Raw genomic sequence first — 72,089 nt, forward strand, 5'->3', positions numbered from 1 at the left:
CTGAACAGACAGTTTCTCTCTAGAGAAAGTGGTATATTTAGTGTCCCAAATGGCAGGTTAGATGTCAGATTTAATTTGAAACCTGAGATGTTGTAATTCCAGAGAAACTGTTGGCAAAATGTTTGTGTTTGAGCAAGAGTACATGGGTTTAATTGAGTTCTCTCATTCTTCTTGGTATTAATTATATTTAATGAGTAAGGATTTACCTAAAAAAAAATAAAATTTAAAAGTCAAAAGACTAGCAGGCTGCAGAGAAAGTTCCCTGTGGTACTAAAAGACAGTAAAATTCAAAAATCCTGTAGATAGAATCTTTATTCTGATCTGTCCTCTTACAGTGCCCAGGGTACGATTACACTGTCTACAACAAAGAAAATTTCCTCTTCCCAGGAATTCCTGAAACTGGAATTTTGATTTAATAACATAGGAATGCAAATAGCACACCTTGCAGTATTCTGAACGAGTAATTTACTGCATGAATCTTGAACACAGTGCATTTTATATTGCATTTATCTTGAAGTGTCTCTGCATCTCTTCTACACACAAAAGCTAAAACCCACATGACTGTTCTAAAAGAAATGTCTTGGCCAGCTTGGAATCTTATCCTTGTTTTACTTCAGTGAATCAGCTCAACATATTTTATGCATTCCCATTATACATTTCTACAACTAGGGTCCTCATCCTGGGCTTCATTTACATTCAGTGGAGATCTAGTAAATGAGTCTAGAACACAGGCTGAAATCCTTTAACTGTTAGTGATCTGTAGCCTTCCATAAAAGCAGTGACAATTTTCCACCTGTCTAAGTAGCAGAAGCAGCTAGAAAAGGCTTGGACATTGCCAACGTCCTTAATTTTCACAAAACATTTAGGTTGCCTGAACTTCAGTGAAAAAAGCACTGATTGCCACTTCAAGGTTTCTAGTTGAAAGCAGAGGACATTGCTGTCTTTCTTTGTCCTGTGTAATGACTTGCAGAAATTCTGTAAACCCATTTTCTTAAAGAAAAAAAAAAAATCATTGCCATTAGTGTCTTTTGGGACACCTCCTATAAATAGTTAAAATTGCCCTGCTTTACTCAGTTTAATTATTTATTTGGAGAATAATTACTTTAGATGTCAGTTCCATTATCATGGAAGTTGTAAATGATCCTGAAACTGAAACAAATGCTGTCTTCTTGTGATCAGTAACCTTAGCATCACAGACTCTATTTTAATTGTTGTTTCATTGCAGAACCCATATAGAATATGAATGAATGTGACTCTCAAACTGTCCTAGGATTTATTTTAGAAAAGTTAGCAAAACCTACAGATAACAAGAGGTAAAGAATTTCCCATTGCAGGTGCCTGTCTGTGCCTGTCAAAGTCTTGTAGCAAATAATACATCCCTCAGCAGCAGTGGAATAGGCAAAAGAAATAGCATAAATGGGCAGTCAGCATAAAATGTGAATATATTGTGATAGAGTATTGTTACTGAGGCTAGAGTCAATGAGTTTGAATTAATTTCTTTCAATTGAAACCTAATCCTTTCCTACATATGTCTGCAAAGTACATGCCTACCAAACCCAACACTGAAAATGCTCCTATTCATTAAAGGTAAATTTATTTATTGAATTTATTACATACTCAATTGGTTGCCTAAGAGTTTGCCCAGTTCTGTGAAGCATCAACCTTGTCCACCTCCCAGAAGGACACCAAAGTTTCCACCAAACATATTGTTGCTGTTAAGGACTTTGACAACATTCATCCCCTGTCACTGAACAGGAGGAGAAGTGGCCTGGGTCAGCCCCAGGACTGTCCAAGGAGCAGCCAATCTCCAGCAGCAGCTGGAGGCAGATGCCAGGGGAGGCAATGCAGCCCGTGGCACCAAGGCTGACACTTCCCCTCTCAGTCCCTGCCAGTCATGCACAGCCCAGGCACTGCTGAGCTGGGTGGGCTGTCTTTGCTCCTAATCACATCCCCTGCACATCCCACAGTGTGCTGAGTCTCCCCCTGGAGCCAAGGAAACATTCAGCTTTCAGTCTTTTAGCCCAAGATTTCCATGTAGATCCAGGCTCTCTGCAGAGGAGCTGGCAGTAATTGTATTCTGTCCAGGCAGGTTTTCCAGTTGTGCCCATTTAACCATTGCAGGCTTCATTTCTAATTCTGTGCCACTCCTCCTTGTCACATCCTCCTCCATACACTGGCATATTTGCACTCACAAATTTATGCTTTGTTATTGTGTTGTCTGGTTTTGTATTCTGGTGCTTATGAACCCGTAGAGGCTCTTTATTCCTGGAATACTAATTCAGAACTGCTGAATTGAAAGTGTCCAGGCATAAAACTGGGGGTTTTTTTCCATAGGCTAAAAGCAGGTATTTCCCTGTACCCAGAAAATCAACATTGTCATGTCTCAATATTGTTCCTCAAAAGGCCCTTCCATAACACAGGGAGTAAGAAGGACACTTTTAGGCGCAGACTAAGGGGTTTATTTTGTTACTCAGCAAAGAGCCTCCTACCTGCCCTCACTTATGTAAGGTTCACTTCCACACCTACCCCGAGTATCTTTAGCTCAGTTCAGCAGATAAAAACATGTAAGACCAGGTTTTGTGCTATTTCTGTCAGAAGCCAGCTTTCTAATTTCTGAACATATAAAGTGTTGTTTTTTCAACTGTCTTTCAAGACTTACTATATTGGATTTGAAATCTTCTCTACTAATTTACTATATGCTATTTTTCTTTGACTGCAACCACAATACCATCTGTGCTGAGATTTGTTACATGAGGTTTTAGCTTTGGATATCAACTATTTCTATAAAATATCACTTAAAATCAATTAGTCACTTTGGACATAAATTAAACAAACAGTTGGATCTATCTTCCCATGCTTTTTTTTTTTCCCCTTTAGCTTTATGGTATTTTGAGAAGCACCAGATTTGCTTGATGAATGGTTGCCTATTTAATGATTAAAATTCTGTAACAGAATTTGGGTGAAAAAAAAGTACAGGGGAAAAACAGATTGCTCTGCTCATCATCATCATCATCCAAAATGAAGGAAAATATCCTGAAGCTTAGATTAGTGACTAAGAATCAGCTGTCCATGTGTCTGTGAGGGTGGTGTCAGCCACGGGACAATGACTGATGAGGATCCCATCCTGTTCAGCCCAGATCCCAACCAGGAGAAACTCCTGGTGCAGGGATGAGAACACAAAGTTACAGACACAGCTGAGCCAAGGGGGAGAATTGGGAAGGCAGCTCAGGGTCTGCTTTTGTATTCAGGCAGGAATACAAATTACAGAGGCCAAAGACAAGCCTTTTTCTTAAATCACGTTAGAGATTGTCTTTTCTCTCTGCTGCCAACCTAAATGTTCAAAAATCATAAATCAGGACCCCAAGCATGACAAGTCTGCCTTCAAAAAGCAGGAACTTAAGAGTATTGGTGATCTTTGACCCTGAACACCATCACAATAAGGTTTCTGGGGTCCTCAGGAACATCAGTATTATATGCCTGAACTCCTATAGCTGCAACAGCTACAGATTTCATTGGAATTAATTTGGAGTTTTTCCACTCGCATATTATTGGACGTCTCCACAAAGTGGGCCTTTAATATCACACAGTGCCTTGTCACCAGACTCCCAGGGACCTCAGTGACATCAGATAGCCATTCTGGGGTCAGTGGGCTTTTTTGACCTTCAATGGGCTGCAAAATTAGCCAAGGAACACTCCTCCCTCTGCTCCTGCCAAAAACACCTCCATGAACTCCCTGTTAAAATTTATTCTGGGTTGGGTACTGCCTATATGTAAAATGAGAGTTCCAGCTGCATACTCACAATCAGATTAATGTACTTTAACAGCTACTAGGAAGGCAGCTCCAACCTGCCAAACCCTGGCCAGTGTGTAGAGCAGACACTGTGATTGCAGAGGAAGCTGGGCCAGGGAATTGGTCTGCTTGAAAAAGTGACCTGGCCAGAAATTACCAGATCGTTTACAGCATTGGCTCAGTGAGGTGGCTCCCTGTGCAATCCTTCAGCTATTAATGCCAGCACAAAGGAGAGCTCAGGGACACAGAAATATCCCTTTAGTCTGCACTTAGGCACAGTTAAATTGCAGTGTGGAAACAAACATAAATTCCCTGAGGTCACTTGACAGTCCTGCAAGTTTTTCTGCTATGGTTAGAGCTCAAGCTGTTTTTAAAGAGACCATAAATATGGGATGTGGAAATATGGATGTTGTACTTTTTTCTCTCATGTTTTTTTCAGTTAGATCTTGAGATTAAAAAACCTTCAGGGCAGGGCTCACCCATCTCCTGCCCCTTCAGATAGAGCCTTACTTGGCTTTTCAAATAAACACTGGGTAATATGAAAAACAGGGAGAGGATGGTGTTGCTGTCATCTCTGGCAGAGGTCCAAATAAAGTTTGCTCCTCTTATCATAATGAATAACTGCATTTTGCACAAATGGGAGTTAGAATTGGCCCTTTTTAACCCAGGGACAATTATACACAATGAATCCAAAACCACACCTATTAGCAATCATAAAGGATCCTTCCTGACTAAATCAGCTTAATCTCACTGTCCCGTGACAGAAAATTTGTGCAGCCTGCAGGTCACCTGCTTGCTAGTTTTTCTTTCTCCCTGAGCACATGCAGTTTAGACTACTGATAATGAACTTTACAGGATTGCAGATTTTGGGGCATGCCACTAAAAAATGAAGGATTTTGGAAGTAAAAGAACAAGCCCTGCTTTTAGAATATAAATGTTAATTCTGAAAAATCACAAACAGTTGCCTGGAGAAGGTAGAGTCCCAAAGAAAGCACACCTTGTGGACCAGCTTTTGCTAAATGTCAGGAAAACAAAGGTAATTTTAAGCAACCTGGTACATGTAATGAAATAGAAACTAACCTTAAAGGGGTTTGGGATTGTTTTTTCCTGAAATCTGACAGAAGATGTTGAGAAAGTGAGAAAGCCTGAATCTGGGGTTTTCCCAGTATGTCATTTTAAGTATGAATGAAAGGAAGGAAATTGTAGCTTCAGCTGGGTCCCCCTTGGTCATCCCAAAGGCAGGGGCAGAGCAGATGTGCTCACAGCCCATGTGCACCATGGCCTGTCCCCAGGTACATCAGCTACACCTTCCTTTTAGGGATTCACCTGGATCTGTACTTCAGGACCAAAGCAAATCAGCAGGGGTCTCTGGGTATCAGTGAAATGATAACATAATCACCAAGCCTGTGTTAGTCACTTTTTGCTATACATCTAACATAAATGAAGATTAAAACTTCTTATAGGTCCTCAAAGCTTAGGCCTTCATTTCAGACCAGCACAATGTCATAGTTTGAAAAATAGTTCAATAATATAATTCAATGGTTAGAAGTGGCTTAGTAAATATTTTTCTTGAGAAATCCCACCAAGTGGCATCTCCTCTCAAAAGCAGCACAAGGCAATGTAACCACATCTTTAATTTGCTGCTGCTGCTGAGCAGGTTGGCTTGCCCCATGCTTTTATTTTACAGTAGCTTTGATTACACTTTTCTCGATAAAGTCTGCATCTGACAGCGTGGAACACATTTATCTCCAATATGGAAAGAAGTAACAGTAATAGGATCTCCTGCTTGTATGTGAGAGAGTGAATGAGAGCATAACAAATTCACCTACGCCATTATCTCTCTGAACAAAGTCAGAATTTCAGCTGCAGTGACCCCATGGTCACAACGATCACAAATTGCAAGACAAGACCTGGAAAGAAAAGGGCTTCAGTTGGGTGTACATTGTTACAGTACATCCTGCAGCTGTACATCCAAAACTAGTTCTCTTAAGACAGAAATCAGGCTTCCCCTCATATTGTTCAATAGTTTTCAAGATACAGCTGACAATAATTCACACTTTTATTCAATAGCAGTAAGGGAATTATCTCTTCATTTTAAGACCTAGAAACCAGGAAGAAAATACAGAAAATGCAAAAAATACAGACATTACAAACTTGCCCAGATGAATTTGGCACAACCCTGCACAACCTACAAGAAAAGTCTTTTTTAAGGGAGTAGCAGCAACAGAATTTAGTAATATTGACAGGAATGTTATGGTAAACTTGAAAAATGGAGATTCTAACATATGTAGAAAAACATGCTTTGTGAGTTAAACTAATATAAATGTTCCTATATTTCAAATCAGTAATATATCCAATTTTGTTTGCTTTTGTCATTATAAACCAAGTTGTACCCTGTCTGGATTGAGCTGTGTGAGTCCTAAAAAAGATCCCTGTCTTGTAGGGATTTCTGAGCTCCAAAATAGATCACTGCCACATTTAGGTTCTTTCCAGGCTGTACAGGCACACATGTCTCCCCATAGTTTTGAAACTCACAGCTCAGATCTCCAGCTCATGGAATACCACACAGTCATCCACTCTACCAGAACTAAAAATGTACAGCTCTGCTCTGAACAGAGTCTACATCTGTGCTGCTCTTCACATCTAACTTTTCATGCCACCTTGTTAAGGACTATGTGAGTATATAATGTAATTTAGAAGAGCTTTCCTGTTCATAAAGCTGTGGCCTCTTTTGAGGAGTTAATATTTATTCTGGGGATCAACAGACACTATAACTGAAATTAAAGGTGACTTTTTCATCTAAAAAATCCTTTCTAAGCCTCATTGACTCCGTGCCCTATACACAAACTAGAATTTGGAGCTAAGACAGAGAACACAGAGCCATGGTGCTACTGACAGAAAAAGACAGTTATTGGAGGGTTTTATCCAGTTTGATCCTACTCACAGTGTATCTCAATTTCATACCATGTTTTAATCAAAGTAAGCTTTTATGAATATCCACTACTACTTACTCTAATAAATCCTAGGACTAAGAAACCCTCATGCTAGGAAGTAGGACCTAGGTATTAAAATAATTCTCATTAAGCAACATAAAATTCAGAGAAACATTTCAAGCCCCACTGAATTAAAAGAACTAGGGCACAGTAGCACTGGCTAGGTATTTATTGATTTCCTTTAGGTAACAAGAGTCACTTTCATAAACAGGTTACAAAGAACATCATTTTGCAGAACCAGATCAGGCAGATGTGCAGGCTGTATATGATTTGGCCACTTAAGCATCAGAAGTGCCATGAACATTGTAAAAACTGGCACCAGAGTGGGAAGGCATCAGCCATCTTCATGCTGTCCCCTTCCAGAAGCAGTTTGGCAATTCTGAATTTGTAACTTTTTCCAAAGCCTCCAGATCCCACTGGTGTGCTTCATTTCCCTGAGGACATTATACTGAGGGAAAATCCAAAACATAGGACTACTTACTAAACTTGCCTTTATGCAACTTCACATTCCAAAGAACTAATAAACAATGCCAAAAGCAAGTATCTCAGGAAGTCTTTTTCTTTTGCAAGGCTAATCAATGCAATATTTCAGGTATGCTACCCAGACCATAATGCCATATTATGCTGAAAGGAAGGAAAGAAGAATGAGAGGTGTAGAATGGTGTTTCCATTACAGTTTAACTGTTTCAAATAGTTTGTTTGTTGTTGTTGTTTTTTTGGTTTGTTTGGTGACTTTTTGTTGTTTGTTTGGTTTGTGACATGGTCTACAGTCCAAATCTGATAAACCAGAATACAATTAGATGGTACAGGAATCATCACTACAAACCTAGCCAACAGGAATGTTTTTTTCAGGGATTATTTCTCAGCAAAGGATCAAAATCTCAGATCCATTAAATCAGGGGAAAATTCATGGGGTGAAAGTGAGGAGGGCTGGATTTGTCTGCCCCATACAACACTGCAAACATGACCACAGGCACTGAGTGCCTGCCTTGGGATGAAAAAAGATATTGAGCTAATAAAAGCCATCTATCTCCCTGTGAAAGCACATAACACAAAGGCTGCTCCACTCCACGACTCACTGTTGGATGTTTTAATTCAGGTGGGCTCTGGCTCTCTCTTGGCACTCCTGCACACATGTGCTTAATTTGACATACAGACCAAAGATTAGTTCCACTGAAGTCCTGTGATTTGCTTAGTGGTAGGATGAAAAAACTCCCACTGGCTTCAAGTGTGAAAGATCAGAGACTGAAGGATCAAACTTTATAGCAAGTAGGGTCAAGCAGCAAGTTCCCAATCCACAATATGAGCACTGGTTTTTATTACAGATCACTGCTCTGCTCTGAAGGACTCTTTCCAGCATGACAGTTCCTCGTTTTTTCTGAATGGCTGTAATCAGATCACAGCTTTACACTGAAGCTGTTTATAAATGTTCCTTATGACATTGCTTTTTTTTTTTTATCAAGCCATTTTTCCACCATGAAACAGGACATTTATTGTTCATATATAAGAGGCAATGGACCTGCAAAAGCAGCGTTCATAAAACCTGAAACCTCCTCAACAAGCAAAATGACTAACTGTGATAGACATTCGTAAATCACTCCACATCATTCATCATAATTCCTGAGGTTTCATTAATTCCTTGAGGAAGACATAAATCTAATGTGCATCTTAAGGAGCCAGCAGGCTGGCTTGCTCTCCAGGCATAAAATAAATATGATGCTCTCTCAAGTTTTGCATGTGTGCACAGCAGGAAACCGATGTCACTCAAAATGTGGGGATGTCCTGGGCAGCCCTGCAGGCATTGCTTTTGTTTTCAGAATGTTTAAATGCTCTGTCCTAATCCTCCCCCACTGAACTCAGTGGACCCTCTTCCCCACAAAGGTCAGGCAGAACTTTATGTACAAAGCATTTTATCTACCTCTGCTTTTGAACAATCAGGTTAGGAGTGCAAATTTGATTTCCAGAACTGAGGGGCCCCAGTGCCTGGGCCAGTGCTGCAGGGATCCTCTTGGAAGGGTCCTGGGCAGCTCCAGAGGTCACAGAGATCACACACATCTGGCAGCACCCATAAAAAAGGGGGACAGTAACAAAATATTTTCTTTTAGAGCAGGTAAGCTGATATAAACAGAAAAAAAAGAAGCCTTTACAGTGAAGCCTGGTGCTATGCAAATTGCTCCCTGAAAATACTAAAGCAAGTTTGACATCCTGTGGCCAGAATCAGCATGGGAATAACTCACCCTTTCAAATCCTAGGCTTGCTCACTCAGGAAATTATCCTGCTCCTGAGGGCATATATTTTTGTCTGGGGTGGGTATGACAGTCTTGTGAGTGAGTATCCTGGAGGAAAGGATATAAATGTGCACACTAAATATTTCTGTCAGGGGATGACTAGGGGCTGAAAGAGAGCAGTGTCACTTGAAAGCCCACAGGACATCAGAGGGTAAACACAGGATGGGTCCCAGAAAGTCTGTGTGTCCCCTCTGCTTGAGGTTATCCCCTGCTCTAAAAGAGGAATACAAATATTAATGGGGGACCAGAGACTGGGGCAAGGAAAACAAAAGAAAAGAAACTAGGCTATGGAAAGACTGGATTCTCCTAAGAAAAACAGGTGCAGGCTGAAATGTAAATATCTCTGAAAAGATAATTTAGTCATAATCATAAGGTCTGTTTAAAAGTCTGCTGCTTCTTTTCCCAGCCCACATTTTCCAAAAGAAAGAAAAGCTGTCTTTAAAATATCTGTAATAATTGTTATGAAACAATCACATGTAGCAGTCTTGGCTTATTGATGCACATCCAACGCACCACATCAATCTCTGTGAACCTTTCCAAAGGTTTGTGCCTGTAGTTGGGAAGAACTGATTGTACAGCAAAGATAACAAGGCAATTTGTTAGAACTTAATTTGTGACAAATTATTTCTGTGGAAAGAGCAAATGATAACAAAAGGATAACTCAAGATTTATGGAATTGAGGTAAGACCCAGCATTCCAGCTGCACAGTATCTTGGGATAAGTCATGCCTGCATGACTTATCTGTTAGAAGATTGGCTTTGAATTTTCAAGATCATTTAGCACACTTGTACACAGAATAGATTTATTGATAGGTTTATGGAGAAGGAATGAGTATTTATTTACTCTTTTCCAGAGCAAACAAAATTCATAAAAGATAGCAAACATCCAGTATATGCTCAACCATGACAAGTTTTTCATGTTACACAAACAGTCTTTGAATCAGGCTACAAAATGGTTATGTAGGAAAAATAGCCCATTTCCTCATAATCTTCAAAATATTCACCCACTGTGAACTGCTTCCTAGTGTCCTTGCTGGGGGCAGATATAAACCTCCATTAATAAGATATAAACTGCCATTTTTGAATGGTAGTGAGTTTGAATTTATAAAGCAAGTATTTTTATTTTTCAACAACCATTATTTCAACCTTTTAAAAAACACTATATTTTACTCTACCTTAGAATATGCAGAAGGAGGCTGAAAATGAGGGATTTTCCAACACTGAGATCATAAAGCAGTGAAGCACTTTGAGGATTGGACTACTTCATCATGTAAGTAGGTCTTGTGGGGTTGTTTGCTTGTTTGTTGTGGGTTTTTCCAGTTGATTTCAGAAAATTGTGGGTCTGTTCATCTTGTCCTTATCATTCTACAATTTCCTGAAAGGTGGGTCGCAGGCTCCTCTCTCAGGACAAGCAGCAGGACAGGAGGAAATGGCCTCAAGCTCTGCTAGAGGAGGTTCAGGCTGGACATCTGGAAGAGTTTATTCAATGAAAGGGTGGTCAGGGATTGGAGTGGGCTGGACAGGGAGCTGGAGGAGTCACCATCCCTGGAAGTGCTCAAGGAACAACTCAGTGGGGCACTTGGTGCTGTGGTTTAGTTGACAAGCTGGTGTTTGGTCAGAGGTTGGACAGGACTATGGGAGGTCTTTTCCAGCCCTAATGATTCTGATGTTCAGCCCAAAGGAAATTCCCAGCTGGAAGTTTTAATTATTACAATGGAAAGTCATTAAGGGTATGAAAGAACCTGCTCAACTCTATTCCAGCTCAGCATAAAATCAAGAGGCTTTAACTCCTCACAAGGAAGATAGAACAGCTCAACTCTTTGTGCTTAGTTTACTCATTGAAACAATATATTAAATAGGGAATTAATCCACACAAAAATGTAATATATGTTAACTAGAGACAGATACTCCAGATGTAACACTTGTGAAAACAATGTCTGCCTCTTTGTAAGGTTTTTCACTTATTTTATTTTTACAATAATTTTAAATTATTCCATATTAGAAAATTATTATGTTCACCTCTTTACCCTTATCCCTGCAGCTGAAAACATGGATTAGGGCAGTCAGTGGAGATAGGTGAGTCTTGTCCTGCCCAGCAATGCTCACTCACTGCTGCTCCAGCCTGTGCAATGATGAATTTTTTAGACCCTCTGTAGTTAAAGTAGAGCTTCAGCTGTGCAGTTGACAATCAGACCACTGCCAGAGCCTGGGTTTCTTTATCAGGTGTGCAAACACAGGCACATGTTCCTCCCTTTGCAAAGGCAGTGGGTGGCAATTACAATCAGAGAGGGGATTGCTGTGCCACTCCAGATTTGTGAGCTGGTATTCATCCATACTTGTACGAGGAAACATTCGATTATTCTGCAAGATGCTGAATGTTCCTGTTGATTGAAACTATTTAAGGGTGTCAAATCAAGGCTTTTCTCTCTGCTGTACCACACCTGTTCAATTTGTCTGTCATTGTTACCACAACTGCAACAAAATAAGCACATCATGTGCAAAAGGCCCCAGTAACACTTTCAAAGATGAGAATTTGGTTTGCAAACTACCTTGATTTGTGGAGTAAAAATCTCAAGGGTACTTATATGTAACTTTTAAACAGCATTTTACAACCACTTCAGGCAGCTGAACAGCCACTTAGAACCAAATTTTTGATGGCACATAGGCAAAAGTTTAGGTAGAGCGAGTTTGTTAGGAAGCAGCCTTGCATCAAATACACATTGTTCAAATATGTGACCATAAAAGCCACATTTTCTGAAAGGACACCCTCCTGTTGCATGCCATTGTCATTTCTGCTCTCATGACATTCACATTCCCTCTGAAGTACTGCCCCAGCCTCCCATGCTGAGCATGTCTGGCCAGACACTGGCATCACCTTTGCCGCAGAACTCGTGCACTGGCAGTGCCTTTCTCCTTCTACACCTTTCCTCAGGCCAAAACCTGCATGGCAGCAGCTGTTGGACAAGCCAAAATGGGTTTGAGGGAAGTGAGGGGTCTGTTTTGGAGAGCAATCCCCCTGCAGCTCTAGAGGTTATGGTTTAAGTATCTTCTGTAGGAGTACAAAGATCTTTTAAGGCATAACCCAGCCCGTGCCCATTTTGAGTGGCCTGGCTTTATCTATGCATGGAGCACACTGTGCAAATGGATGTTTAGCTTGTGGGAGGCTATTTCTGCTCCCTGGCTGGGTGACTGAAGTTTTATAGCTAGATTGGTGATCACATGCAGTATAAATAACAAATACCTCTCCAGATGCATACTGAGACCTGCATGCATTTATGCAATCAAAGCACAATATCGAGGAGAAAAAAACAAATCAATAAAAGCTTAGGAGCAATGAAAATTCTGGGCTACAAATAAACAGAACCATTGTTGTACTAATAGATATTTTCCAGGAGGTGGAATCTTGCTATTATATCATACCCAAAATGCAGCAGGAATTGTTCCATGTGCTGACATCTGGCTGTAACAGCATGACCTCTGATACCATGCAGGACACAGCCTCAGTGCAGGCTCAGAAGAAATTAGGAACATGACTTCACAGAAAATAGCAGTAATATTCATTGGCTTATAGAATGGGAGTGAAGGGTGATTTAAATGCAGATTCAAAATATCAGCAGTGAAATCTTGGTGTATTTAGAGTTGGCCTATTTAGCTATTTAACTGACAGCTGGTGATTAATGTAGATATAAAACTTTGAAATGTCTTTCTCTTGGAATACAAAGTTGATAGTGGTTTAATGTTTCAGTTTTTTGGTTGCTTTCTCAAAGGAATTTCTAGAAGCTGAAGACCATGAATGGGAATGCTGAAATACAGCAGTTTTCAAAGCTTTCAGAATAGGCATGATGAGAAGTTGTTTTAGACTTTAATTGAATTGATAGTAATAGTGAGGAACAATTGTTTTGATTTGTTATTCACCAAATTTTGGACAACTTCTGTAACTGAATGACAGATTTGAGTGGATTTTTTAAAGTTAATTACCTGTTATCACCATGGTGCTGCATTTTATTTATTTTATTTTATTCTATTTTATTTTCCAGAACCTAGTACAGTTTTCTAATTGAACCACCGGGCCTCTTATTCAAATCACTATTTTTAATTATTGACACATAAAAGAATCAAGTATGATGCTTCAGCAATAAATTAGCATCACATTAGGGGGAAATAATCTGAACATATTCACTGATGCTGTTAGCTGATGACTTACTAACATGACTTCAATCTGCACAATTATGGCTGTTAAAATAACCAGTCCAGGTTTTCCAGCAATTTGCAGGCAAGTTCAACAACAAACAAAGAAAGGTGGCCAAACAGTCTAAGATGAGAGTTGGTCTCCTTTCAGGAACCAGTGCTCATTTAGGCAAGAGAGCACTTCATTTATACTTCCATGGGCAATGGATCAGACCCTTAAAGGATCTAAAGGAGAGGAAAGCCATCCTTTCCTTGGTCACTGAAAGAACTTCCAGTGGAGGACACTAAGGATGATAACATTGTTTAAATCTGTGACAAGCTACAGGATAAACTGAAAATTTAGCAAAAGCACCAGGCTGGAGACAGGCTGACTTGAGTGCACCTTTTTTCACCTTGCCCAAAAATATCAGCATTAGGGGTTAATCTCCCCACTGATAAACATGCAGAGCCAGTTTACTATACAAGCACACAACTTTTTTAGGGCAGGCTACCTGCACAGCTTTTAAAGAACTTTTAAAATATATTATTTTCTAGAGAAATTAAGGAGATTTAAGAGAATTAGGAGATGGTCAGACAGGCTCTGACCTCAGTGGAGCAGACACACCAGCAGAGCCCAGCTAAGCTGGAATAAAAGGGGGAAATGGGCCTTTCAGTGTTGCAGCACTAACAAGCACAAGCTCCTGCTGCTGCTGGGTCCCAGCAATGAGGGCTTACACACAACATCCTGCACAGGGTCAAGGCCTTTATCTGCTTGCCAAGATCAAACCCTTGAAAAGCATTTGCTGTGTGTGATAACACAATCCAAGATGGTGTGCTCTCTCATATCACAGCCAAACTCTCAGAAAGATGATACATCAGAGCTTTACATACAGGCACTTCCACTGAAAGGGAGAGCTCATGAAATATGCAGGTCTTTGCTGTGTGTTTTGTTCTTCATGCCATCTATTCTTTCTCCTACAAAACTGCTCTGCTTCTGCTGCTGGGGATGTGAAATGCAGAGATTTCCTGTTTAGCACAGAGCCATTCCACCTTGGCAGGGTGTGGCAGCTGAGAGCTGTGCCAGGACACTCCCCTCATCTGCCAATACCCTGATGCAGCTGCAGTCCTGGTAGTCAACACTTGTACAGCCACTGAGAGATGGAAATTTAAATCTGCACGTTCCAACTCAAATGTTAATGTTTTCTCCCCACGCTTTTCAATCATAAACAATTATCGATGAAAAAATGAATTAGGTATGAGACTTCTCTCACCCTTCAACAATGTTGGGAAATTCAGTCTGCATTGTCTTTTGGTTTTCTGCCCCATCTTCTGCTCTCCCAACTGCTGCTTGGCAACACAGACTGCTGTGCAAAATATGAGCTCCTGAAGATTGTACACTTCAGTAAAATTTTAACCAGAGGCAAGCATGCAAAGTAATTGAAATGCAGTGTTTCAATAGCATAATTATGAGTTTGCTTCAATTTTTTTTTTATTGTGAGTGAAAGATTCTGTCTGATTAGGACAACACAGCTTCTGCCCAAGTGGACCAAGTCAGGCATGTGCAAGAACATGCAAGACCAAAGCCTTGTTGGTCGGGGGACTCTTGTGACATCTCCACTGCAAAAGGACACAGTTCACTGCTTGCCGTGCACAGTGGCTCCTAAATCCCATCCAGTACCCTGCATGGTGTGGCAGGAGCTAATTCACTCTATTTAACACTAAACATAGGGGGTGTAGAGGACTTTAGTTGCTAGCTAAAAATCAGGACACATGAACAGTCCCCTGAAATATTCCTAGCAATTTAATTTGGCCTGGGGAAATTTTTTGTCACCATTAGAGAACACAAAATGTGTTGGTTTCACAGAGTCTTCACTATTTCTGTGATATGAGGTTTTTCCCTTTGCATGACCAGCTTTTTTTTTTTTTTTTCCTAAGAAATCCATTTTTCATTACATCTAATGAATTACTTTCCAGAAAAAAGCTGGCTTTCCACTTCTTTTCATTATATAATTTGCCTTTCAGATAGAGCTGGCATTAAAAAATAACCAGGCTTCATAAGGGATAAAATAGCTGTCAAGTTTTTTTTCTTAGATTTTTACTTTTTATCCTTCACATATTCTCATATATTCAACTCATTCCTCATTTTAGTTTTTTTTTGCAGACTTTATTTTTCACATTCTCAAATTATCTTATTTCTTCCTTCTGATGTTTTTATGTTGTTGCCCTGAGCTCTCTAATACAGTGTGTGCTAACTGGACCCCAGGTAGATGAACTGTACTTTCCAGGCTGGAGTTATGAGAGGGTTTCTAGCAGAGTCTCTCTCCCTCTCTTGCCTCTCTCTCTCTTTTTATTAATCTTTGATAACCTTCTTTTTGATCTGCACACTACACCCTTCTAATTTACGGATGCTTTTAAACCTCAGGCATGGGATTACTTCATTTGATTCATGGAAGACCATGAGCAGTTCAAATTAACCTTTTGCTTCCTTGGGGAAAAAAAAAAATTTACTTGGGGGATTTGGTTCACCTGTTGAGAAAGAAGCTGTCTCTTCTTATTTACTGAGATTGCCTCAGCACCATGGAGATGACTCATGCATACCCTGAAGGGTTTAGGTGGCACCATAAATTCACTGCTGGACACCATGGACCCTGTCCAGAACAAACTGAGGTCAAAAAAAATCATTCCCATGACTCCAGTGCCAAAGCTACATTACCCTGAGTGCACTTTTTTCCCACAGAAATTAATGGAAGATGGTGTTTGGTGTATCAAAGAACCATCAAAAGGTGAACACCCTACTGGTTTGTCTACAGAAGAACAACAGCAGAAAGTGACATCATCACACCAGTGACACTTGTATCCTCTGACTTTTCCATATCTGTTCACCATCATTTTTTTTTCCAAAAGATCTCCAGAAAGAGATGAGATCCACATCTAAAATGTGTGTTAAGCCCTGCTTTTCTACCAGCCCACTAAGCAGGCACAAAATTTACTGCAGTAAAATGAGGAAAGGGGTAAGTCCGTAATGGAAAAAGGCATAGAAAGGAATTCCTCTTGAAAGGAAAGCTTACCCAGCATGGCAGGTAAAGGTCTACAGGGTTGATCTGGTTCTCACTCACTTCTAAGAGTGCAAGGGGATGCTTTGTTGGGGTCTGCAGAAAAGAGCTAAGGAAAGCATTCACACAAATATCACTGAAAGGCTGGAAGAGTTTGCCCGTGAGCAAAACCAACACGATGACTCCATTTCCTGATACATATATCAGAGCTGATACCAGCCTGCAAGCTCCCAAGCACTGGATGTGGTTGCTGTGTTTGAGGAACAGCTAAATCAGAGGTTTTTCATCCCTGTCTCTGTCACACCACAGTGCTGACAAAATAAAACAAGGCAAAGGGTAAAAGAAGAGCAACACTGAATTTTCTTTCTGCTTTTCTAAGCATTTTACAACAAGAACATGGCAATTAGAAAATGAACCCAGAAACTGGGTTACTATTAGCTATTTCTTTCTTCATGAGTTTCTCTGTTCTCCTTAGCATTCAGAAGCAAATCTGATGCTTTAAATATGGTCCAGAGCCCTGGCCTAATTGCTTGACTGCAAACTATTTTACATAGCTTGATTGTATTGTTCAAAAACTATCCCTGTGCATACCATTTTATGAGCCTGCAAAAAAAGCCACAGACCTAGGAGGGCAGCAGCACTTTGTGAGGGTTTAATACAATGCCACATTGTGTGCACCCAGCAGGGCAGATCAGGGCCATAGCAGAAGCTCTTTCTTTTACAGCTTTTCCACTCAGACCATCCATTTTCTGCCTCCAATAGCACAGGTTGCCACTACATTTAAAAAAATCTGAAAGCATGAGAAATGTCAGGATGAATGTTGTCCTTTCATCTTCACAGAAGCTGCTTCCTGGCATTAAATTTGAGTGCTATCCCCTGCATGGCTTATCCTACTTCATTGCTGTAGCCTACCTGCCTCTGCCTCTTAATGAATCAGGACTCAATAAATCCTGGCTTGGTCCATTGTGCTTGTTCACTTGTAGCTGATGATAATACACAGGGAATACCTTCACCTGGGGCTTATTGTGCCAAGTCACAGTGCACATCAGTAGCTCATCCAAGGCTATATATAAGATATGCAGGTTATCTCATCTGAGCACTGTTTTCTTGCTCTTGATCCCCCAGGGGGGTGGGTGTTTTCAAGCAGGAGGTGCTGGGCTGTTAAGATTGCAGTAAGGAAGCTTCAGAGGCTTTGTGGAGGACAGCATAATGCCATTTATTAGAGCTGGCATTACAAGGAGAGATTAGCACAGAAAATCTTTCACATCCAGAGCTGCATGGGACACAGATCCAAGCCTCTTCCTCCCTTGCTTTCTTCTGCTTTGCCTCTCTGCAGAAGCCAAATGCCCTCATAAATCAGTCTGCACGAGTTCTTCAGGAAATGACTCAAATTGCCAAAGGGAGTGAAGGAACAGCAGCGACTAGTGACACCAAAAGCCACACCTAGACCTGCACTAGCAGCAAAAAGTGCAAGGTTTATAGACATTACTGAGCCAATGCAGAAAATACAGCTGAAGTCATCAGCCCAGGGTGAAGCAAACTTACTGTGCTGTGGCACTGGGGGAAGATTTTTCTTCAAGGTCATATGATCCCAGAGGTTCCAGAGGTTTTAGAAGAAGAAGAAAATATCTGTTACATATGTGCACAGTCCTGGCTTTATGCTGCTCTTCTTTATCTCCCTACCAGCCTAGTGAGAATAACTAGTGTGTCGAGACATATGAATGGATTATGCACAGCCTTAAACTGCCGAACACTTGACTGTAATGAAAAGCATAAAATTTCAGCATGGTGTAGAATGGATGTAAGAAGGAAAAGGAGGAGAAAGGATGAGGTATCAGGATGGCTCATTCTCTTCTGCATAATTTAAGGGATTACAGAAGATGTCACCCTACTGTCACCCTTGCTACCTGCATTAGCTCTTTAGGTTTAATATGCATCCCAGCCAGCAAAATCAAGCTCAAGGCCAGTGCAGTTAAAGAAGTGGAACAGAGTTAAGGTGGCCCCCATACTCACAGTCAGATACATTAAAGAAGATGTACAGGTGTTTATTTGTTCCTAGCAAAGGTGGAACTCACCAGATGTCTGGTGTAAAAGTGTTTAGTTGTGGCTGACCTGCCTTACAAAATACTACACAGCTATGGTTTGTGGGGTAGCTGTGGTTCAACCTTGTGAGTTCATTCATTTTTTATGAACAACTGCTGTCTTTTCAAAAATTCTTTCAGGAAACGGAAGAACACCAATCAGAAAGCTGGTAGTAGTGGCAGTCACATGTAGTATTATTTTACAGTAAATAGGAAGGAATAACATGAATATTGTCATGTGCAAACATAGAAAATTTCTCTTTTTGAGAATTGTGCAACATTACTAGAGAAATTAAGGCCAGAATTATATAAATCTCCAGTAATTCAATACTACCACTTTCTTAAAACAGTGTGACACTATGTACAGGCATCCCAGCAGAGGAGACAAAGCAGTGAGCTCACAAAGTAAGCTGCTAGTGAGCAGGGCTGCCTTTATCACCCACTTAAATGACATTTAGCAATGAACAAGTCAAATTGCTTCTGTTTGACTTCACTGGCAGTGTGCTTCAGTGCAAACACAAGCACAGGCTGAAAAAGAAATGGACTCTGTTGCAGTATTTACGGCTCTTAGTACAAGCTGCTTTGCATGAGCACTTATTAATTGCCTGCAAAATCAGGGGAATATGTTCTGTGTGTGTCAGCTCAGCATATATTGTACATAATTGCACATTTGAGCCACACGGTTGTTTATGTCACTTTGTAATCACACTAATAATTACCAAACAACCAAGTAATTCAATGAACAGTAAATGTAACATTTAATTACTTTATTAATTTCCACATAACGTGGAAGAAGGAAAATAACTGGCTCAATCTATAATTTCACTCTGCTCACAAACCCTATCTTTATGCAGATATATGGGAGAAATTATCAAAACACAACACAGGAGATGCACAAACATAACTCAGCGTTTGCTTGATGTTTTTCATGTTGGCATCTCTCCTGCATGGAGCTTTGAAAATTTATCCTGTAATGTCAGGCAACTTCAAGGCATCCTGAACTTCGAAAATTAAAAGAAGAAAAAAAAATTCTGTACTGAGATACAAATTCCACCTTCTGTCAGGAGCTTACTGATTAAAAAACTCTTTATAGGTTAAGCCAACCATTACATTTTTATGTTGCTATATATTTCACAACATAAAAAATAAAATATTTTCTCCATAAAACCTTTCAAAACCGTAAATACTAGCACACTCCACAGCTCCAGACGAAGTTGCAATTTATTATTTATCTGTTTTTATATTCTGCTATGGTATCTTTTCCTTTTATAAGCCTGGCAAGTTTCCCACAGAAGTTTCTTCATCAGCAGTTATTTTAAACTATAGCCCTTCATACTCCATGCTGCTCTTAGGCTGAACCAATCCTCAAGAACAAAGTAGTTTTTAGCAGCAACGTGTCTTGGTTTGGGGAGACACAATAAACTCTCTGCAGTTAATGAGCATTAAGCTTTTTAAAGTTCATCATTCTGAGCCACACCTGAATTCGTGCTGAGAGTGATTTTTTCACAAGCATTACTGTACTTACTTCATGCACACTGCATTTGGTAAATATGCACAAGGCAGAGCTTGAGTTTTCAGGGACAGATTTTGCCAGACAGTTGCATCCACTCTCAGAGGGAGCATAAAATCCTGAACTCAAGGTTCTCACCTGGAGCCCATCTCATCTAGAACACGAGCCAAAGAAGGGGCTGTGACACCAGAAGTGCATTTGGAATCTCTGTAACATGGAAACACAGAAGCAGCCCCAAGTGTCCTTAAGGCTCTTTCTCCTAGAAAGTGCCCTTGGATGCACCTGAGCATTGCTAGAACACAATTTTCTGTGTTCTCACGACAGTTTTTCCTGGTGAGTGGTGGCTGCCCCTCTCCATTCAGTCACCACATCATGTGTTTGACTGTCAGTGACAATGGCAGCTCTCACAGGCTGTGATGGTCAGAGGAGTCAGCCAGACTCTCCTTTGTCCCAGCTGCAAGGATCAGGAAAAAGCTGATTATTTGTGCTTTCTGGAAATTGCACAGTGATGATCTTAAAAATGTAATCTTTTGTTGAGGTTGCTGTTTAATAACAGGGAAAATGGGAAGGGGTTAGCACCTCTTAAACTACAGCCTAGACCCACTGTGAAAATGGCATGCCCCACCTGTACCCACCCCAGAAAAGTTATTGCAGATAAGCCTAGAAGCTATCTCCTCTCACAACAAATTTTTAGCTTATCTCTTCATTTATAAAAATAGTTTGTACTTGGTTTATATTTTTGCTAAACTTTCAGACATTCACTGACAATTGACCAGCAGTAGATGGGATAAGAAAATAGTGAAATAGAATTAATATAAAAAAGACTTTAGTGTAAAATGCTTTGCTTTGTCCTTGATGCTTAACACTCATATCTTTCAGCTCATCTACTTTATTTATTATACTTTCACCTTATCCTTCACATTTACTCTGACACACAGAAGTTCTTAGTTCAGAGAATATAATACAATGCGAAGGGTTATGAACATAAAAAATGCATTAGAGCAAAATGTAAATGCTCAGATTTTTCTTGATATTTAATACTCATATCTCTCAAATCATCCAGTGTATTTATTAGACCTCCATCTTATCCCTCACCATTGCTTTGACAGTAAAAACTTCTTGTTGAGGTATGACTTTGTGCTGAGTATTGAATAGCATTCATGTTGCAACTGCTTAACTTACCTTGGGGCTTGGAGCAGGAGAAACTGCTTCTGAGAGAAGACTCTGAGGATTTTGTGCTGTTACCAACAGCCATTCAGCTGACTTTAGGTTTTAAGAGCTGATTTTCCAAGTTCTTTGATAATGTATGTAAAGTTACCTTACTGCTGATCTAAAACCGAAGCTGAAACAAAATTCCCACTAATTTCCTGAAAGAGAGAACAAGAAGGATCTCTAGAACTGAGACAATAATAAGTACTGCAACTCCTATGAAAAAGAAAAAGTAATGAAAATATAATAATTTGACTAAGGGTGTTGAAATGTTGATAGAAATCTAACTTACATAATACAAAGACAAATGCAGAGGATTAAAATACCATATAATTTTGAAACCATTACAATATGCCTGAGTGATTCTTTATTAGGGAGCCTCAAAAAAGCATGTAATTTCATCTTCTACAAAAGCTGTAATCTCTCTGCTGGGTGTGTTAAAAATGGCATTTCAACCTCCCCTGTGAAAGTCTTTGATTTTGTGAGTTTCTGTCAGGCTGGTCTCATTACTTTAATGCATTTTGTGTATATTGTAATAACATAAATGTTTTAATGCATTTCTTCTCAGATCAATCTGGACAGTTATCTTTAAATCAGTCTTGTGTTACGTTAGGTAAAGAAGTTATAATTGGATCAAGGGGAACTACTGGCAATGAAGAAGCATTTAAACTTTATTTTGTTCATTTCCCTGTAGAAGAACTTGCAGTAATAGACTTCTGAAAACTACTCCTAGTTATATTTTTTAGTTCTTGACTTTTAGAAAACACTTATGTGAGATAAATGAATTTGGAAATGAACATGAAGTGCAAGCTATAATGCAAATCTCCCTCACAAATCACTTGCAAACCATTTTTATAAAATGCAATTAGCCATGTACAATGATGGCAAGAGACATGCTTTTGAACAACTGGAAGCCATCATACTCAACCTGTCAAGAAAAAGCCTCCAGAGAGCATGGTGCTGCAGAAGAGAAACCTCACTGCTCTTTTAAAAGTGAGGCTGATTTCTGAGAATTATTAGGATGAGGAATTTTGTTTGACAGGTGGCATCACCACCCTTTGTACAAAATTTCTAACTCACTGTGAAGAAATTGGGTCTCGTCAGAAAGATAAAACTCTGTGAGGTCTTGGAAAGCCTCAAACCTGCAATTTTTTGTCATCAAAGTCTGGTCCCCTCTACTGGGGTAGCTAAAATATGTCACTGAGTACCAGAGCACAGTGTTGCAAGCATGAGTTGGGTCCTGAAAAAAACTCATCCAGCACCATGGCCATGTCTCCAGCAAACCATCAGCACTATTTGGAAGCAAATATTGACATTAAAATGGTCTCTCCAATTTATATATATTCTTATATATAAAGGTGATGACAATCTGGCAATATTTAACCTACCTTGAGCATATAATTAAAGGAACAATAATAAATTACTGAGTATATGAAGGATATCTTGAAGTGCTGTTATAAGCACTCACATGCCATTTTACTGCCATGTGAAAACTCTGCTTCTGGATCCTGCCATCATTCTAATGAAGTAAATAGCTTTTTCATTAGAGAAGAATAAAAGCTTGAAGCTTTTAGAGTTCAGCTGGGCATAATTTACTGATAGCAGCAAAAAAAAAAAATAGAAAAAGGTCAAATTTTCTGCTTAAGCAGAACCATCTGGCAATTACTTAGTGATACATCAAACAATAGCACTACCACTGTCTCCAGAAACAGAAAGGTTTACAAGTTTGTGTGTGTTAGCTAACACCCTTAAATTGAGTTGAAGATGTGTGAAAGCAGAGTTATGGGTTTGACCCTTGGTCGTTTCAGAAGCTCCTTATTCCAATGGCCACTGCTTTCAGTGTTGTAATGAATGTTATCCAAAGTGAATGCTCAAATCCGAATTTAGACCACTGAATGCTTGATGCTCACCCACACCAAGTTCCTTTTTGTGGCTTTTTGCCAGTTGTGCATGTAACCCCTTGAGTGCAACCTGAAAGGTTTTTGGACAAATGCTGATCAATAACCATAAAAGGATTTTAAAAGAGAGAACTTAACTCTAGCACTGTCTCAGAGCTGGCAGAGAGCCAACACACACCAAGGGCAGTGCTCAACCTGATCTAACCACAGTAATTGGACACCTCAGCTGTGAGCCTCATGCCTGTGACCTCCTGCTCAGCAAGGACAAAGTTAACCTTTGGCTTGACCTTTGGCTAAAACCAATCTCAAAACTGTCATTTAATTCCACAGATTCGTATTTCCTATCCTTAGGGATATGCTGTATCATTTACAGGAAGTATCACTTCTGAATCTCTGTTGCTCTGACTTCAGGAGTTTTCTAATGTGGCCAAAGAAGTCTTTCTTTGCCTGGAGCTGGCAATAGGTTATCAAACAAGAAGTCTTTTGGATCCACTATTTAGCTCTGAGAATTTGGCCATTTAAACCATTTATTAGGACAAGGAACTGGGTTCTCCTTCATTTGAAAATTGGTTTACCCAAGTGAAAATTTGTACTGTGGGTGCAAATGAACTCCTGTTGGGCTCAATGTGCCAGTCCTGATTGGGAAACATCATTAGGAGAATCCTGTGGAACCAAAGAAGAAGAAAACTATCAGAAACCATAATTCAATATCAGGGAGACAATATCAAGAAAAAATTTTAGTCTGTTCATGGCATTCACTGTTGTTGTAAAATAAAAGGCTTGCAATGGCAAGCCTGAGACTCAGCTGAAGGGGCCCAGTGTTTGAACTGCCAGGATAGTCTAGGAGATGCACAGGGAGCCAGGTACCTTTAATACACAACTCAAGCACCTGAGCTGGTCAGGAGAAAATTATTTAAAAGACTAGCTAAAAGATATTAAAAAAAAAAATTAAATGGGGGAAAAATAAGGTGGCTAAAATACACCATCTGCTTCTTGTCTCTTTATTTAAGACAAGAATGCCAGGTAAATACTGTAGAAATTGTCAGGGTCAGATGTGCAAAGGTGTCTGTTCAGCTGTGATGCAGGAACTGTGAGCACCACAGGTTCCATAGGTTCCCTGCCCAAAGTCAAGCTAAAATTAATGCTAGTCAAGATGCTTTTTCTTCTTGTTGTATCTTATACTTAGCCAAGATTATGACTCCTTTATATATGTGCTTTTATTTGTACAGCTGCTGGCATAGCAGGGAATCTGTAGACACTGCTAGCTTGTTGGTTCGTTTTCATGTACATTGTACCAATTTCATCTTCATGTACCAATCCACAGGGGAGAAGATAATGGTTTTGGAGTTACATCACTTCTCTCTTCCATTTCTAACACGAACTGAAGCGAATTCATTGGAGAGAACCTGGGCTCAGAGCAATAAGTTATGGATCAGAGAGCCAAGGGCCTAAAAGCTGCAGATCAAGCTGGGGAGAACAGCCCATACAGAAGTTTTTATTTTCTTTTCAAAGCTAGAACATTTCCTGGATTTCCCTGGGTGGCAGAGATGCTGGAGGTGAAGAGTAAGAGAAAAAAAAAAACCCTTAGCATATCCCTTCAACTGTCCATGAAACTGTGGTCTTAATTTTGCTGGCTGTTTAAAAGGCAAAGATATGACTGAACATGGAAGGAAGAAACATCACAGATTCTTGGTGTGCACTTCCACAAGAAAGGGGATACATGTATAGGTGAGATAATTTATCTTTAATGTTTACATCAATTAATAAAAAGAGCATCCTGGGTTCTACCAGCTTGCCAGGCAAAACATTTTTCCTTTTGCCATGGATTAAACTGTAGCTTTAGACACCAAGGGAATTTTTTCATTTTACTATATTTCACAAACAGTTTAAGAGTAAGCACACATTACTACCCTTGCAGAATAGAGATTGTAATTACAAGAAATTTAAAGAGTCCTACTTGACCTTTAAAAACTGCATGCTTAACAGACATTTATGACTGCAGACACACCAAAAATTCTACACTTTGCAGGTATTTATGAAAACTGTGATCACACCAAAAATCTTTTCTTTCTGCTCTTAATTGGGACAATGCCTAAATGCATTGCAAAGAGATGAAAACCTTGCCTGGTTTCTTTTCAAGTGTCAATGTATCCTGCTACTAAAACATAAGCAACTAAGATTATCAGTATGTCGGTATGTTAGTGCTAGTTAAAAGAGAAAGGTGGAGGCCTGGACAGATTTTTTAATCTTCTTAGCAAACAAACCTTCCTGTGGTGAAAGTGGGGGGAAAAACCCTATATCAATTCCTATAGGAGAAGAGTTTGTAAGTGTAGGAGAGTAGTTTGTAAGGATAGTGGAGAAGGCAATCTTTCCCAATGAATTACAGCTGTACTGATTGCTGAGGAGTGGACACAGCCTTGCCTCCCCAGTGAGGATGGGGGTTATAAAATAATGGATCAGCTGCTCTTGAGGGGAACTTAGAGTGTGCTGCAGTTTGGGGTGGAGGCTGCTGGCTGTGCTGTGACAAGAAGGGACAGACAAGGTAAGAAGATGCTGTATGAGGCACAGACAGGGTTAGGTGGCTGGGAAAAGGACAGGTTGGCGTTTAGCCAGTTATGCACCAGGAAGAAGGAAACTTGAAGGGAGAAGTCAATGATGTGTGGAGATGGCATGAAAAGTTTTTAATAAAGGACTGGTGATGGTGCCAGTTGTCTCCATCTTGACATAATTGCTACAAATTCCCTGAGCATAAGCCCCTTCAATGAATGCCATTCCTTTTCCATATGAGCAAACCACTAACACTGACTCCTGGGGTGAAGCTCTGGGCTTTGGCGAGGTCGAATCCTTGGCAAACTGCAACATGCAAACAGAACTTTGGGGCACAGTGATTGCAGTTACCCCTGTGAGTGTGTGTTTTCAGTCTTCTCAGGCATACAGGGTGCTCTTCCTTCATATTTTAGAGTGCTGGCATTGGCATAAATCCAGGATGAAAATTGCAGCACAAAAGGGAGGTGTTTCCTAAAGCTATAAGTGATTGAAAACAGGGAATTACAATGCTAACTACTTTTCCATGTTAATTATAGAAGCTGCTACCAGGCATATTCTATATATACCCACCCTCTTTCCTAGAAGTAACAAGAGCACTTTCTGTGATCCTGTTATCATACTGAAACAGGAATTCTCACCATTTTGCATTGTTAACTGTATTTTGATACAGAAATTTGTCTCACATAGGGAGCATTTACAATTCAACAGACCAGAAGAGGCTTTTTCTCTTCAAGTCTGCATAACATATCTGAAGTAGTGTAAATATAGCAGTGTTTTATTTATTTGACCACCTCTTAATAGCCAAAACTGGAACTAGTTAGCTTTCTTCACCACTTACCCACAACAGACCAAAGTTTGGGAAGCTGCACACATTTAAACTAATATTTTTCTGACTTTGGGGGCATTTTTTTGAGCCCAATGTCATATTTTTTAATGAAGAGGAAGCTGTGTTCTACATAAGCACAAGGACCCAGCAGCAGAACAAGAACACAGGGGTGGTACCTGTGTTGGTGTCAGACCACAGGCAGGGCTCTGAATTAGCTGTCTAGAGTGAGCTTTCCTCTTTTTCTTTGCAGCCTTGGGCAGTGGGTCCAAGCAGAATTTGTATAATCACTCAGGATGCACTGCTGTGATCACATCCAGGTGTGCTGTGGTAACAAAAGTGTGAGGGCAGCCCATGGCCTTCACAATGTAACTTCTTTTCATAATTCTAGGAGCCCAAACGGCCAGTTCATGCCATAAATTTCAAAAATCAGGAAAAAATATTTTGCATACTCTTGTTTTGTATTTCCAAGTATAAATGTGGAAGAGTAATTTAGGAAAATGAAATTTTGATGATATACTGGTAAGTCCAATTTTTAAAATATGAAAAAGGAATATTCAGCTTACAGCAGGACTTCATTCTCTAATCTTTGGCAAGACAGTCTGAGGTAAGTTATTTAACAGCTCTTATTTAGACTCTTAATGAAAGCTCTATAGTTTGCATGTTGAGTATGTTCTCATTTTTCCATCTTCCTTCATACAATCCATTCAGTGTGATATATGTTGGCTGTAAATATCTTAATATCTTGCTACCAATGGAAAAACTTACATGAGGGTGATTGATCTAAAAACTGATAACCATTTCAGCCTTGAAGACATGTTGTTCTCCCTCCTCCTATCATAAAAATCTTATATTCTTTCCTTAAAACGGTAAGTGTGGCAGCTCCCACTGAGTTGGAGAGCCTTGTTTGAAAAAGTCATAATTAAATACGTGAACCCTTCTCACATTGCACTCTAAAAATGTCAAGAGATGTTTCTGATCAGCCCATAATTGGTCTTTCACATATTTCCTATGTCAAACATTTATAACAAGCATAAAGCTCTTTTGTAGACTATTTTTGCCAGAATTAATATCACACTTTTGAAGCACTATAGCATAAAAACAAGATCTGTTTTTTATTCTATATTCTAATCTTACATAGAGCAGAGGGGGGGAAAAATCAGTTTAAATTACTGTGATTTAATGAAAATATATTGACACATGCACAAAAAGTAAAAATCAGCATGAATTATGTTCTTAAGCCTCTTTATTGCTTTCTAAAGTTTTATTCTCAACATGTAACTGTTTTACTGGGAAAATGTTAATAGCAATATGCTCTGAGAAACCTGCAGCTCTGGGATGTTGAACACATGATTGGTATCAAAAATCTGACTAGAGATCAAAGCATGCGCATACACTTTAAATATCAGCTAAAAACAAGGTTAATTGCTGGATCAGGCTTCTCATGAGGTGGGAGGCTAACCAGGATTGAACTAATTTAGTTTCATGAAGAGTTCACTTTTTAAGGGATTTAATAGAATGTTGCTCTCAGGTTACATATGAGAGTAGTTTTCTGGCTAGACTTCACATAGCAGGTGATGATTTCTCAGCTCCAAAATTCACTGCTTTGAACAAAGCAATGACTTTTTTCTTCACAGAAGTGATTAAATGTGATCTAACATTATTAGAACCCCCAAAATGTGGTATTTTTGAAATGCCACTGAGAGAATACACAGGCTGTATCACGGAGAACTTTCATGGTGTTTCCTTCTCCCCTTTCTAGCTACTGTGCTTGTACATAGAGGGTGTTGTGCTTTCCATTTCCAAAGGGAGATGGTAGGGATGTACCTGATCATATTTTCCAAGGAATTTTATTTTTTGAGCATTGCCATGTACTTGTAAAAGTGAGAAGATGATAAAGTTACTGCATATTACCAGAATAATCCCCAAAACCTATTTTAAATCAATGTCTGTTCTGATTTTTTCCTCCCCAATCAGGTTTTTTTTCTTTTACTTTAGGCTGTAGATCCATGAAGAAAAACATTAGCAGTTGCTCCCTGGGGTTAATACAGTGCTTCAAAGAAGGAGCATTTAATTCCCAAAAGTAGAAAGATGATTTAAAGAAATCCTGTAAATGATGAGCTGAAAAGAAAGAAGCATTTAACAGAGCAGAAATAACAGGTCTCATTGTACTGGCACAAAGAAATTGTGCTCTGCAGTCTGGAGCTCCATCTCCTGGTGCTTGTCAAAGAACTGAAACAATTTCCAAGTGTCCCCCAATCTAAACACCTCAGTGCACCCAAGTCATCTTGCAGGGGCAATTGCAAGGTCCCTCACCCCACAGCAAATCCAGATTTAGGTTTGTAACCACCGTGGATAGGGAAACACAGATTTGAAAATGGCTTTCCAGTTCACCTTGGACTCACTGGAGTGGTTCACCAGCTCCTTCCCTATGGGCTGTGCTTAAATAGAATTATCCTGCATTCACTGAAAATCAGGGAGTTTGTGCACATCACCTCACTCTCGAGTTTTGGGGAGGTAGAAACTCTGCAAAAAAATAAAAGTTAAGCGCTCTAATATATTTCTTTAGTTCTTTATTAGCGAGATGCTGAAGGAAGAGTCATTTGAGGGTCAGAGTTTTGTCTAGTGAATAACCATCTCAATTTCTCAGTTAACTTTTTATTTAACATCCTTTAAAATATCTTTATGTATCAGTGTATAATTCTATGTACAAATTTTACAAGAGTTGTCAAAACATGATTGCTACTTTGGAAAATATCATGTGGCATGGGGAAATACCACAGGTGAGCCAAATATACAAAAAACAAGTTAATGTAATACAAGAGGGAGCACATGGGTCAAGGTTAGGATGTCAGTTTGAACAATGTCACAATGGAAGGTTAAGTTAGTTAATTTTTTCTGTACATCACCCACAAAAACATCCTTAATAGGAAAACCACTTCTAACAATTCATTTCAGGAATATTTCTGAATAAGAAAATTGACATTATTATGGGTATTGCTTATTTTATTAGAACCTTCCTCTGTCATCTGGCTGGTAAATGTCCCCATTCTTGGTATAGTTGTATTAGTTTTTCTTCATGAATACATTCAGAAGTGAATATCTCATCATTTCCTGAGAAGGATCATTATGTAAGTCACTTAGGATGTTTTTGCTTCTATTTAAGTATTTACAAGTAAATAAGCTATCTTATTCAGCCAACCAAAAATACTGTAACTAGAATATGTTGCTGCTGCTGTATGGTAGCTGGATCATTAATTTAATATAATGGCTTCATTTTGGAAACAGCATTTTTATCAGCAAGCCTAGTCAATCCAATAGTAAAGTTCACAATTCACCTATTTTTGTTTTATTTCTTTACCATTTGCCAGCTTACAGAACCACATGGAAAGCTGAAGTTCTTCAAGGGAAGACTCTTCTGATAGAAACAGAACATACAATGTGGGATGGAGGTTTCTTTGGGGATGAGTGGTAGCTGTGAGCTGCATTTAGTTCAGGTACCTGTCACAAATGAACATTGCCCTCCTCATTTTATTTGCCATGACAAATCATTGAATCCAAGTCTTGCTGTGTTATCTCAGTGCAGAAATATATTAAAATTAACTTGTTTGAGCCAGCTTTCTTCAGATTTATCCCACTGTAAGAAAAGACATTACCCTGTAATTTGATATAGCTGCACCCAGCTGCTCAGTAAAGTAAGGTGCATCCATGTCTCTTGAAACTACTCTTAAATTTCATTGACTTATTAACACATATGTTAAGCATAAAGAGGAAAGAACAAATATGAAGGGTAATATAAAGGGGAAATAATAAAACCATGAACAGATCTTATTAAAGAGCTTTTGAAATATTTCTTTAGAGTGGGAGTAGCATGCACTTGTATCTACTCTGAAGTTTAGTCACATGTAGTCTTGATCCTAAGAAGACAGATAAGAATTGATTTGGGACTATGAAGGGCCTGTCTTGTGCATCGTTATACAGCAAATTCAAGTAATACATGTCCATCCTCCCACAGGTAGCAGAAAATACCAGAAATCACTGGCATTATGTATGTGGAAATTCTCTTAGAAATCATCATTGCTACTCAAATTATTGCAGGTTTTTATAACAAGGCATGTGCCTGATCAATAGCAGGCTTCTATTAGTTCCCTTACCAACCTTTTAACATATTAGACATGACTGATATTGTAATTTAAAATTTCAGGAGCAACGCAGAAAATATTCAAAGTATGGGTTTGAGTGGGAAAGTCCAAGTAACTGTGCTTTTCTTTTCTTGCAGCAGTCTGACAATACTTTAATGAACTCTGTCTTTAAGCACGGATTCCAACAACACCCCAAAACCAAAAATTCTTGAGGGTGAGCTTGCAATTCCCACCCTAATATTTCAGCAGGCATTTGTGTCTGTGACTTTGCATGGGTCATGTTCAGCCCAAGTACTCCCAACAGCAGGTGATAGAGCAGGATGGCTGGTCTCTGTCAGGTTAGTTATACAACCTGTAATGCTTTTCTCCTGTGCTGGTATAATTACAATTTATGATTATTTTTATAAATTATTTATTGCAGAGCCTGTATTATTTTGCAGGTTGGTACAGCTGTAAGAGAAATGCAAGATGTTTCAGATTTGCAGCTGAGATTTCCTACAGGAATGCAATGAGCTGGACCTGAAGGTAATTAGGCCTGTTATCCCAAAAATGAGAGCAGAGGGCTGGCTCTCTGTTTTTATGGAAAGGGGTCTGCTGGTGCAGTTAGGGCTGTGTGTACCTGGTCCCCAGCAAGGATGTGCTGTTTCTTACAGTGCTAGCATGGGCTTGCAGATCCACAGGGATCATCACAATCACTGCCTTTTAAAATAGCCTTGTGCTTCAAAATGCTAGAGCACTATACACTTGTAGGTGTTTATGATTCTGGAACCTTTTTGCAATGCAAATGCAACACCAAACTGAGCAGCCCTGAATGAGATTATAATTTTCCTAAACTTTCTCTGGGATGGGTGAAAAAGCTGCTCATAACACAGGATCTCCTAAGGGCATTCCTTACCCTGTTAATATGTACTTCCTATGTTGATGAAGGTGTCCAGCTTCACATCAGGAGCAATTTCAATAGCATGTTCTCATTTTCTGTCATATAATTGACGAAAATATTGACTGATATCTAAATGCCAGGTCAGCCTTTTCACTAATAAGTCCTCTGCAGCCTCAGTGTGTATTCCCAGTGTGTATGACTTATCATTAGCTTCCCATTAGGCAGAATCCTACCTTCCTTACCATCCTTGTGATGTTCTTCAGCTTAAACCACACAATCTCATGAGATGGATCAGTTCCATTAGTAGGACATAGAGAAATCAGTTCTGTCATTTCCCCTAAACCCACAGACCAGCTCTGCCCAAAGAAAGGCAGTGGCATGTTTTGCCACTACTGCTCTTGGTGAACCAATGGTGTACTCCATTAATTATACTTCAGTGATTTTTTTAATTAGTCAATCATTGAAACTGCTATAAACCTATAGTGTATTGAGTAATAATTCATACATCTGTATAGTCACTGATGCTGAAAACCCTCCAACCTTCCCTTCTCTAAGGTTCAAACTTCCAATGTCACACATGGGAAGAATCTAGAATTTCCACTAACTATGCAGTTCACCTGCAGAGTTAACAAAACAAGTTTGTGTTGTGGGTTTTCTTCTTGTTCCTGTTAAATTGGCCTTTTGAAGACTAAGGGCTTGTGAGCTTTGCATGTTAAAGGCTAAACTCTTGTTATAGTGAAACTGATTTTTTTAAGGCTTAAGGGAGTTGGAAGGTAAATTGAAAAGGAGTGCCAAGGAGTCCTTGTGCAAGTCATTCACCTTGTAGAGCTCTAGGCTGAGAGCTCAAATGCCACTCTACTTAACAAGCTCAAAACCATCTCATTTAAATAGCAAGCACAAACTCCACTTGGGATCCACACGGAGGCATTTGTGTATTGTGCAGCCTGGACTCCCAAAAAACATTATTTGAGGAAAAAAAGAGGAGTAATTCCTCTTTTATAGTGGTAATTCAGGGATCAAGTCTCAAAAGCATTTTAACATTTCAAGGACTACTGCTATACTAAATTTTTCTTAACTACAAGTATTGAACTTTAAAAGGAACAGAATACTGTTTTCAAATTCAAATTATTAGCTTCATGTCCCACAAGGATAATAAATCTATGCATATCCTTGTCACTTTAGCAGAAAGTACAATATTTGTGCTTTAAAGCTGGAAAGTTAATTCTTGCTAACAAGTGATGGAAATGTCTTGATGGCTCAGAAATCTTACACAAGAACAAAACCTAAAACTCCTATATCCAATTCTGGTCTAGTAAAAATATTTTTCAGAGTTAAGATTCAAATTTCATGGACAAAAAAAGTGCAAAATGAATCATTAAATAAAAAGATATAATATCTGGCCAGTGAAGTCCTTTGGTTCAGGTCTTTGCTAACTGGAATGCCCCAGCAAGTTCTGTCATTATATATTTTTTCTGTCATTATATATTTCTTAGATCACTTAAAATGCCAGAGTTAAACTTCAGTGCAAGTCTTTGCAGCTGGTTTGGAGACCTCTTCATGTTTGAAATGTTTATCATTACCAAAAACCAATGCATTTTCAACAATGTGAAAGAATATTTGCTAATGTTCACAGAACTTTGCACTTTGAATGAAAATATTTATCCATAAGACCATTTAACTTCCTGTTAGAAATTCAGGTATTTCACCTGATCACCATCAGTTTTGAAGATTTTTAGTTCACAAAAAAAAAAAAAAAGGCAAGATGCAAATTTTTTTCTTCTTTAAAGTTAAGAAAAATACGTACTTTAGAATGTATCCTGTGGCCTCTAAGATGACAAATTTTACAAAAGTCTCTCTTTTAAGTTAACTGAGTTCATAATTTTGTTGGTTTTAGCAGAATCCTTATTAATTCAAGAGTGATTTTAAGATCCATTTTTAGATCTGAATGGCGTTCTTACTGAAAAAAAATAGATTATATTGAAGAAACAAACTGAGCAAGATCTCCAGAGATATTAGTTCCTCTGGTGACTTTAGTTATGTTAAATTGAAATTTCATTAAGTTAGAACTAGGAACCTCCTTTTTAGCTGTTATAAAATGATGAATGGTGCTAGAGATATATTCACATGTAATGCAAGTACATGACTTAAGGCAGCAGCAATAGGTAAGAACTGAAATTTCTGTTTTCAAACTCAGCTTCAGCACAGTTTCATTGTTCCTTATTGGTTTTTAGGCTAGTTTTGAGACAAGTCCTTCAATTCATATACAGTAAAAGCTCCCATTCAGGCAGTGGGAACTTTGCCCACTTCCAGGAGCACAAGCTGCAGCACTTGGCCCTAAGAATTTAATATAGCTGTAATGACTCATTATTGAATGTTTAGTTTAATAACAGCTGCTTATTTAGTGTATTAATCCCCGCTGATGAAAGCAAAATTATTTAGTGAAAAGCTGTTTTTTCTTTACATTAGTGTGCAATTATTTAACTGAAAGTTTCAAAGAGGCACATCTAATTACAGTGCTGCTTTAAAAGTATTTAAGCATCAGTTATTAAAATATCATTTGAAATATGCTTATGGACCTCCTGTAGTGTTGTTAAAAAGCAAAATTCTGGTTTCTGATTATTACTTACAATAGGTTTCCTTTCAATACTTACCAATGTCATACAAAATCTGCTTAATGTACAGGATTGAACTGTTTTCTGTAAAACAGAACAAGATGCAAGAATTTCTGTGAGTGCTGAATGTATTTGTCTATGCTCAGGCCGAGATTATTGACTGAAAATCAAAATCAGTGATGCACATTTCCAAATTAAGAATCCCTTTGCTGAATTGGCATTTTATGGGGAAAGCATCTATTAATACTAAAGGAAGTCTGCTAGTTCTCTGTAATTAAATAAAAGCATTTAGCTGCAGAAAAACTGATTCTGCTTGCCATTTAGCATCTTCAAATACTTGTCCTCAAAATACTCATGTCTACCTGTAAGACAATATCAAAATTATCTCGATTGTTTACTTGTGTTTTAGTCACCTGGTTTTTTGGTTTTGTTTTTTTTTAGGGATACTTGCTCCTCCATCACGTTTCCAGCAGTTTCTGGATGACAGATAAGCAGTGCTGAGGATTCCCTGCCAAGTACACCTGACAAGTATGAAAAGAGCACAGAAGGTATCTTCGGTGAGTAATGTGGTATGTCAAAAGTCTACTAAAATTCTGGTTGGTCAAAGATATGTAAGATATTCAGATAAAAGGAGGCAGAGCCCTGAACAGGCATATGGATGAGAAGAGCCAGGTATTTTTCCAGAAACTTTATCCTGCAAAGAAAGGGTGCTGTGACAGAGGTGCTGAACCTGAGCAGGGACAGTAGGAATCTGACAGTTCACAGCCTCCAAAAAATTCTCTGCCTTATGGCTTAGCAAGGACAGTTATTGTGTGCCTGACCCATTGAAGTACAGCTTTTCAGTCTGTCACTGACTGTGCCATGCAGGCTCCAGCCAGTCCTTCCCTGGGGCTGGGAAATTCCTGTGTGAGAGCATCTGACCCCAGGGAAGCTCTGTGCTCCTGCCATGGCTGTGGCTTGTGCAGGGTTCTCCTGTGCTGGAGCTGGTGTGGTGGGGAGGGCTCCTGAGCTTGGCACCGTTTATACCTTCAGGAAGAGGAATTGTCCTGCTCTGATGCCCCTTCCTGCAGACCCACTCTCCAGCTCTTCCCCACCCACCCAGGGGACCCATGGTCAAATGGGTCTGTCCTCACCTTCCTCTCCCTTTCCTGGTGTTGATGTTGTTGCTCTTTCTGACTCACACTATTTTTTTTTCTCCTCTGCCTTCTGCCCCTTATTTCTCCTGGGGAGATCTCTGTCCTTGCTCAGGGCTCAGGTTGTGTACCTGCGTGCCTCCAAGGTCAGTACATACCCAGGTTGCTCCAAATACAGACAGGAAAGTTGTGGACAAGGAAGGAGAGCAGCAAAGCTCCAGGGTGGCTGGAGTATTTCAGCTGGAGTTAATTAGCCATAAACCTCCCTGGCATGCTCAGCCTGGGGACAGGCTATTGGCTTGTTCTTCAAGCTCTCTTGTCATGCTGTCAGCTTTGTGTAAATAATGACTAAACTGCAGAAGCTCTGAGATTGCTGTCTCTTTCACAAACTGTCTCCTTGATTCACTTTGCTCAATCCTCCATTTTTGCATCCAATTGTTCTTTCCCTACTGTAGCAGGATTGCGTTTTGTCCTGTTTGTATTGCTCCACCAGAATGAGGGCACCAGGCTCTGACAAGTATCAGTTTATTAGGGGGGCTGTGGGTTGCTCCTTCTAAAGAGAAAAGCAATGATGTGTCACAGTACTCATCTTTTGCTTTACCTGGATCACCATTTTTGGAGCAAGCCCCCCACCTCAAGGGACAGGCACAATGCTCAGCTACACACTCATGACATTTTGGACTTAGTTTCCCCAAGCAGAATAGTCACAATACAAATACACAAAGGATTAAATATCATGTGAAAATTTCAGGGGTAATTTTTCCCATCAAATAAGAGCAGAACAGAAATAAAGATCCTCTTGTGTGTAGGAGAGCTAATATAAAATTGGTAACCACTGCAGGAGGCTCTAAAATTCATTGTGGCCCAAAGGCCTTGTTGACTTTAGCACAGACATTCTGGATTCTAAGACTTTATCATATCAATTTAAAATTAAACTTCCTTAACTTGTGATCTAATTATAGATTTATACGATTTCCAAATCTATAGCTGTAGCACTAGGCCTGCAGAAGACTTCTTTGAATAAAAAAGAAAAAGCAGAGGGAAAAAACCAAACAAAGCAAACAAGAACAAAGGTTTTTGTTATATCATTATAACACTTGCCTTCCCAGTAAATAATTATTAGCCTTCTGCTCAGGGTTGTCAAGGGAAGAGCAGTTGGTGTTAAGGCAGCTCCATGGCAGGTGTGCTTGGGAGCCAGCTGTCAGACTAGAACCACAGTTGCATTCTGTTTTCTTCCTCCCAGAAGTATCTAGATTCAAAATGCTGTATTTCAAAAACTACTGGATGCTGGTCTGCAAGAGATGTGTCAAAGCCTGTAGCATAGTGAAAATTCAGAATTACGGGGGTGTGTTCCACATTTTCTTTGCCAATGTGGCCTTTCTGGTTCCTCAGCTTTTGTCTCCTGGCTCTGCCTTTGGTACACAAGGGCTCAGAGAGGGGAATAGTGAGAGACTTTCAGTCTCCTATAAAAATCCTACCCTAATCACAGTACTGCTGCTTCCTTGGACCCCTGCAGTGGGATGAAGGGGCTCCTAGAGGTGATTGTGGGCAACAGGAGCAGAGCAGCAGAAGGAGCCCTGGTCCTGCTGTGAGACCTGAGCACAGCTATCAGAGTCTCTGCATGGGAACCCAGCAGGGGAACGGCAACAGCTCTTCAACCCTCCACAGGACATTAGAGATGGGTACTAAAAAATACTAGGAAGGCACACAGGAGTACTTAAATATTACATGATCATTAACATAGTAATTACATCAGTGCTGCTCCTGCCTGATGCCATAATTTAAGAGGTTTCAGCATTTTCATTATAATCAGTAGCAGTTATTTCCTGTGGTTCATTGCCCATAAAATGTTAACCACGGGGGGAAAAAAAGGAGACAGAGACTTTGCCATGATGGCAAATAACATCCACTGCGGTGCTTGTGCCTCCCTGAGCTACAAATCACTCCGGTGGGTGCTTCATCAGGCTTCAGGGGGCCACACCAGGCACTTTTGCTCCTAAAAGCTTTTAATAGAGGCTTTTAACTGAGATTTTTAATGGAACCTGTTCTGAGGAAGAAGGACACTTTTCAAGTAGGCCTATGTCTAGTTTTGTTTCACTTTTTACCAGTATTTCATACTTGTTTTTGCTGCTGTGTTTACTGGGTTATGTGGGACGTGCAGTAGTGCTTCTACAATAACAGACTCAGCTACTGAGCAGAATGTATTTCTTAAGAGGCTGTAATTTCTGACCTAAGCATATAGAAAGTGAACTATTAAGCTCTACTGGCATCAAAATGAAACTTCAAAAAAGTTATCACATATGAATTTATGTAACAAGCTCTCACACATTTTGCAAATGGGAATGTAAATGATGGTTCCTATATACCAACCAGATTGCCTGATTAATTAGTGCATTACAAGGGAAAAAAGTTTTATGTTTAAAGCAAGACTGGGTGACTACCTCAGTGCATTAGTTTTTATGGTTTTGATCTGATCTGGGCAAAGAATTACATTCAATCAACTTGAACTATTTGTATTGATCTGCATAGAAGATTGGGGGGAAAAAGATATATTGTCTCAGTCTAAGCTTTTTCCTGGTTTTATTTGCTTTACAAGAGGGCAATATTTTTCCATGCACAGATTGAGTGCAATGGCTCTGTAAAACTGCCCAGGAGGCTTCTGCAGCACCATTAGAAGTGCCTTGTCTCTGCTCAAAAGCTTCTGAGAAATACTTTTGAGGAAATGGGGTCCCCTGGAATATTATTCCTACAGCTGCCATGATGAACAAGCACTTTAAATTCACCTGAGATAATTCTAAGATGTGGTGACTAACAGGAATGTAGTGAATTTCTCCCCTAAAACATTCCTTGCTATATGTATGACTGCTTTAGAAATTAAATATCTTGGGAAATAACTTGAGGTGAGAGAATTAACATTAGAATTTTAATTGTTGGGTTCCAATTTCATTATACACCAGGGGGCTTTTTTCACTTTTTTCCCATTATTTTTATCTGTCTTTCTTGCTTTCTGGGCTCCAGTTTTCCAGGAGCACATTGTGGTTGCCTTGAACTCATCTGTTGAGTGAAATTGCCTTCCAATCACTGAAAGGAGTTGTTGGACTCAGCACAGATCTGGGCTGTGGCACACAGGAGATAATTTGGGAAGTAGCTGGGACTTAGGCTGCACTTCCTGCTGTTCTCCCTTCACTCACATGAGCTCAGGAAGAGGTGAGGTGCAGTGTTCTCTCACCCATTCTCAGGATGCAGCTGGCCCAGGCTGCCTTAGCACACTGGGTTGCTTTACCCTGCTTTGAAGAGGCTTCCAGAGGCTAAAAAAGATCAAGTTAGTGAGAAGGGATAGACCAAGCATGGAACCAAATCTGTTGCACTCTCCACAGAAAGCCCAAGCAGTGGGAATTCACAGACCATTTATGCAACACATTCTGCATAAGAGCAGAGGTGAACCTTCCTGACAATATGAAGGAATCTCCCCCCAAATTAATCCATGCCATCGAGCTGCTGTAAGTGAGAAGGCTGTTCGCTCCCAACTGTTTAACTTTGCCACGTTTTGTACCTCCTGCAATGACATTTCATTACTGTGGAGTGACAGCAGCAGAACCACCATGCAGCTATCAGCAGGAAAGGAAATTAGTGATGTTATGATTAACAAAATAGCTTTGACTTAGCCAATGCTGGGAAGACAGGCTCCAAAGGAATCAAATACTGCAAGTGTCAGGAATGAAGTATCAGCACCACCCTGTGGCTCCCTTGTTCTGTTTCCTCCTTGTGTGGGTCAGAAGGGAAAGGATGAGGCCAGGCAGACTCCAAAGGAAGAGATGTGTTTCCTTCTGGATTTTGGCCTCTCCTCTTTCATATGGCTGATACTAAAACTTACCCTTGTGCCTTCATGGCATGAAAGAAGTCCAAAAATATATTCAAGAAAGACAGGAGGTTTTGTGGGACTTGAGGTGATAGTGAATATGCTCATAATGCCAGGGCTGTGGGTTTGATCCCAGAATGGGCCATTCACTAAGAGCTGGATTCCATGGTATTTGTGGTCCCTTCAGCTCAGAATATTCTGGTGTTCTATAACACCTTTGTCTGCAGTCTTCTTCGTGTCTGCAGCTCTTTGAATTGTTCCCACAGGGCACTATAGTCTGATGGAAAACTTATGGAAACACAACTGAAATTTAATCATGGTTCTGTCATAGCTTTTACAGGTTTCCTCATTCTTGTAACCTCAGATTCAGATAATTGACAGAAAAATTGATGTAAGTGTGGAAGGAAATTCAACACATGCACGGAGTCATAATTAGAGTGCTTTGGTTGTGCAAAGCAGTACACAAATGCTATCCTTATTTTAGCAGAGTCTTCATTAAGGTATCAAATTAAGAAAATAATTACACTGTTGTACACATATCCTTATAGTGTGGTTTTCTCTCATACAGTGACCTCTGATAGAATTTCAGCTAAATTAATGGACTCATATGAAAATAATAAATGCCATTCAAGAAGATATTTATGGGGCACCAACAGATCTGTGCTTCCCCCTCTAGAGCTGATTAGTTAAAACAATCAACAAATACAGACTGGACATTTTTTGTTAGTAAAGAGGTAAACTCCCAGTCTATATATATTGACTTACCTCCAATTTGTTTGAGTTCAAAAATTTGTTTGAGCTAGATGATTTTTGGGGCAGTATTGTGGGGTTTTTTTCCCCACAAGGAAATACTGAGAAGGAATCTGTGTAGGAGTGTGTCGAACTGAGCGATTAGTTTAATACTGCTGAGATTTTATTGTAATATTAATGATGTGTTACAGTGCCTAAGGTCCTGGATAAGCATAATTTATTATTTTTAATCTGAATAAGTAAATAAATACAAGAGTCATAGGAGAAGCTTCTTTCTTAATCTTATATATTGTGGGATAACCACAGTCATAATAAAATTCAAATATTTTGTGTATTCTTCCCATTTAAGAACCTACACATATCAAAACTGATTTCACTCAAACACTAAGGAAAACATCAAGATGATGAAATTGATCACCAAAGTGTGTGTCGCCACTCTACTGGTTTAATATGAGACTAAAGTAGGGATTCAGGACCATGGAAATGCAACCACCACTTTCCCTTAATTACAGGATCTTGACTGATATTTGAGTCTTGTTTGTACAGCAAACCAGTTATGTGTATCAAAACCATTAACGTCCTTATTTTATTTACATGTTTGAAGCACTACATTGCTTCCTTCAAACTACTGCATATCAGCTTCTGAAGTGTAGTAAAAAGAAATTGTTAGCAGTCGATCTGGAAAAATACATCTAGAAAAATAAATCCAGCTCAAGGTTTACATTTTTCCATGTTTTCTAACCTTTCATTTGTGGAGAGAAAATTATTGGTTTCTTATTGCTGTAATCTTATTTCAATGTAGTAGAAAACATCTGGCAGTTCAATGTCATTTATTTTATGCATTTAGGAAACCTCCTGGGCATTTTGAGTGCAGGTGTAAGTGAGTAACTGGTAATGCAGATGCTGAGCATGACCCTTTCTGTATTTGGCAGAAGCATGGAATTTAAGGATGTAACCTGGTCCCTTATTAGGACAGAAAAAATATAAAAACAGTTAGATCAGAAGTAGTTTTACAATTTATTTCATCATAGAACCATATAAATTATGTGTAGGAAGATAGCTTTTGTACACTCACTCCTAAGGCTTACTCAATTTAATGCCATATCAAAACCAACCATTCAAATCTGAGGGGAAAAAATGGACACAAATACTTTAAAAAGTCAAAATACTCCAGGCCATGATGCTATATTCTACACACAGCTTTTTCATTAAGTTCATTCTAGAGTGTCTCAGTTTCTCCTTCAAGGAAAATTTTGGTAGAACCTGTGAGAGTTCTGGCTGCCTGAAGGACAAAGAGCTGAACAGATGTGAGCCACATACAGAGGTTTTTGTTGTCAAAAGTTGGTCAGTTTAGTTGAATTGGTTCTAGAGCCGTGGTGGAAATTTCAGTAGATCAAGAGAGAAAGCCATCACCTGTTTAAACTGGTCACATTCCTGAGTTTAAGGAGGGTCTTTATCTCTGTTTTGTTCTTATTCTCCTTTGGAGAAATTGTTTACTGTATTTCCCATTCCATAGAGTTACACCATGGATAAAGGATGAGGTGCTGTAGGAGTGTGCAGGGCTATAGAGCCCCAGGCTTGCATTTCTATATTTCCTTGCTGCATGATTTAGCTTATTACAAAATCTCTTCCTTTTAGAAAAAGTTCTTTCTCTCTTCCCCCTCTTCTTTCCCTTTATGTATTCCTTGTGCTTACCAATTGTGCCACATTCCTGCCCTGTACACGTGGTGCTGTGTCTGCAGTGAGATCAGATTTGAATTACAAAAGTTACATTTTCAGTAATTATTTCATACATCTATGCGTGTGGTTATCCAGCCAGCTGAAACCAAATTCTGATTGGGATCTTTCTCTGCTCTTAATGGAAAGATCCAAGGAAGCAGCTTTAGACTGACTTTCAGACATGAGTCCATCTTATCAGAAATTAGCGTTCTGCCAAATTTTGCCAACAGGGCTGCTGAAGTTTGAAGAATATGAGATGCTGCAGAGCAGCCAGATGGCACATGTGAAGGGAGAAGGTGAAGGGGGGGCTCTTCTGGTCTGGTGTGATTTCCAGCAGGTACCTAGTGTTTTGAATGGAGGGGTTTGTATCACGCATTGATTCCCTCTGGAGCTGAAAACAGAAACAACCAACCAAAATGTTAGTCAAGAGCTAATCAATTCCTCTGTTTGGGGAAGCCTGGAATAATCTTGAAAAGGTTTATTTTAGAGCTGCTTGTGCCCAAATCCCAGTAAGGAGCATGCTGCCCTTTGCTGAGAGCTACACAATGGTTGGGAGCCCCAGGTTCAGTTTTGGGGTTTGGTGTTGCTCAAGCTTCCTCTTCCTGACCAGATTTGAATGACTCAGGTATTGTCACACTCCAGGGACAGGTTGAAATCTGAATCGTTTGAATCTTCACCTGCCACTGGACCAAAGAGTAGTGGAATACATAGATTCCAGCAGCTGCAGGTGTTTGCACTTTCAGAGAGAGGAGATTATTTCTTTCACAGAAAACAAGAGGTTATTGAGCACTCCTGAATTAAACTAAATTAAATTAAGTAAGTCTAGCCCAAGCTTGATGCTGCTGAGGGTGTAAGGAACCACCAGGCTCTGTAAAGCAGATGGTTTTTCCTCCCAGCTGGCTGGCACCAGCTCCAGGGAATGTTCAGGCACAATTCCACTCAGCTTGTGCTCAGGGCCACCCTTAGCACTGACCTTGCCTGCCCATGTGTGGCTCAGAATCACTTCATTCCTTTAGAAAAACAGAGATTTAAAGGAATTACCTATTCCATAATTAAATAAAGTCTACCATACTCTGCTTCCCAGAAACATGACAGTGGGGTTTCCTAAATGAGAAACACAGAAGTATGTGCAGTGTCATGGTGGCAACTTCTGCAGTTATCCATCCATCTGAGACTCCCAGACCCATTTCATGTTTAGTGAGAAAGAGCAAAGAACCAATGCTTCACTTTGTTATCCTCTTCTCACCTAATTTTCTTTTAAATTTCATTTTTAAGCCTTTCTGCATTGCCGAGAAGTATGTGTCAACAGACCAGAATTAAAAAGGTGACAAACTGTGAAGAATTAAAACTTCTAATTTAACAGATGAGCAACTGCAAATAACAAAATCTCAGACAAACACAATTTTAATGAAAGGTGACATGCTGGAGACAGGAAGTTTTTCCCCTCTCTCTTCATCATGTAGCAGCAAATTAGTTTAGGAAGCCATACAATAATGCTGTGAATGCAATAACAAATTCATATCCTGGCCTGTTAGTTTTGTTTGCTTGTTTGCTTTCTGAAACCACATATGACACCTCTTTTGTGGCAGTGTATTTTCTTCATACTAAATGTGTCAACATTTGTTCATGTCTGGACTCGCTCTCATTCTTATTAGGATCAGGTACAGCTCATATTCTTCACCTCCTCAGTGGAGCTTTGCATTGCAGCAGCTGAGGGAGGAGGGGAGGGCTGGCACTGCAGCATCCTTGCTGGAGTTTTCTAGCACCTTGGGATGTAGAAAACTGACTGGGTACACACTGGCCACTTGTTTTTAATGAAATTTTCCAGTGTGACAAACATCAGAAGGAAAAGTAAACATGGATGGAGATGAACATACTGAACAAGAGCACTCCTCCGCTGCTTTTAGGAGGGCTACATCCAGGATAACCATTAATGTGAGTGGGCTCCCTGAAGTCAAGCCAAATCCATAACCAATATGAAGTAACAAACCTTTGTAGAAGTTATTGAGCAGCTACACTGATTCATGTCAATATAGGATTTTGGCCCAGTCAAATGTATTCTACCTATTTAATAGATGAATGCAGCACTTTGAGTACACTAAGCAGTGAGTTTAAAAGCCAGCAGTGTTAAAAACTCCTTTTAACTAAACATCATTGCTTCTCTTACTCCTAGAGTGCAATTTAGATCAGTGGGTTTACAGGCAGTTCACCTACTGTTGGTGAGCATCACTCAGCTACCTCTCTGAGGTTCACACTGGAGTTTTCAGATGTATGCAATTAACCTCAAGTCAGCACAAAGAGAGGCTGAATAACTTCAAATGACTTCTTAAAAAAATATGTGTTTGCTCCACAGTGGGTGGTCACCACGTGTAGTTTTAGGAAGGGCCTAACTTAGAATGCATTCTCATATTTAAGGTCACACTTTTTGTCCTACTGTGCTTGAAAGAATAAATAATATCAAGGGTTTTATCAAATTATTATTATTATGTGAATCAAATAGTAAAAAAAAAAATTATCCAGATTCCATTAATGAGATTTCCAACCCAGTGTCTGGGAGTCTTCCCCCAGCAGCTCAATACATGTATGGTATAAATTCCCCTAGATAGCAGACTACCCTGATTTTTTACCTTTTCTCTACTCCTGTTCTTGAAAATAACTCTCTCCTTTATTTCCATACTCATGGCAGGTGCCACAGTAAATCAACCAGTGGGAATCTCTCATATGCACCTCTGCCTTACTGGGTATTAATGAGGTTTTCCATTTAACTTCCATTAGGGAATGATTTCAAGACTCCAGCATATGGGACTTGCTGTTAAAACTGTTTACAAGTGACACTTTGGCTCTGGAAATGTAAAGTATATATGACAATGGGGGCTGTTTTCCCATGTAACCCATCTGGGATTAATTGTGTATTTTATGCAATCATCTGAATTTAAAGCAAAAGCTACAACTTGCATTTTTCTCTCTTGAGACATAAAATACGTTACAGCATGAAGCAGCTGTATCTTTTTAGACTGCAGCTAAATGTCATCATAAGTTAGTCTGTTTTATGCATGTTTGGGGAAAAAAGGATTTTAACAGTTAACAACATCGTAGAATAAATAATGGAACTGGGGGGTCATTTTACTTAGATTATACCTGACAATTGGAAACCCAGGAAGTATTAGCAAGCAAATATTGGGAATTTTTAGAAGAAAAAGATTAGAGGCATCCAATATAGAAAAAGGAAAATTATGACAACTTCACATGGAGTCAAATGACAGCCATTATTTTTACATCACAGTTGAACTAAACACAAATATTTCTCACAGCAGCAAGGGACAGTGCTCTGGACTGTTACCTCCTTGTGCTGACTTGGTACAAACACAAATCAGAGAGAGACAAACATTTTCTCTAATAGTTACATAAAAGAGAATTAATGATTTGGAGGAGAACTCCACAGAAATATTTTAATCATCAAGACAGGCAGCTGTCTTTGTACCCAGGGAAAATTAATGTCAGGACCCTTCCTTAAGAAATCAACCACGACACTGGCTTTGTCAGAAAGAAGAAAAGCATAGATATCCCACTTGTTGTAGCTTCCTTCTGTTGCACAATATATGAAGTAATAAACCTGAGTATTAATTCAACTGGGACAAAATATAATGTTGAAATTATGTATAAATAAATGCATTCATTTAAATTTAGCAAAAAAAAAAAGATGCTACGATGCAGAACCATCTGTACTGTGCCATATGTCAGGTAGAAGGACAAATAAAAATCAAGTAAGATCATTAATAATCTTTCTGGGAATAGTGAAATATTTTCAGCATATTAGATTACAGAGATCATTACATTTTTTAAACAGGAACACATTGTTGCCATTATTTAGTGTGGGATACAGACTTAATGGGGAATACGTCACCTAATTAATTTAAATAATATTACAGTATTTTATGAAATCTTCTCTATTATTTAGAAAATTTATAAGCCTGGGAACAAGCTATCCAAGTTCCTAACTCTCTTAACTTTGACCTAAAGGGGAAGTAGGAGCCCAAGTACAATTTAGGATCTGGAATCCTTGCAGGTGATGTTTCTCGGCTCAAAAATTCTAAAGGTAAAGGGAGCAGGGAGGTTATGAGTCCTGTACACCATGAGGACTGCTCTTTGCTGGTTCTCAGGACTCACTGAAAACTTGGAAGCAAGCAGGATCTTGCTGTACAAAACCTTCCTAAAAATCAGTTCTGTTCTATAGCTAAAAATAGAAAGTGCCCTCACCTTGATAAAGGAATCCTTAGAGAACCTGAGCAAGGCAGTCAGGCTGCACATCTGCACGAGTTCCCTGAAAAGAGTTGTGGGAAGAAAGCATGAAAACTCATTTACAAGCACCTGCAGACGGTAAGATAGAATCACCAATGAGACCTTTTCCAACCCAGGCCCTTTTCTGCCTCAGCAAGGCTCTAAAAAGCAGTGTAAAATACCCAATGAGGAAAAACCTAACTTGAAAATTTCTGCATTTTCATTAACATGAGGTTTCCATTGATTACTTTACTTCCTAGCTGATACATCTTAATGTACTGGAGACTTTCCCAGCAACTTTTTCTTAATCACAATTGTTCTTATTCCTTTATAAAAGAACTGTTCCCATTTTCTTCATGTACATTCAGCATTACTGGTTTCTAGCATCTCCTCTTGTCTCAAAAATAAACCATGTTTCTGTCTCTTAATTTTCATCTTAAGTAAATCTCTCCAACTGTAATAATGACTCCATGGCACATCTTTGAACTTCACTTAATTTACCCAGACATTTATCTCCAATGAAGATATCCCTACATCTAAAAAGCTACAGAAAAGAACCTTATTTTTTTGCTCCATGGCATAATGACTGCACGCTTCCCAAACTTTGCAAAATCATGTCTAATTTCTGATCTCTTATCTCCCTGAACATTGGTAGTGCTGTGCTGTCCTAGATCTCTCCCTCCTACTGAATTTCTCTTCTGTTAATTTCCTCTAGATATACTTTAATTTTCAATGGCTCTAAGGCTTCTGAGGCTTGCCTGTTATTTTTGGTCTATACTTTAAGCTCTTTTTAATTTGGTTTGGGTCTCTGATATTTGAAACACATCACAAGTTAATGTCATCTATGGATTTCATTAATTTTATCTTTTTGTCATTAATTTTATTTTTCTACTCTTTTTAAAAGTATAAAAAAAGTGATGCAAGTATTGCCTAAGATGAAATTAAACACAAGAAAAATTCTTGTACACCACTACTTTATCACTCAGTGATTCATCCTTTTTCAGGATTCTAATGTATATTGCATGTCCACACACAAAGCAGTTGCTGTGGGTGCACATTTTCAGATCCATGAAGAATTAGTTGTAATTCATATTGCACCCATCACATTCGCAGTGCCTAACGCTGTTATGTCTGCAAGGACAGCACTGGAGTTGGAGTAGCACTCCTCTGTGAGCCCAAATCACTTCTTGTTTATGTCTCAGGATCATCAAGGGCTTTAATCACTAGCCTATAGAAATTCACTGTGGAATGCCTAATTCACTGTGACTATTGACATTCAGAGCTGTTCTGAGATCAGGACCAGTCAGGTGCTCTGAAGGCAAAGACAGCAGGAAATTCTGCCACAGAAAAATGGCAAATCTCAGGATCAATCCTGCAAACATCTGCACCTGTGACACGGAGGGACAGCAAAACCTCCATTGCATCTAAAAGCTGAGGTTGTCAGGCATTTGGAATATCACCACCTGATGAAATTGTCTCAAGAGCAAATTGGTTTCCAATAGATTTTCAGAGCTGTCTTAGAACCTACTTTCCTTTTCTTTTTAGCCAGGTAGAGATGGCCACAAAAATTTGTGGTTATAAACAGCTGCCAAAACTCCCACAAGGGATTTTTCCGCTCTGGAACATCAGATGTTGCACTTGCATCCATTTCCCATCCCCTCCAGAATTAAAAGACAAGGGGAGATACAAATACAGGACTTCACCAGGAAATGGTGAGCATTGATAAGCTGGGGAGTTCAGCACCCCAGGCTGAGAGCTGGACTCAGCCTTGCAGCAGGGACCTCATTCCCATGTGCAGGTGTTTATTGGGGATAAATAATCCCACCCACCTGGGTCCTGCTGGAAGAGAGGAGCTGTTGTCCTTGGCAAGAGCTGAGGGACAAGGTCTCAGTGTCTAAAACAGGGGTCAGGAGGAACTGTGGAAGTGAAGTCTTCCTGCTTATTACATTCCTGGATATTTCATGAAGTCCTGGGAATAGAGATATTTTAGAATTTTAAGTGTCAGTAGCAAAGATTTGCTCCATCTATGTAGTTTCTCCCTCGTGTTTATTTTATCTAGCTTGGAAAAGCAATTTTGTGCTCTCCCTCCGAGTGTATATACGTGTGTATATTTGTGTATATATAAAAAATGCACATATTTATAAAATAAATATATACTACTTCCCTTAGTTTCAAAATGTCATTCCCTGTGGCCTTACCTCTATTACACACATCATTCATTAGATTATGAAAACCATTAATGTCAGGCAGCAGAAGCAAAGGAATTCACTAAGGGAGCACCATTAGCATATCAAGTAGCTATTTCTCAGCTAAATATTCCTGACAGCCCTCATTACATATGATGGATGGGCTTTATAAGAGGTAGTATTTCCAGAAGAAAATAAAATCTCAGCATTCTACCACATGTGGCCCAATAACTAGATATCATTTTTTGACTGTCTGTTTGCATTTCTTCCCATTTTTTTCTTTCAGAATGAAAGAGTTGTAAAACTCACAAATAGATTAACTGCATAATTCAAAATTCATTAAAAATTGTGAGCCTAATTTAGCCTAGTTTCTGAATTCTGCACGTGCTTTAGTCATGGGATAGCAAACACTGTGTGTCATCCTAGCTGGATTGCCAGCAGCCTGTCAGAAATAAAAAGATAGATAACTGAAAAAACAAGTAAGGCTGGCTTTTAAAAGACCATGTCATGCCAAAACTTTTTATGAGTTGAAACCCAGCATTTTCTGAGGTAAGAAATGCAATTTTAAAAGAAAAATTGAATGTAGCCATGTCTTCAGGTGACAACGAACAGTTCTTGCAGCACCTCATGAGAAATGGGAACAAGGAACCACAAACAACATGTGATAACATGTGATAACACCCTTGTGTGGAATGCAAACCCCAGCACTTCTTTAAAGTGGGACAAGAAATGGTTTCAAATTTTCTGCTGTGCATTTTCCTGTAAGTGTCAACAGTAGAGCCCCTGTACCAACAACAGATTTGTCCCCTACACCTCTTGTGGTTCTTTCATTTAAGTTTGGGTTTTTTCCAAAGGCTGCAATACAATTTGTCTAGCATGATTTATTATCAATACTGCTAAAATTTCATGGTTCTCTGACCCTCTAAATCTGAAATGATTTGACTTCAATGAGGCAGAGTACTCCTTTACAAACCAAATTATAAAACAGCAGGGTATTAATTTTATTATTATTCAGAAATGAGCTTTATTGCAGAATCAGGAAATTGGCTGGACACCTACTGCACAGTGATCTCCAAAGCCACATGCTGATGAGGCAGGAGGATGTTTTCAGACAGTTTCTTTTCCCAAATTTCACTTCTTCCTGTTAACTTGTTAACTCCCACTTGTAAACCTGTTGCAGTTTGTAAACCTGTTGCAGGTTGTGGTTTTTTTCCCGCTTTTATTTAGAGGAAGATTTTCACCAGTAAGGGAAAGAGGTTCGTTAAACAAATCACTTAAAAACAGAGAGACAGAGAAGCTGTTCCTTAGAAAATTGCTAAAATCATTCAAATAACATTTTTTTTAACTCTCCAAGATGCTTTCTTCCTTCCAGGTCCCTTCCAACTCAGCATATTCTGTGACTGGGATTCTGCATAATTCTTTAGCATTTGAATGCACAAGTTCTGAGGTGCTAATAACACTCCTGTGGTACTTCCAACCAACCCAGGAAAGAGACAGGAGTTTTTTTAAATGTCTCAGCATTTTAAGAACTACTTTTGTGAGGTTTTTTGGTGTTCAATCTCTATGAAGTGTGCATTTTTCTTAATGTGTGATACTTCAGAAATGCAGAGTGCTCATCTCTTGAAAATGAGTGCTCTAAAGCAAATGAAATTTGCCACACAAATATTAAAGGGCCCAAAATAAATTCTCACCTTTGACAACCCTGTCTGATACAATTACAAGCAATTATAAAACTATTGAAAAGCAGTTAGCTAGCATTTTCAACACTGTAGCACAGAACTCCTGGCCAAGATGTGTATTGAGATATCTTAGATTTTAATGGAGTTGTAATGAAACATAATGACAGTAATACTTGCTGCCTATGAAAGCACTAAAATGCTTACCATTACCTTTCTCACCCAATTAATTTCAACATGATATTAATACAATGGTGGTATTTATTATGCAAAAATAAAACTGTAAGGGCATATTTTCGAGACATACTCTGAATATTTTTCTTCAGACTACTTCACATTTATTCTAGTATCAACAGTTACATTTAAATGAAAATGAGCAATTGCTCTTAGAATTTCAATGCAGGAAAATCAACCCTGCCACGTGCAGTTTCTGAAATGTTAGTTTAAATATTCAGTTCTCATCAACCAGTGTGAACAATAAATCACAGCACACTTCATGGATGATGTAAACTGTCAAGTAAGAGTAAATGTATTCATTGCTTTAACTTCAATAATTATTTCTGTCCTAATATATTAATATATTAATTCTCATAACTCTCACTGCCCAGACAATTGTTTCAGCACGATTTTATGTACAAATATATGGCATATCTTGAGAATTTAGAGTTGAGAATTCATTCAGTAAGGCTAAAACCTTAGTGTTCCCTACCTAGGTATGACTTGAGAAGTTATTCCACTCAACTGTAGGAGTCAACAGGTCTGGGGCAGAAGGTGATTAAGATACACCAGAACAACCACTGGCCTTGTTCTTCTACTGGAAGGATTTTCATGTGCTCTTTTTGTGGTATTTCATTTATTAATTATTTCGTTTCCCTATCTGCAAAAGAGGGACACTAATGCTGTCTGTTTTTGTAAAGAGTTGTCAGGTTTACATACAAGAAAAATATTAAAATCAAATCCAGAGATAGTTTTACATTAGTAGATAGATTCACTTTTGCAACTCTTGAAGAGCAGAATAGCAGTTCCTCTGTATTATTAGGGGGAAAAAAATTTAAAAAGGAGAGTGAAATAATACTGTTTCTTCCCCTTATAAGTTCCTATGCATCTTTCCACAAGGAGTGACTGATGATTCAGCCATCACCATGCTTCTGGACCTCAGTCTTGACAAATGTCACTCACACTGCATTTTATTCACAACAATGTTAGAAAATATCTGGACGTTTTCAATATGCAGACATTCCTGCAGCACATCTCCAGGCTGTAGACAGAGAAATGTACAATGGTACTGAGTTAGACCCAAGAGTATACAATGGCTTACAGAATATTTTCAGTGTGGTTTACAAATATTTTCAGGTTGTAGTGTACTGTTTAATAAGAAGCAATAACTGGAGGGTCCTAGATTTCACAGGGTGTAAGTCAGCAAGCAGAACACTTTATTTCCATTGCCATCTTGGGCTGCTTTGTTTCCCTGAGCAGAGTGCACACACAGCAGCAATGGATGTGAGCAGGAGCCCGCAGCCCCAGTGGGGTGCTCCCTTCTGCCTTTATTGAAGCCAGGCTGGAAGCAGGGCAGAGCCTGCAGCTCCCCTGGGCCCCCTCCCTGCACCCCACTGCACTGACAGCCAGTGGGCTTTGCAGGCACACAGCAGCATCCTGGTGAGTGTCTGATGGCAGCGCTGCCAGCGGCACTGACATCACTTTTACATGGATTTACACCTGCACACTGAGGGAAAACAAGAGCAGCTCAGACATAAGTGGCATGTTTACACATGAAAGCAGCAGGAGCCTGTAACAGATGAGCAGACTGCCTTCAAGCCAGCCCTGCTCATTGTGGTGCTTGCTGTGAAGATCTTCAAGAGATGCCTGTTCTCTCTGACTTTGACCTCCCAGTTATTTAATCCCACCTGAATCCTTTCCCACTTGTAGGACTGACTGCTCTGTGCTCCCAGAGACTCACAGCTGCAGCAGATCTCAGGTCAACAGACCCGTTCCAATCAGCATTTGACTTGCACAGTGTGTGGCGCGGGAAAAAGGAAAAGAAGCAGATATTAAATGCCTTATTCTTATCTTCATCTGCATTTGGGGAAACATGCAGTGCAGCTCCAGAACACAGGTTTCTTCTAACATAATGTAGATTACTGGCTGGGTCAGAATTGTTCCCAGCTTATTCCAATGTCTCTTTTACAGGTGAGAGTGTACCTGGCAATATCAGGCTCTGATATCTTGACATGGTATCTGCTTTGTGGGTGGATATGCCAAAATAGGAGGTCTAAGTCTGCTGAGTTCTCTCCTGTTGAGAAAATGGCCAACCATTTTCTGTACAACATTTCTGTGTTGCTTTCTTTCTCTCACGTTTATAAAAGCAGACATGTATTAGAGCCCTCAGAAGCACTGCTTTTTAGGAGATTCCTGTTTCTTAGTGAAGTTTTTCACACTGGCAGTTAGTCAGGAGGAGTAAAGAGCAACACTTCTAGTGGAATGAGACACTGAACTATAAAGAGGAATAAAGGAGATAAGAGAGAAATGTGAAGGAAGGAATGAGGGAATGAGAAAAAAACTGGAAAACAGAGAAAGACAGGGACAAATCCTGGTAGGGATCCATAAGTAAAAGTTGAAAACTTATATGAAGGAGAGGAATGTAAAGGAAAATACTATAAGCCATGGCAGGGGATGGGGGGTGGGCAGAGAGAAAACAACCAAAAAGTGGAAAAAGTAAATGAGAAGAGATAAGTAAAATAGTAATGAAGGTTTCTTCAAGGCTGGGTTCTGTAAATGAGGAAAGGGAAGAAGATACGGAGTGATTGTGCACAGACTGAAGAACAGTCTGGGAGGCGGGACACAGTGCTGCCTTCAGCAAATGCACAGCACTCTAATCCTAAGGAGACGCTGCCCAGAGCCTTTACACTTGCCTGAAATACAGCTTCAGGCCAGATGATGGAGAGAAGCTAGTGCAGGTACCAATTATGTATGGTCTTCCTTTAACTGCACAAGGTGACAGTGCACGAAGAGCTGACCCCCTCACAGCACCTGAGACTGCGGCTGTAGGAATCTGGTAGCGCTCCCTCACCAACTGAACACTGAGATTATTTCATACTTTCTTTACCAGTGACTTTTAGGCAATTACCCTCCTATTTCTAAACTCTTCATTTGCCTGGTTACCATAAATTTCCCACATCACCTTCCGTAATAACCTAGGATAAACAGAAGCACCAGCATATGTAAATTAGGGAAGAGAAACAGAACTGGAGTTGTATAATCACATCCTCCTCCCTACAGAGAGCCAAAAGGAAAATTAATCTTTTGTTGTGTGCATCTGGGAACTTTAATAATATAGTAAAAATAAAAAATGCTTTTACATAAGTCCATCTCTTAATTCATTCAGTAATATAGCAATACCATATTGCATAGACAAACATTGTTTAAAGACAAAAGCAAAAGCTAACAGTATTTAAAACAGGAGTTTTGAAACAGTACCAATAGATTCTAATTCTCTGTGATGATTCTCTAGCTATAGAGGGTTTTTTTCCACTAAATATATTAGGTCTTTTCCAGTTCTTCCTCCCTTTCTCTGACCCTCTCTTCTCCCAAATGGGAGTGGAGAGATATGAAAACTGAGCAGAAAAAGAATAACTGTCTTCATGCAGAGATGTGCTCTTATCAGAGCTGACATAAAGAAATGAACTGTCATTTTCATCCTAAAAAGAAGTAGGAAGTATAGGCACACAATTCTTAGGAGGCTCCTGCCTCAAGTTTGCAAAAAGTATTTGGCTGACCATATCATTACATCGAATGGCTGAATTTCATTGTCAGGAAAATTTCCCTCTTTTTTCCCCTTTTAGTCCTTCCTTTCTAGTAAGCATGAATCTACCATTATCATGACTTGCATGTAAGTCTGAAGATAAATTAAAAAGCATGGCATGATTACCAAGCACATCCATTCCAACCAAACACATATTTCAGATTTAGGATTCTGCCTGGGAGAGAAATAGGTATTTATCAATGGCTGTGAATTTGAGCAAGAGTAGCTGACTAAAGACTCAGGTGAAGAAGTGCAGAGGAATGTCTTGTGGATAACAATGATTAATTTCCCTGTGTTTATAGACTTCCAATACATTAGAATTATTTGCTTCCCTGTGAGTGCAAGTAAAGACTGCTCACTATTTGCCTTTGTGAGAAAGGGCTTGAATAAAAAAAAAAAAAAAAGACAGACTGGTACTAATTCAGAAATACTGGACAAGTAAATGGGCTACCTTTTTTCCCAAGTAATGCTTCCATGCAGGGATATATGTTGGTGCAGTTTGCCCTTTGCTAGTGCTATATTTTTCTTTACATGCAATTATCCTCTTCCATACACACTTCAGGGAGTAATGGCAGGCATAAAGCCTGCAGGTTGCATGACACACCATGCTTCTACTGCTCTGAAACTGCAACAAACCCACAAGGGCACTTTTAAAATCTTGTAAACTCCTTGAAGTCAACTTGTATCTATTTCTTTACTATGCACCAAAGATGCCTTATATGACAAACAGAATATTCAAATTTTTCTCGTTCTACAAGCCGAAGTCACATGAAATTCAAAGAGAACAAATGAGAAATCAACTTCTTTTTTAGCAGTCCAGGACAGTTATGATTTGGATTAATTAGCAAGAAATCTTGTCTTCTTTCATTCTGTAAAACCATTCAAGCAGAAATGACCTATTTACAAGTCAGATGGGTCAAATTCTATGTCCTCTCCAGTGAAAAGATGTTACTCTAAATCATATTTTGGTTCTAAAGAAAACATGAAATACATTTTAAAATGTAAATTGATAAAATATCTGTTATCAATGTACAAGTGGTAAATATGCCATCTATATTGCCTTAGTGTAAATTTTACATTATTCATCATAATGAAAAGCAAAATAAACTTCAGGTTGATTTCCTTCATGGTTCATGACTTTGCTGTCATGGTTTTCCTTTTGAAATGCAGTTGTCACTAAAGACATTCTCCATTCAATTACACATCACAGTTTTCTCCAAAGCCTGAGATAATTCCTTACTGTACAGAATGTGAGAGCTGAACTGTGCCCTTTCTTTGCAGTTGATTCAGAGTGTATTTCCCAACATCTAAAGTTGGAAGTAGTACCTGAAACACCACAATATATCTATTTAAATGACAGAATGAATGCCAAACTCCAAAGGCTCAGCCTAAATCAACTTGTGAATTTAATTTTGTTTGGTTCCTCAGAACTGGGGAGGAAATAACACACTTTAATCTATTAATTTTTATTAAATACTGTGGCTGAGGGAATCTTTTGAAAACATGGGGTGTTCAAATGTTTGCTGCATGAAGATGTGGTAGATGCCATAGAGGCGCTGGCCACAAGAGACAGATGAATCTTTAATTTGTTCCTCAGTGATTGGGTTTTGTGTGGAGGAGACCCAGAGAAATTCCCCAAACTAATTAAGGAGCCATCCAACATGATTAAGCTTTGTCTTGTGAGGCACAGAGAAGAGCAGCCTGATCTCAGCACTGCACAGCAGCTGGGAAGGAGAGCAGCTCTGCCTCAAACCCTTCCCTGCTCAGCAGTCCCTGCTGGGCTCTGGCTGCTCACGGTGACTCTCATTAAATGGGACCATTGGCACTCTTTAGAGAATTACCCAGCTCAGGTAAACATTCTGGAGGGATGGGACTCTCACAGCATGCTGTCTGGGTTGAGTCTGGTCCATACTACAAAATCCCTTTCCTAACTACTGTCATGTTGACAGCCTGAGGAAGGACAAGGGACTGAGAAAAAATCGAGGGAATTGTCTTGTGGTGATTCCTGAAGGTCACGATGGAAATGGCAGGGGAAATTTTTCTTTCCTCCTAACGTGTTCACATGCAGATTTATCAATTCGTTTGCCACAGCTAATGCATTTTAATTAAAGAAATTATGTAGGGGGAAAAAAACAACACAAACTGAAAACATAGAAAGAAAGCAAGACTTTGGTGTGGAAAAAGCACAAAGTTTACCTACACATAGGTCCTCATAGTTGCACAGAATCAGAAGTGTGAAAAATGGCAAGGGAAAGTCATTGTGTGGTGAAATGGGCCAGTATCATGCATTGTTGGTTTAGAGCCTGGTTTCAATTTGTGTAAAATTTCCTTTCAAGACTGCTTTATTAAGATAACCCAGTAAAAGTCAAAAATTTTAACTTAATGGAAATAATCTGATTACATTTTGTTAGATCTTTCCATTAACAATATTGAATTATAGTGGCTTTGTTAATTAAGCATTAAAAAACAGTTAGCAAGGGAGGGACCAGTTTAAGGTCAGGAGGCTTAGGGACCTGACAGCTAAGAGTAAAACCAGTTCCCAGAGTCCCTTTTCAGACTGGATTGGGAAAACACTTCATTATTATGTCTGTGGAAAGGAGCTTAAAAATGTTCTTATGAGTTGCATTCCTATCTTCATCTAGACTTGAATATTCAAATGTATCTCTCTTTAGTGTTGGATTAGCTACTGCAAACACAGGCTTGAGACATATCCTGTGTGGGTTTTTTAATTGAATTTTGATGAAAACTGAAAATCACAACTGGTTTCTTAACTGTTCCCTGTCAGCACCAGAGACTTTTTCAATTTCAGCAGAAGGCGCTGTGCTTTCCCTCAGCAATATTGCCAGTGGTGTGGAACTTCCCTCAGAAATACTCTTGGAAGTTCATACAACTGTTTTAGATGAAGAGCAGCAACCCATCTGCCCACCTTTCTAGCTGGTCTTTTTCATGTTCTCCATATCTTGCCCAATGCAATATTGAAAATAAATGAAATTTTTCTGCTGTTGCTGCAGCTGCAGTTTCTTCCAAGGAATCTTGTCTTCAGCACTCAACAAACAAATCCAGTTTAGCCAAGTCTATTAAAAAAACTCTCTAGATAGGCATGAACTGCACCAGAAACACAACTTTTAGGACATTGTGACATAGGGCACTATGACATTTGCTGCACCAATATGTTTAGTGCTTTTCCTTTTAATATTAGCATATAGATATTTGCAGTTCACTTATGCATAGGCATAAATCTGAAGTAGCAGGCAGTTATTCCTCACCTTAATGTGCAAATGAAGCCACAGACTTCTCTTTAATTATGGATGTTCTTCAAGTCAAGAAATGCCTAAAGAACTGAATCTGAATTTGGCCTGCAGGAATTCTGGTAGGTGTCTCACAACTTAATCTTTTTTGGACATAACTATTCCTAAATGCATTGAAAATTTCTTTATTCCACACACGTTCTGTCAAGTCTTAAAGTTATGAGAATTATGTACTTCTTACTACAAAGCCTAACTCTTTTGAGTTAGGTTGTAAAATTGTCCAGAATATTGTTTTTGAGCTTGATCAAGTACTTTTTCATTGTTTTCATCAACTCACTTCAGCAGTCTGTTTTGTTGGGCATCATAAGGTATTTTTATAGCTTTCAGGACCATTTTTGTACTTCTTTTTTCACTCTTGCTCCTATTTTTAAAAAAATATATGAGTCTGAAGTTTTGATCACAACTGAGGGGCTGACTCACCAATGCCATATGAGACCAATCTTTCCAAAATATTAAGCCATGCTTTGCTTTACTTTTTCCATATAGCATAAACCAGAATTCCACTCAGAGGAGTATGCTAAAAGTTCTTCTGTAGACCAAGACATCCTGACTGCTACTTTTTTATACTTGGAAAAGCAGATTGTGTGTCTGGTGTTCCTATGAATATCCAGGCTAAGCTTTCACAGTGAAGGGAGTTCGAGTGAAAGTACCATGAATGAAATACATCTGATTGATAAGGATATTATTATTTTTTTTATATATATAAAAGATCATGAGGGAAGGGGAGACTTTATTGTCTTAAGTACTGAAGAAAAAAAAAGGACACATTTTACTGTTGTTTTCTGCCTCCTGATTTGTTATTTTTATTTGCTCTTGAGTAGATTTTCCACAGCTGTCTCTTTTTACACTTGAATCTTCCTGCTTGATAGCATTCCATCACAGGCAGACCCAGCACACATGCTGCTCAGCTGCTGTGTGTGTCCTTCAGTCCTCTTTAATTGGTGCTCAGTTTGCACTCTTCACAGGGATTCCACAAGGACAGAACTTGTGCAGGCAAAATGCCAGAGCAATCTTCACTGGAAAGCCAGATGTTCTGTTTCACCAGTTGGGTGGCTGGCATGGTCCTGCCGAGGGAGAAAGGAGAGATTTGTGCCTCTTTCTCAAACCAGACACACAGAGTTAGTTCTCCACTAAGTTAACTGCCTCTGATTTTTGGAGTCAATTGTTTTTTTCATCATTCATTTAGAAATAATTTGAAAGCAAAACAAGCAAAGCACATCAAAATAATTGCAACCCTGGGTAAGAAAAAAAGAATTCCACTGAGGCTTTGAATACCTTGTGAATTGCTTCTCAGTTAAGACATTCTTGAAAGACAGATACAGCAAAATACTGTCATCTGAATTTAAAAAAAAAAAAAAGTATGATGATTGTTCTTGCTAATTGTGTTTGTTTTCTTATGACTAATTTATTAAGGACAATTGAGAAAGCTGAAGCATTTGAACTGCTTTTCCATTTGTTTGGCTATTAAAGTTCCTCTGTGAAATGTATGTTTACTTAAAGTATCTCCAGCTACCCATTTACAATGCATTCGTTAAATTAGTTAAGCGACTTTAATTGGGCATTGGGGATTTGTTGTGCTATTCCCAACTCTGTTTACGAAAAATACATGAGAACAGTGAGCAATTTATTTATAACCTTGTTATATTAGGCCATTACCAACATCAGATTTTTTTCTTAATGTATTTTTAATTTGTATTGACAGAATTCAAGTCATGTTTGCTTTTCTTTCTGTTTTTGTTAGAGCAGCCTGAAAACTGTTTCTAGTTAAATATGGTGGAACCACATATTTTATTTGGAACAGTGATCATAGATGTGGACAATCCCCAAAAAGCAACAATATTGAATCAGCATAAGAGAATGGTGTCCTTCTTCTGCATCCATTAAGGTAAACAGTTTGCACAGTTAATTGTATTTGAAGTTAAAAATGCACTGTACTTCATTGGCATTATCATCAATAGACACTTCTTTATTTTGATCTGATCCTGGCTATTTCACACCAATTAAAACACAATAAAACTCCTGCAGCAAGGCTTTGATTCCAGTGCCCCTCTGAGGTGAGGGTATCTGCACACCTCTTCTGACAGGCCCTTCAGAGCCAGGATCAAGTTATTTCTAAAGCTGTCTTGCTGTTTCAACAATGTCCAGGAGATCTCCGTGCTCACCCAGAGCCTGGGGAAACTCACTGGACTGTCACACCAAGGAAAGTGGTTCGTTCCCAGGGAACAGCATGTAATTAAATGTTTCAACTTTCCAGAAGTAATTTTTTCTGTCTTGTTAAGTGCAGTTGCTTTAACAGAATTTTCACTCCAGCTGACACTGATCTGTTGTGATGGGATGAGTCCATAAGTTAACAGCTGTAAATGTTAACAAGTAATTTATTTAAGCTGTTGTAGAAGAGAGACGGCTTTTATGGTAGGGGAATCAACACCAAACTCTCTGTGCCAAGTATTTTTACTGAACATAATGTTGTTTGAAGCTTGAGTTGTTTTCCACAGCACAAAGAACAGTGTTCTGTTTTTATTTTTTAAAAAATGCAGTAATTTTTCAAAGAACTATGGAGCCCTGGTACATGAGGCTAGTCCTGAGCTGGTGTGAATTAGCATAAATGTCCATTTCAATTGAACTATTCCACTTTACACCAGCCAACTTCCCAGACAAATATGTATTGTCTAGTGAAAAAGGAAACCTTAAGAAAAGCAAAATACTTCAGAGGAGGACATAAAAGAGAAGAAGTATGATCATCATAGACACATTCCTGTCATCCTCCAAAATGCAGACAAGGTAATGTTTCTTCCTCTTTTCTTGCAAATTATTCTAACCTGAAATTATTATGTGTCACAAGACTTCAGATTCTGCATCACTTCATCTAATTTAAATTTGGGGGTTAATTTACCTTTCTAGCTGCCATAACATCAGAAATTTCTCTTTAAATCTGGCCAGCTTTATTTGTACTCTTTGATTAGAGCTGTCTTTGGTTGTTTGTGGAATACTGAACCTTATCCCTTATTCTGAGACCCTAAAATTAATGACAGTCTGTGCAGAACCAAGCATTTCTTGTAAGACCACAAATTCTTTCTGCTGAACTAGGACCTGGCTTGATTTTTAAAACACATTCAGAATAGTTTAACTTAGGTTAAATATATTTTTTTTTAAAGAGTGCTCCAAGCACATGGAAATAAAAGTGAAAAAAAGCTTAATGAGTTCTTTTGAGGCTTATGACTGCAATGAAAAGCTTAGAAAGAACAGAGATAATAATCCAGTTGATAGTAATGTACATCCTGATATGAGCAGCACAGGGGAGGGTATTTGCCTGACTTTGATGGAAACTTACTGCTGAACTTGTGTTCAAGAGCTAGAAATAAAAATGAATACACTTACATTTTTCTTAAAAGACCATATATATTCAAAAATGTTTAACAGCAGTGGGAAAACATGGAGACAGTTTTAAATAGTGAAGATGTTTAAATTGCTGCGTTGATTTTTATGTTGTTTACTTGCATGTTATTTCACATAGCTTAAAGCAACTGTTTTAAATCCTGGGCAAGATAAACACTGGTTAGAAAATTTGTTTAAAAAAAAAGGCAAGTAAAAATGACAAACATTTCCCAGAGCTTATCAGGAAGTGTCAAGAGCAGCCTTCTTGGTGAACAGTTTAGCAGCCAGCAGCTACTATTCTCACAATGCCATCTTGACAAATTTAGCACTCCAGATCCTGAGAGCCAGATTTATACCCATCTGGCAATACTGAGAGACAAACACTCATCTGTCAGATGTGCTGCAGAGTTCCCATGCAGAGAGCAGCATCCATCCTGTTTGGATCTCGAGCTATCTCCAAGCATTGAGCATTTCCTGATTTCCTTGTCCTGAGCTTTGTGCCCTGCCTCAACATGGGAGACACATCCAGCCATCTGAAGCTGCTGGAGAGCACTCACAGGAAGCCCATAGGCAATGTGGGAAGAAAGCTCATGCCAACAATATTGAAAGATGCCTACAAAGGACATGAGAATACATTTGCTTTTGTGGCATGAGTGAACAAATGCAGCTTTACAGCACAGAGCAATCAGAGATGACAGACACCTGTAGGCTGGACAACACTGAAATTCAAGGGATAAATCTAGGGTTAAATTTGAGTTCCAGGGAGTTTCTTGCACAGGAAATATAGAGTGATGAAGGAAAATGTTTCTTTTCTAATGCAATCAGTGTTGGTTCCAGTCTTTCCCAAGTGCATAATTTCATTTCTCTACTAAATGCAATGGCAGAAGATCAAAAAACAGATAGGATCTGGTCTGCTCATTTTCTTCCTGTAATAGGAAAGCAGGGTAGCAGTACAACACTCCCTGAGCAGGTGACTTCTTCTTTACCAAAAGTGATCTTAGCAAAGTTCATAGTGTACCAGAATTTCCACTTTATTTACCCAAGAAGTAGGAATAATGCCCTCCACATAGATTTGGGGGGTTTACTGAGAAGATCCCTGACTGGAGGATGTTGTTCTTTAACTCTTCCAAAGTGTCTAAAATGAATGGTCTGTTTTCATATAAGAATTACTCCTTACATTTCTCATGTTGTTCACAAGGGAGCTATGCCATTTAAGAGCCATTTTTATCATAACAAGAAACCCCTGTGGCAGGGAAAAAAAAAGTATCATTTGCCAAGGAATTTATTTCTTGAAATAAAAATGCCCCTTTTTCAGTGTGATTAGAACTCAGGCTCATGTCAGTCTTTCAGGAAGTTTTCCAGACAAGGAAACAGAACTACAAACAACTCATCCACCAGACTGCACAGAGAACCACAAGGACCAGTTAAATTAAGTCAGGTTACCTACTGCAAAGATTGGTTTAAACTTTTGGCCCTGCAATTGCATGAATGAGGAAGGAAATAAGGAAGAAAAAAAAAAGAAAAAAACAGAAGGAAGAAAAAAAAAGATGGAAGAAAAAAAGATTGAGGCACACAGACAATGCAAGGGAGGTACTACTGTACAGATTCTAACTTAACAAAAATGCTCTATGTAAGGAAAGAAGTGAACAGAATAGCCAGTAATTACTACCCAGAAAGAATATTAATAAAACAATAATAATAGCAACAAGAATGTTATAGCCTCAGTGTTGATTTTGGCAGCCTTCAAAATATAAATTGCATTGTTTCAGGGGGCATCCTTTCCCAATATTCAGTATCACCCTAGAACAGGCCTTGTGTAATACTGCCATGCTATGAAGTGGAAATGTTTATACATTCATCTGACTTCTATTATACACACATGCCTGCATTTAGAGGAGCAGTTCAGTCATGCATAAGAATCTGTAGTTAAAGACTTATCTAAGCATGAGTAGCTAGATTTTCAGAGGAACTAAGGATATAACCTCCTTATTTCAACATTGACTAAATAGCAATGACATATTTAAGTTTCTTGCTTTACATACAGGACTTCAGTCAGTAACTTCCCCCCTCAAACATACCAACATATACCATGCATATATAATATATATATATGCCTAAATATTTCTCTGTCAGTCTCTGTTGCATACAAATTTTCAAATAATGAGGTCTAATGAGCCCTTTGAGACACACAAATGATTGAAAATATAGAACACCAAATTCTCATGTTAATGACACCTCTAAAGGGAACAGCTGGAAACAGAAAATAAAACTAGACCAAATGCTCAACCTAACAACTCCCTAGTGTGGTATGGCAGTCTAGGAGAGTATAATAATGAGATCAAATACAAATTGCAACATGAAAAGTGAAAATTCAATATGCAATATGAATAATACAAAATTACATGAGCAAAGAGACATTTTCTATCAGTAGAATATCCTGCAGTATGTGAATCTACCCACTTTGTGCAACATACCGAGACTCTTTTATATTTCCTAAATTTATCTTTTGGTAAAGTAGTTATTTTTATGCAAAACAGAACACTTCAGAGGCAGTATAAGGCCATATTAGCAGAGTGTCTAACCTCCACCTTCATTCCTTCTCTTCAGAGCTGGCTGCAGAATGTGGCATGCTCTCCACACAGAGCCCAGACAAGGCTCAGACCTCCCCTGAGCAGCACCACATTTGAGCAGGGCAGAAGTAGCAGTGGAGAGGGAAACTCAGCTATCATGCTATTGCAGCTGACAGCAACACTTTTCTGGGAAAGGCTACAGCTGCTGATGAATGAAAATCCTTCACATAAACAAAATTAATCATTGTGGTATGCAGATACCCTTTTTGAAGAGAAACTGTTCTTTTATTTTATATGCAGTCCTCCAAAATTCCCTAAAACCATGTTGTAAGGAAAAAATATAATTCCATTTTCCTCTGATATAGCAGAAAGTAAAACTAAAGGTTCATCATGTACTGTTTGCTTCTGAAGGCCAAAGAACATTGCAGAAGCACACCTTAAATCAGCAACAACACTTGACAGGATGGGGTGTCCCTGGCCTTTGTGGATACCAGGGATGTCAAGTCTCCTCCTGCTTCTGTCTAGAGACATTCCATGCAGCACAGTGCTGGGAGGCTTTGGCTGCACTATTTGCTCTCATTTGTATTTCTGTATTGGATTCAGCACAGTAGGGAACAGTCCTGAGCAATTTATTTTCTCCAGCCACGCTGTTGAGCTCCTCTCACCCCTGGGGACTGAGAGGAAATCTTTGACAGGTAGACAGCTCCCTGTGTATATATAATAAAAAAATCCCTAATGTCAGCCAGAAATCAGTAGTTGGCCAACTGCAGTAAACACAGTGAAGTAAGAGAAGCAGCAAAAGAAAGATATTTGAGATGAATTTGCATCCAGGGACAGTTTATGAGACAAGTGGCTGCCTACCAACACACCTGAGCAACAGGTGCTGGGAGGTTCCCATACTGGTATCCATATCTCAGGTGGGATTTCCTGCTGAGATAACCAAAGCTGTGCTCAGAGCTTTAATTGCCATTAGCTGGAGTAATTTATTCTAGTCAAATGGAAATGTCACTGATGAAAACTGCTGTTGCTGACATGCCGATTGTTTGCAGCACTGACATGTGCCAACACCAGCTTTAATGAAGTTGTTTGGTTGTTTCCCAAAGAAATGTTGCTCAAAATGATGCATCATTCAAAAGCTACCAAACACCATGAACAAGAATCCTTTCTGGCATGAAAATATTCACCCTTGTAAAGAACACAGTAGAAGACCAAGACATTTAAGTTGCAAATATTTACTTTGGCCAAATGATTGCATTCAAACAGCAACAGAAGACATCATAATCCTTCAAATCTTTGCAGATATTCCAAAATGCTGTTCTCAAGCACTAAATTCCACATGGAATTTTAGCTGGGCATAAAATTGTGGATTGTCTCTCCACCATGAATGATATTCACAATTTTTTAATAACAAGGGCTTATAGGGAAAAGGAAAAAAAAAAGAGAAAAACTATTATATTAAGCTATCTAGTTCAGTGCAGGAATAGCTAACAAATAAGTAAAATTTCCTACATAAGAATTTATTATAGAGAATTGAATAGTAAATCTGGAGCCTTGAACTTGCAGGCACTCCAGTAATTTCAAGTTTTGCATTTGAGAAACAACACTGCCTTCATTATTTTCTACTTCAGTGGTTCTGAGCAGGAAGAATTTAGGTCAGCGGTGAGTCTGAGTTACTGCTGATAACTCAACAAATAAAATTCTGCCCTATACTTCATACTAGGGAAAATAAGGGAGCACAGGGCAAGGAAATTACCTATCTATTAAGACAGGAAGGAGACAAGAATCTGTTAGGCATTGCATTTGTATTTTGAAATTACTTTTGAAGACACAGTAATGGACTTTCCAAATTGAGCTTGAGACACATAAGACAGCATCAGAGACCTGGCCATGTTTGCCTCTGTTGGTCCATGGTATGTGAACCTAATATTCACATAAATTAACAGGTATATTTGGGAGATGTGGTATAAGAATTAACTAAATGGTGATAAGAAATTGCATTAACTCTGCTAGATATGGCAGTGATTTAGAAGTACAAGAGGAAGAATTTATTTTCCTGTGCTGATGAGAAGGAAAGTTGAGAGTCTTTTTAACTATTTGTTGCTTTTCTCCAATAAGTTCAGTGCATTCATATATGTGGATGGTTTTGCTATATTAAAAATAAATGTCTATTTATTTTATTTAAAACATTCTTGAATTTATAGTGCTGTAATTGTGTAGTCTCAGAACAACTGTGGATGGAGGTAAAAGTCTCCTCTCACTCCTCAGTTCTCTGGTCTGAGAAAACAGTTTGTTGTCCTCCAGGGAACACCAATATATGTGAATTAACACATGTTCAAAAACATTACTTTAGTCCATCCTTAGCCCTGGTTGCACCTGCCAGTTTTTCAATTGTGCACATCCCAGTGGAACCACCAGGATTTGCTCTGCTCTGCATGTAATTCCCCATGGGTGAGCATAAAAACTAAGGACCCAACCATGTAGAAATCAGGCCTCACGCTGTAATAAATTGCTTAGTGAGTTTTATTGGCATTTATATTTCCATTTCTTTCTTTTACTGCCTCACACCACATTTTTTTTCTCCTATATATAAAATACAGATTTTTTTTTTAACTGAGTTTACCTAACTGCTCTTTATTGACTGTAAAGCAGAAAAACCAAAAACTGTAAGGAAAAGCCTTTACTTTTCAAGTACTTCTTCCTTTAAAAGCATCCAAGGTGTTCAATATGTTAATTAAATTTTAATTAGCCATTTCCTTTGTGCTGAGAAAATTCCTGTTTTATTGCTAGAGCAAGCAACTTAGGACAGCATGACACTATCTTTAGAAAGCAGGCTACTAGTCCTTCTTTACAAGAGAAAATAAGCCATTCTCACATTAGGAGAGGAAAGTTATGCTGAAGTGTTTAGAACTGCAGAATGTGCCTTGAACTGGCACAGAGCAAATAAAGGCTGTGATGTTTTAATGTGTGTTCCTGCTACTAGGTGGTCTGTGTCACCAGACAAAACAAACACTTAGGAGAATCTCTGCACTTCTAGTCAAGGTAAAATCCCAGCCCCATCAAATCAGTAGGTTGAACTGAATTTGCTGCAGTCAGGATTACACCCAAGTCATTTGTCCAGCCTTTCTTCTCAACTCTTCATATTTGCAGTCTTAAATCAGTGACAGAAGAGACCTCAACAGAAATTGAGTTTTGGCTGCCACAGTCAAAAAGTCTGGAAATGAGCAGAGATAATCCTCATCCCCTTCTGTAGGCACACTTCACCTTTTAGAGCACATTCCCCACCCATCTTAGGTGTACATCAGTCCTTGTGCTAAGACTCCCCTGAAACAGTTCCCCTCTACAATTTACAGACATCACAAACGTGTCCGTGTGTTAGGAACAAGTTCCTAAGTTTCAGTTTTCATGTTTAATGGTTAATGTTAAATTCTAAGCTTTATCCTGTTCTGTTTCCTAATTAATGTTAATTGTTAATGTTAAATTATTGGCTCCATTCTGTTTCAGTCCCCAGTTGTCTCACCTGTGTGCCTCTTCCTTTCTGTCGGGTGGTGTTGCTGCTGCTCCCCTGAAATGGCATCTGTGAGGAGGGTGACGTCATTGATGTGTATGCAAATGAAAGGAGTGCAAAGGACACTGGGACACCATTCAGAGCTAAAACCCCTTAAGACAATGAGCCCAAATGGTATCTGGAACTGAGGGTAGTGTTCCCAGGTTGGGAAACCAATGAAGGACACGAATTTATCATCTTGAGCTGCTTTGACTCCATTGCCATGATCTCAACAGCACCCTACCAACTTGACACCCCTTGACTAAGAGCCAAATTCTTCCTTGGGATTCTTGTTGAGGATAGAAGCCCCAGCTGTGCCTGTGAAGACAAAGCTGCTCTCCTCCTCCTCCTGGATTGGCCATTGGGAGCAACGGTGGTGTGTGCGACCCCTTGGGCTCCCCACCTGAGCTGATTTTCCAGTAAAGGCCTTTCAAGAGAGCAAGTCTCCTGGCCCATTTATTTCACCTGCACTGTGACTTTAGCAGGCTGTGCAAGTGAGGCCTTTCTGGCATTTTCCATGCAGACACATGCTGGCTCAGCCAAAGCAATCCTGAAGTCTGAGATGCTTGAAGACCAGCTCTGGGAACTTGGATTCAGCACTGCAGTAACAAGGCTGAGTAGGACACAGGTACAGCAGGCAGCATCTGCCATAGGGAATGATTCCCCTTCCCTGTCACCGTATTACTGACCTCTTTCCTCTACATCTGTAATGAACATGGCTGTGCAGAGCTTTGCCAAACCTGTATGAAGTTAGTATGCTACAACCCTACCTGCATCTTGTTCCATTTTCTAGTCATCTCCCTGCTTTTGGACATGATTTGCTTTAAAATTAGTCGGAATTTTCCATCATGCTAAGTTTATATTAAAATGCCTGCTGCTGGCAAAATCATTTTTAATTCAGATGTGATCATGTTAGTTGCCATATTTGCAGTGAATAATGGATTTTATAAACCCAGCTTAGGCTGAGGTAAAGCCCCCATTCAGCACGAGGGTCATTCCTACTTCACTTATGATGTCTGCCCATCATCACAGCAGAAAGATGAGAGTTCCTTCAATTTTATTTTAGGCAAAGCCACATTGCCAGTCATATATTAAACATTTGAGGTGTTTAATCATATTTGATTTTAAATTAAGTGCTTTGAAAGGTTTACTCTGGAATTTCCTTTCACCAGAAGCAGATCACATAATTCTCCACTTGCAGTGTATAAGAAAAGAATTACTTCTACAGAAGCAAGGTTCCTCTCTCAGTCCTTACATCCTTACCACATTAAATAAAAATAAATTAGTGCTTTGTGGTCGTACTGTAAGAAAAATAGATAGAAAGCCAGACACCAGAGCTCTCTACTAGCTAAGATACAATATCACAATGAGATTAATTTTGCCAAAAAAAGTGTGAAATCCTTTGTCTATTGAAGTAAGATGGTACAAATTTTCAAAGTTGGGATAATTGAACAGACTTTATTAGAATGTCTTAAAGCGAGACAGCCAAGTGAAAAGGTACATTTCTGGTTTTGTAAAGTGAAATAATTCTGTGAACAACTGGAAAGAATTGATTTTTGTGTCTTTTGTTATAGAAGTATAGTAAAAGTTAAAAGAAGAAAAAAGCCTATTATTTCACCCAACATATAGCAATATTTTCACAAAAGCTTTGTTGAAGAAATTTTTAATCAGCTCATGGAACAGCATTTTCAATGCTTATATCAAATATTTTGCAGTTTGCTAAATTTTAGTGTAAGGAGTTTTTCTTTCCAAAGACTACCCCCTTTCATCCAACAATTTGTAATCTTTTCAAAATGAAATCCTGAGAGTTTTGTTACTGACTTCAAAGTAGTTGTGTTTTCCCCCATAAGGTTTGGTTACTTTTAAATTTTTTTTCATGTATAGCTATTGTGCAACCCCATTAAAAAAGCTTTACAGAGCATCCCAGGTTTGGGACCATTTATCCAGCTGAAGAACTACTGCTGTCCACAACTTCTTCCCACTGTTGTCTGAAGGGCTATGAAGTCAAAGTGTATGTATTCATTCCCATTTTCAGCCCATTCTCCCCCTTGCTTGCTGACATAGAAAAGTCATTCTCTCTCTTACTGACGTCAGGATTCATCTCTCCCTGTGATTATAAAACCCATGGCATTTCTCAGACACACAGAACCATGCAGAAGGTATTTTGGTCCGCATGTGGACACATCTGCTGGAAATATGCCTGGAATTAGCAACTTTAAATGGTGCTTCAAGGTCCTTGTCTGAAAAGTTCAACTGAAGTTCAAAGTGCCATTACAGTATCTATTATTTTTCCATGAACACAATTCAAAGCAACAGCACAGGAACAGACACAACAAATTATCTAAGGAAAAGGCAGAGGAGGAACAGGAATTCTTCTTCCTAAAATACTGTTATACTTTCTGGCTTACATTGAACACCTGACCAAATTGTCAAATCTGTTCTCCCATTCTTTTATCATAGGTTTGAAAAAGGAGTGAATGGCTGAAAAAAATCCTAACCTGATCTCTAAACTTCTGATCTATGAACAGATGTAGAATACTTTTTTCTGATTGTTTCTGGTATCATCTGCATTTCCCATATTTCTGGCACCATTACTCACTGCTGTCTTCCATTCTATACATCACTGAGGAAATATGTTTAAAAAAGGGAAGAAACAACAGCAAGCTGGGAAAGCAGAAATAATCAGTCAAATATGTTAGGGGCCTCCTGCAGTGTAAAAACAATTATTGTTCAACTCACCACAGCAAAAACCTGATGCATGTTTATCTAGATTCTGCCTCTCTGATGCCTTGCTTGAGTGTTGTTTTAATGTGTTTTCACGGATGGCTGGTCATTTTCATCATTCACTGCAAATGCACTGATGTGTCATTAACTAATATTAATGACAAGTTGTCATATAAGTGCAAAGACTATGGAGCCTATACATGCTTCATTAAGCTAATACAGCTTAAGAAATTAACTGGACTTCCAAACATGTTGGCTGTTGACTCCAGTAAGAGTGAATACTTAAAACTCGACTAACTTGGTGTCAGGTATACTATAAAGATGGAGAAAAATGAATTTTGGAAAATCTTTCACATTCCTAACAAAAATTTTGAAATATCTGTTAGTGTTGAATCTTCTTGCAAGTGTTTAAATTTCTAGTTATAGCATAGGAATACACATAGAGCAGTTGCTCCCAGGAATCTACTCTAAATGTGTTAAACACAAAGGCTGCTGCATCTCTATTGCAGAAACACAGATATTATAATCCCAAAATACACACCTTTGGTGTCTCCAATTTAGTTGCAAGATGTATTAGAGATGTATTTGAACAAGGTGTAGAGCTCATGTTGACCAATGTGTAAAATAGAAGTTGTCTGGTGCCATGAAGGCCTTAGATTTAGCCTTGATTTCTGTGGCTAAAGTAGATAGCTAATTGGGAATAGAGACATATGGTTTGGATCTGCATATTTGAGTTTGCAAAGGGCAACAGCACACAGTTAAAAAGTTAGATTTCATATGTGATTTCCTATGTAACTTTTTGCTTGGAAATTACATTTTGTCAGGAACCTCATATCAATATAGCAATAGAGGATTCAGTTCTGGAAGTGGCCCCCTAAAATATCAAGTCAGTCTCAGCTATTATATTTAACCATGATCATAAACCAATCAAGCTTAATTCCTTAGGTTTATTACAAAGCTTTATTAGAAAGCTGTTCTCACATCTGATCCCTCTGATGATTAGAATCATTCTTTTAATATATTCCTAAATGTATTCATGACCATTTGCTTCTGTATAGTCAATCTTTGGCTAATGCCAATTCCATTTCCCTGGTGTTTATCCACTGATGTAGTTAGAAACAATTCTTTGGTCGGTTATCATCTGACTGTATTTTAAAAATATGTGTGCACTTTAGTCCTCCTTATCCTGATCATAGGAAAGTACAAAAATTAAAGATAAATTGAATAAAAGGAGAAATTCAGTGGGTTTGCTTTTTCTTTTAATTTAAACAGCTCAGGTATCAGTTAATGCTAAAGCTTCCTGTTTGCTCAGACTGGATCAGCTCTTCTGAGTAAAGTGTGTTTCCCATTGTGCTGACCTTTTCAGATGAGAGGACTGACTGAACAGCTGATACAGCCACTTCATAGTCTTTGGGTGTTCAGGCAAAAATCAAAGCTGTAGGAAGGAACTGATGACACTGATGGAAAAGTCACCCTTCTGTCCAAACTGGATATTCTATGAAGTTGTGAATTTTACTACTCAAACTAGAGCCTAGGATTAGCATCACAGCCAATACAAAACTATAACACAATACATAACTACACTGGATTTTTGTCTTCTATACTGGACAACTAGCAGCACTAAAATTATAGCATGGTGGCACCTTTGAGGGAAGTGGTTGAACTAGAAGCTCCTGGAAACTGTGCTGCTAATGGCATCAGAAGAACTTAGGTCAAGCGATAGCATCATTTTTCCAGGAACTGACAAGATTTGCTGGCTGGGTAAATCAAACCGTGGTTCCAGATGGAAAGGAAATTACTCTTGCACGGGCTTGAGAAACTTTCTTTAGCCAGCTCTCTCTCTTGCCAAAGTCTGGCAAGTTCAGCTGGATGGAGGCTGCAGGCTGACTGCCCGGGTCCTGTTTAGCAAGGCGACAGAGGCCTTTGTCCTGATTTAATCAGCCCTCAAATGTCACTCAGCTTCAGATTGCAGAGTATTCATAAGAACTCAGGCCTGCTGTGTTAATCAGAGACTCTCATTGTTGAATTAACATGCATGCTCTGAATAAGTACTTTCTCCCAGTGACTTTGACTTTTCCAGGATAAGCAGTTCAGTAAACTGTAACAGAAGTGCTGCAGATATCTATAAGATAATAGATGCAGAATGGTGTGATAATAGAGATGAAATAAACAGTCACTGTAGTCAATCTCCCAGAAGGATGCAGCACCACAGACACTTTCAGCAGGAACATCAAAAGTCACTCAGCCAAGCTGAAAATTAACTACATGAAAATACAGACAGCAAGCTACAGAGTGATGCTCTAAAACACAGGATTAAAATGCCATTGAAAGCTATGAATTGCTTTGGTTCTTTCCATAAATTGAGAGAACAATCAAATGATGGTACCTAATAAAATATTTGGAATATAAGAATGTACTTTGACTCTTTTTGTTTTCTGTTATTATTCACATTTCTAGGAATAAAGATACTTTAGGGGAAAAGAGGAGAAGGGCTTTTCCACAAACGTAATAGGATCCTTCTGGCACATATTAAATCTCTTCATATTTTCTGATGATGTGGTCAACAAAGAGGGCAGTAAATGGCATTTTACTTTTGCTAACTTTGTCAGCTTTAACTTAGAGATTTTAGCTCTGTTCTAATGACACGTAGGAACATAAGAATTGACCTTTATGAGACTTCTATCATTCCAGAAAAAATTGCATGGTGGAAGAGGAACCTCGTTGAGCTCAAATGCCATGTGAAATACCAGGTTTTAAAGTGGAGTTTGCACAGCTGTGACGCTGATTTTGACTTCAGCCACAACAGGAGAACAGAACTTTGCATGGGAACTGCTTTTCTGGCCTTTAGCAGAATATACCAGTAAGGCACTTTACCTTAACTTTGGCTCTCCCTCCTGTTCATTCTTCTACTTTTTTTTCTTTTGTCTTGTTCTTCCTATGTTTTGTATGTTTATTTTTTAACAATAATTATTAAAATTACTTAGCATTTTAAAATTATTAAAGTAAGATTTAATATCTTAGGTACAGTGTAAGGATTCCAGCCCCAACATCAAGCTGAGCTGGTTTTCTTATCATTTGATTCATGATTTAGAAAGAGCTGTAAAACACTTGCACCAAAATCAGAGGTTATTTGGGGTTTTTTCACAGAACAAGAAATTAAAAGTTTTGTAAGAACT

At 38.9% G+C, this 72,089-nt stretch overlaps 1 long non-coding RNA gene across 1 annotated transcript; it reads left to right on the forward strand.

Annotated features, from left to right (window-relative positions):
* Positions 1 to 30,956: 30,956 nt before the first annotated feature.
* On the forward strand, positions 30,957 to 58,579 carry LOC116998927. The gene is made up of 3 exons (XR_004418496.1): positions 30,957 to 31,025; positions 34,434 to 34,549; positions 58,442 to 58,579. It is a non-coding gene; the product is annotated as an uncharacterized LOC116998927 (long non-coding RNA).
* The last annotated feature ends 13,510 nt before the right edge of the window (positions 58,580 to 72,089 follow it).

Source organism: Catharus ustulatus, chromosome 7 (assembly GCF_009819885.2).
Source record: "Catharus ustulatus isolate bCatUst1 chromosome 7, bCatUst1.pri.v2, whole genome shotgun sequence".
NCBI lineage: Eukaryota > Metazoa > Chordata > Aves > Passeriformes > Turdidae > Catharus > Catharus ustulatus.